This window comes from Chenopodium quinoa, unplaced genomic scaffold (genome assembly GCF_001683475.1).
Source record: "Chenopodium quinoa cultivar QQ74 unplaced genomic scaffold, ASM168347v1, whole genome shotgun sequence".
In the NCBI taxonomy this organism is placed as follows: Eukaryota; Viridiplantae; Streptophyta; class Magnoliopsida; order Caryophyllales; family Amaranthaceae; genus Chenopodium; species Chenopodium quinoa.
In genome coordinates this window covers 5,003,136-5,073,274 of record NW_018745454.1, presented here as the reverse complement: position 1 = coordinate 5,073,274, position 70,139 = coordinate 5,003,136, and the positions used below count along the sequence as shown (strand labels likewise).

The 70,139-nt window shown below is 34.4% G+C and overlaps 9 protein-coding genes and 1 non-coding gene across 12 annotated transcripts; 5 read left to right on the top strand and 5 right to left on the bottom strand.

The window, feature by feature from the left end:
- The first annotated feature begins 2,060 nt into the window (after positions 1-2,060).
- On the top strand, positions 2,061-6,662 carry LOC110714492 (receptor protein-tyrosine kinase CEPR2-like). Its single transcript, XM_021893020.1, has 3 exons — positions 2,061-2,534; positions 3,324-5,908; positions 6,070-6,662. Exons 2-3 carry the CDS (start codon positions 3,334-3,336, stop codon positions 6,438-6,440), a joined length of 2,946 nt encoding a protein of 981 aa, XP_021748712.1. The 5' UTR covers positions 2,061-2,534; positions 3,324-3,333; the 3' UTR covers positions 6,441-6,662.
- A 27,319-nt stretch (positions 6,663-33,981) lies between these two features.
- Positions 33,982-37,099, top strand: LOC110713888 (serine/threonine-protein kinase-like protein CCR4). The gene has a single exon (XM_021892324.1). It carries the CDS (start codon positions 34,623-34,625, stop codon positions 36,924-36,926), a length of 2,304 nt encoding a protein of 767 aa, XP_021748016.1. The 5' UTR covers positions 33,982-34,622; the 3' UTR covers positions 36,927-37,099.
- Positions 37,100-37,192: 93 nt separating this feature from the next.
- LOC110713889 (adenylate kinase, chloroplastic-like) lies at positions 37,193-42,550 on the bottom strand. Of its 3 annotated transcripts, none has more exons than XM_021892326.1 (8): positions 42,202-42,550; positions 41,708-41,806; positions 41,162-41,290; positions 40,944-41,078; positions 40,105-40,251; positions 39,845-39,919; positions 37,697-37,822; positions 37,193-37,303 (listed from the first exon to the last, which is right to left on the bottom strand). In XM_021892326.1, exons 1-7 carry the CDS (start codon positions 42,403-42,405, stop codon positions 37,721-37,723), a joined length of 891 nt encoding a protein of 296 aa, XP_021748018.1. In that variant the 5' UTR covers positions 42,406-42,550; the 3' UTR covers positions 37,193-37,303; positions 37,697-37,720. The 3 variants fall into 3 exon arrangements, with proteins under 3 accessions (XP_021748018.1, XP_021748019.1, XP_021748017.1); XM_021892327.1 differs by having other exon boundaries at positions 37,220-37,308; XM_021892325.1 differs by lacking the exon at positions 37,193-37,303 and having other exon boundaries at positions 37,381-37,822; positions 42,202-42,548.
- A 1,503-nt stretch (positions 42,551-44,053) lies between these two features.
- LOC110714469 (amino acid permease 2-like) lies at positions 44,054-47,226 on the top strand. Its single transcript, XM_021892981.1, has 6 exons — positions 44,054-44,284; positions 45,329-45,562; positions 45,639-45,732; positions 45,845-46,205; positions 46,300-46,521; positions 46,621-47,226. The coding sequence occupies exons 1-6, from the start codon at positions 44,251-44,253 to the stop codon at positions 47,050-47,052; spliced, it is 1,377 nt and encodes a 458-aa protein (XP_021748673.1). The 5' UTR covers positions 44,054-44,250; the 3' UTR covers positions 47,053-47,226.
- TRNAK-CUU lies at positions 47,167-47,239 on the bottom strand. Its single transcript has one exon. It is a non-coding gene; the product is annotated as a tRNA-Lys (tRNA).
- A 1,313-nt stretch (positions 47,240-48,552) lies between these two features.
- Positions 48,553-48,891, top strand: LOC110714398 (type 1 phosphatases regulator ypi1-like). Its single transcript, XM_021892903.1, has one exon. The coding sequence runs from the start codon at positions 48,553-48,555 to the stop codon at positions 48,889-48,891; it is 339 nt and encodes a 112-aa protein (XP_021748595.1).
- An 809-nt stretch (positions 48,892-49,700) lies between these two features.
- Positions 49,701-53,944, bottom strand: LOC110714038 (F-box protein ETP2-like). Its single transcript, XM_021892500.1, has 3 exons — positions 53,656-53,944; positions 51,594-53,130; positions 49,701-50,744 (listed from the first exon to the last, which is right to left on the bottom strand). The coding sequence occupies exons 2-3, from the start codon at positions 53,105-53,107 to the stop codon at positions 50,741-50,743; spliced, it is 1,518 nt and encodes a 505-aa protein (XP_021748192.1). The 5' UTR covers positions 53,108-53,130; positions 53,656-53,944; the 3' UTR covers positions 49,701-50,740.
- Positions 53,945-54,474: 530 nt separating this feature from the next.
- On the bottom strand, positions 54,475-57,622 carry LOC110714187 (F-box protein At2g43440-like). Its single transcript, XM_021892667.1, has 3 exons — positions 57,453-57,622; positions 55,642-56,941; positions 54,475-54,850 (listed from the first exon to the last, which is right to left on the bottom strand). The coding sequence occupies exons 2-3, from the start codon at positions 56,934-56,936 to the stop codon at positions 54,847-54,849; spliced, it is 1,299 nt and encodes a 432-aa protein (XP_021748359.1). The 5' UTR covers positions 56,937-56,941; positions 57,453-57,622; the 3' UTR covers positions 54,475-54,846.
- A 2,494-nt stretch (positions 57,623-60,116) lies between these two features.
- On the top strand, positions 60,117-64,471 carry LOC110714579 (hydroxypyruvate reductase-like). Its single transcript, XM_021893117.1, has 10 exons — positions 60,117-60,249; positions 60,522-60,655; positions 61,175-61,319; positions 61,458-61,585; positions 61,711-61,782; positions 62,429-62,540; positions 62,640-62,764; positions 62,860-62,901; positions 63,106-63,318; positions 64,056-64,471. The coding sequence occupies exons 2-10, from the start codon at positions 60,530-60,532 to the stop codon at positions 64,125-64,127; spliced, it is 1,035 nt and encodes a 344-aa protein (XP_021748809.1). The 5' UTR covers positions 60,117-60,249; positions 60,522-60,529; the 3' UTR covers positions 64,128-64,471.
- A 57-nt stretch (positions 64,472-64,528) lies between these two features.
- Positions 64,529-68,125, bottom strand: LOC110714577 (stromal 70 kDa heat shock-related protein, chloroplastic-like). The gene is made up of 8 exons (XM_021893116.1): positions 67,199-68,125; positions 66,848-67,100; positions 66,645-66,724; positions 66,402-66,544; positions 66,209-66,307; positions 65,932-66,121; positions 65,440-65,838; positions 64,529-65,219 (listed from the first exon to the last, which is right to left on the bottom strand). Exons 1-8 carry the CDS (start codon positions 67,730-67,732, stop codon positions 64,821-64,823), a joined length of 2,097 nt encoding a protein of 698 aa, XP_021748808.1. The 5' UTR covers positions 67,733-68,125; the 3' UTR covers positions 64,529-64,820.
- Positions 68,126-70,139: the final 2,014 nt, after the last annotated feature.

The window sequence follows — 70,139 nt, the reverse complement described above, 5'->3', positions numbered from 1 at the left end:
GTAAAGTAGTGATGAGCAAATATAATGTAGATTGATGTATCTTCATCTGCAGATTGTCGGCACTATCTTACAAACCTAAGCTGTCAAGGCATGGAGTTTTAATGGCTTATACACTGACATTGCTACTCCGTATTATAATCGCCAATATATATATAGTTTTGGACAATTATTATCGTCCGACTCTTGAACATATTATCTTGGAATATCACTTCACTAAATTAAATTCTCATGGTCATTCTCAAGACTTTAACCTATTAAGTACATTTACTTTTATTTTGAACATGTTTTGATTGGATATGTTATTTAATAGAGTATAATTATCAATTACGGGCTTTTATATGAATGGTGTGAGATCAAATAATATAAAAATTAATCATAAATTTGAACCATCCACTTATTAATAATAATAATAATAATAATAATAATAATTATTATTATTATTTATTTTTGTTTAGTTGATCCCTTAATCTAATATTCTTAATTCAAGAATGTGATTTTTTTTTCTATTATATAAATATTTATATTCACACAAACAAAATAAAATAAAAAAATGAATTATTAAAAGACGGCCCTCTCATGAAGAGTTACCTTTATAACCCTTTTATATGTTTTTTTTTAATTTTTTTATATGGTAAATTTAAAGATAAGACTAGATGAAGCTCGTGCGATGCACGGTTTGTTTGAATTTTTAAAAAAAAAATTTTTATACATATATTTATGTGCTAAAATTTGTTATATATTTAGAAAAATTCTTAATATCAAAAGATAATATTTTATATTTTATTAATTTAAATTGGAAAATCTCATTCGCCAATTTTGCTTACGTGACATTTGAATTATTTAATTATAAAAGATTTTAATAATCTCCTATTTAATTGGTTACTACTAAAATTTATAATCCTACATGGCACACTAAGAAAATTAGATCCTATGTGGCTCTCTAAAAACTCGGGAAAAAACTCCCCTTTATATATATATATATATATATATATATATATATATATATATATATATATATATATATATATATATATATATATATATATATTAGATTGTCAACTTTTTTTAAAAAAATTAATTAGGCTTTCATTAGCTATGCTATATAAAAAGCTTTTGGAACTAAAGATGCTCTAACAAGTTTTTGTCGAGTAAAGCATTTATTCACGCACCAAACTAAAGAACAAATGCATCTAATTTGATCTCATTTGTGATTCTATAGATAACCTACAAATCATTTTCAAATTAATATACTTCCTCCGTTTTCTTTTAGATGCAACACACCCTTTAGCGCGACAATTAAGAAAGGTGGGATTTACATGATATAATAAATTTTAAAATAGGATGAGTGGTTGTTAGGAGTGTAATTTAGTGGGCCATGTGCTTTAAATAAGGGAAATAGTATAGTTTTTCCCTAAAGTAAGATTCCTTTTATAGTTTGTTGCAAGTATTGTGACATTTCCTTTTTAGGGAAGTGTTGCAAGTAAAAGAAAACGGAGGAAGTATATAGTTAATAGATTGTATTCCTAAATATATAGATAGTTCATACATAGTAGATCGTTTAGTTTGATGACAGAGGGGTACATACTTTTTACAAGCTTGTGTTTATAAAATTTAAATTTATGTTTATTTATACTCCATATTCATTTATAAAATGAAGGGGAAATAGAAGAAAATGAGGGATAATTTTTTTTTTTTGAAGAAGAAAATGAGGGATATAATTTTGGGAAGATGGGAAATTAATATTATTTGGAGTCATATGAGCTAAATAATCATTCTCATAAAGGTCCAAGGTTAGGCATCGAGGTGTAACTGCGGTAATAAAATATTATTGTGTCATTAGTTACCCATTATTTATACTTGTTATGGTCCCAACCAATTTTTATAAATCTTGGGTAAAAAATCAAAATTGATATGAAATCCCTAAACCCACATTTATCTCAATAAAAGAGATTTTATTTTTAAATGTTCTTAACAATACACATCACGCACAACTTTTAACCAAATTTCGTCTACACAAGCATTTCTATAATTCTATATATATCTTTCAATCTCTCATCAAGAATAGAGCAAAGAATCCTCTTTTATTCCCTACCAAAATTTGGAATTTAAAAAAGGAATGACAACCTCAAAGATAGACAAAACTTTCTCACTCTACTTGACTTGATACAAACTATTTAGGGGGTCCATGTCATAATCAAAGGCCCCTTAAGATTTGTACTTCACCAAATACTAAAATTTAGGCATTATCCCATTTCATTTTGCCTACATTCTTATAATTTTCACTTCCTATATCATTACATTCATTACTTTTATTTGCTCTCTTTCTTTTTCCTTCCTTCATCTTCTCTGTCTCACTTCCATTTATACTACTATTACATTCTATCATTACATTAATAACCTCATAAACCCTTCAATTTAATTTCGTATCGTATTATAAATATATTTCTTCTCTTAGTCCTCTTTCTTTTTCCGGAACATATATTTACAGAGAAAATGGTGCTCTGACTCTACTACCCTGTACTTTGAATATTCAGGTATAATTTTCTTTCTTTTTTTTTTTTTTTTTTTTTAATGTTAATGCATGGATAAAGTACTTGATCAAGTATGGTTCATGCACTTTTTATATAATTAATTGGATTGTTAATTTATTATGATTAATAATTGGAATTATTGCTAAAAAAAAGTTGTTATAATTTGAGTAGAATATTGGGCCTGTGTTTTCCTGCAAATTAATTAAAGTGATATGGAGTAATTTAGAAATCAAGTAGTCGTACATTTTGTGGGTTGTCAATGTTGTAATGCATGTTTTTTTGTGTAATGATTATTGTTGATTGGAATATGGTATGGCCCTTATATGAGTGGCTTCTAAGAAAGATTTCAACTTTACCTTGATTTACCCTAACCCCACATTATTATTTATTATTGACATTTTAACTGCCTAATTTGTTCATCTTTTTTGCCTTGTAAATTTGTAATTATTAATTATGGTACCATTCGATGAGGTTGTACATATGATTTCACATTAAGTTGATAAAATTGTTAAGAGTTGAACGAAAAACTTAGTACACTGTATACACACCTATAATAGAGATTAGCGATAGTGGAATCCAACTTAACACTTTCAAATATCGAACCTTACATAATTACATTTAGTTTAGCATTTATGATACTTCTGAAAATTTTGTGCATAATGGACATTGGGATTAAGTTAATAGTCATCATTAAAAACATGTACAGTACAATGATTGTGAATGGAATGTTCATCAATTTCTTTGTTTTTTCTTAAATTTATTTACTTTTTGTATGTTCTCATTCATTATTAGGTACTCAAGAATGGAAGTTTACAGTCTAGCCACAAAAATGGCAACCAATTCATATCAAATTATGCTTATTTTCCTCTTATTTTGCTATTTCCCGCCAAATTTAGCATCTATAACGGCCGAAAAAACTGTTCTTCTTGAATTCAAATCCCATTTCAAAGACCCATTAAACCTCCTTACATCCTGGAGTGATTCCAACTCTCCTTGTGAATTTTCTGGAGTGTCCTGTGACTTACAAACTGGGAGAGTAGATGGGATTCATCTAGAGAATGCTTCATTAGCCGGCGAGGTCTCGCCTTCTGTGTGTAGGCTACAAGGCCTTAAATTTCTTGCTCTTCCATCAAACTCCATTTCTGGGAACATTTCACCAGAGTTGAGCCAGTGCAGAAATCTCAAGGTTCTGAATTTTACCATCAATAAGTTGGTGGGTAGAATTCCTGATCTTTCTGGTCTTGGGAATTTGGAGGTTCTGGATTTGTCAGATAATTTTTTGAATGGTGAATTTCCTACTTGGGTTGGCAATATGACAGGATTAGTCTCTTTGGGTCTTGGAAATAATTTTTTCAACGAAGGGCGAATACCGGACAGTCTAGGCAATCTGAAGAACTTGACTTGGTTGTTCTTGTCCAACTGCAAGAGGGTAGGAAAAATTCCTGAATCAATTTATGGTTTGAAAGAGCTTGTTACATTTGATCTGTCAAGGAATAGGCTATCTGGGAAGTTGTCTGAATCAATTTCTGAGTTGCGAAAGTTGACAAAGATTGAGCTTTTTGCTAACAATTTGACTGGAGAAATCCCTTCAGAGTTAGCAAACCTGACTCTTCTGCAGGAATTTGATGTATCAGCTAACCATTTTTCTGGGAAGTTGCCTCCGGAGATTGTGAACCTGAAGAACCTGACAGTTTTTCAGCTGTATGAGAATGACTTTGAAGGGGAACTTCCTCGAGGTTTTGAAAATTTACGCAATCTTATAGGCTATTCGATTTACAGGAACAGCTTTTCAGGGGAAATTCCAGCAAATTTTGGGAGATTCTCTCCATTAGTTAGTATAGACATCTCTGAAAACAATTTTACTGGTTCCTTTCCTAGGTACTTGTGTGAAAGCCAAAGCCTGCAGTTTTTGCTTGCTCTGGATAATGGGTTTTCCGGTGAAATTCCTGCTTCTTATGCTGAATGTAAATCACTTGTGAGGCTCAGAGTCAATCAGAACCGTCTGTCAGGGAAACTTCCTGATGGTATATGGGCAATGCCTAATGTAGATATAGTGGATTTCAGTAATAATGAACTTACAGGTCAGATTACTTCAGATATAGGGAATTCGACTTCCATGAGTCAGTTAATTTTGGAGAACAATAGGTTTTCTGGTGAACTTCCAGCAGAACTTGGTAAACTTACTCAACTAGAGAGGCTTTACTTGAGTAATAATTCATTTTCTGGTGTGATTCCTCCTCAACTTGGAGACTTGAAACAGCTATCATCATTACAACTGCAAGGAAATGCCCTTGTTGGTTCAATACCACGAGAGTTAGGCGAGTGCACGAGGCTTGCTGACTTCAATCTTGCAGGCAACATGATAGATGGTGAGATTCCTTCTACACTTGCTCAGATGACCTCATTGAACTCTCTCAATCTTTCAAGGAATAGGCTTAAGGGTTCAATTCCAAGCAATATAGGAAAGTTGAGATTGAGTTTGATCGATTTATCTGACAACGAGCTATCAGGAAGTGTTCCTCAGGGCTTGTTAGACGTTGGCAGCAGTGATTCCTTTCGTGGAAACAAGGGGTTGTGTGCTTACAAGAATATGAAAACCTTTGTAAATTATGGGATCGGAGTGTGCAATGGTGAAGAAATTCACAAGAAGGGGCTGTCAAACAGACTGGTAGCAACTTTTTCTGCTCTGTCTTTCCTTGTTTTGATCTTATCCGCGCTATTGTTCTTGAACTACAGACACTACAAGGTTTCAAACTCTTGCTTCGAAGATGATCTTGAAGGCAGCAATGGCATGGAACCAAAATGGAAAGTTGAATCTTTCCACCATTTGGAATTCGATGTTGATGAAATCTGTAACTTGGAGGAAGATCATCTGATTGGAAATGGAGGGGCAGGAAAGGTTTATCGTTTGGAGCTTAAGAAGAATGGTGGAATGGTGGCTGTAAAGCAACTTTGGAAGGGAACATCTTTTAAGGCGATATCAACTGAGATGAATATCTTGGGAAATATTAGACACAAGAATATATTAAAGCTTTATGCCTGCTTATTGAGAGGAAACACAGCTTTTTTAGTCTTTGAGTACATGGAAAATGGTAACATGTTTCAAGTGCTTCACCGAGAGATCAAGGATGGGCAGCCAGAATTAGATTGGAATAAGCGCTACAACATTGCTTTAGGAGTTGCAAAGGGTCTTTGCTATCTGCATCATGACTGCTCACCTCCTATCATTCACCGAGACATAAAATCAACCAACATCTTACTCGATCTGGAATATGAGCCAAAGATTGCAGACTTTGGGGTTGCTAAAGCCACATATGATTCTGCAGAGGTGTCTGAGTTTAGCTGTTTTGCTGGTACTCATGGTTACCTTGCTCCTGGTATGTTCTTATTCTTCTGATACTCAGTAATATATCTGTGAATTCATCTATTTCTGTCTAATTTGCCTCTGAACTCTGAACTAAATCAGTTAGTAAAATGGGCCGATTTTTATTCCTGGTTTTTTGAGACTGATCCGCAAAACTTTTTGATATTCCTGCAGAACTCGCATATACATGCAAGGTCACAGAGAAGAGTGATGTATACAGTTTCGGGGTGGTACTTCTTGAATTGCTGACAGGAAAAGGACCAATCGAGGAGCTGTATGGAGAAGGAAGAGACATTGTTCATTGGGTTTTGAGAGGCCTAAATGACAAGAGCAGCGAGGTTAATGTTCTTGACCCTAAGATTTTATCAGATTGCACCAAAGATGCCATGATGAAAGTCTTGAAGATTGCCACATTATGCACTACCAAGCTTCCATCTCTCCGCCCTAACATGAGAGATGTAGTTAAGATGCTAGCTGATGTTGATCCTTGTGCTTTCAGGTCTCTTGATGATTACACCGAAAAATCTCAGAAGGTTTTGCATTAGTACTTGCACTGTCTTATATTCTCTGCTTCAAGCAACTTTATTTTATAAATACCTTCAACTACATTATTGTATACATAGGTCCAATTACTCTAAGAGATCAATTTTATACTACTAGTGAAGCCAGATTAGTATCTTAGTGCTGTGTGTAGTTTAGTTATCTGTACTGTTATGAAACGAAAACTGTATTAATGATCATTTTAGCAGAAAACTGCAATTCACAGACACTGTCGTTAGGGGTGTACACCGGTCCAAAACCGGACCGGACCTGGACCGGACCTGTTTGGACCGGGGACCTGAATTAGAGAATTTTGAGGACCGGAGACCGGACCTGAATCAACAGGTCCGGTTTCGGGTCAGACCTGAAAATTCAGGTTCGGTCCGGGTTTAGACCTGAACAGACCTGAATTTGTATTTTCCCTTTTTTTTTTCTTTATTCAAGCCAAAGTTTTGACTAAAAACTATCATCAACAACCTCCTACGAACAACCCACCACCACTAATACATACACCCCTACGCACAGCCCACCACCACAAGCTTCTTTCCTTCTACCACCTACCCCAACTCACCCCTTAACCACCTTAACCCCCTTAACCCAGACACCATAACCCCAACAACCCAGACCCATTGATACCCACCCATAACCCAGAAAAACGAAAAAATTACCCCCTTAACCCAGACACCATAACCCCAACAACCCAGACCCATTGATACCCACCCATAACCCAGAAAAACGAAAAAATTGAAAAAAAAACCCACCACCGTCAGGCATCCACCGCACCCACAACCCAGAAAAACAAAAGAAAAAGAAAAAAACCCAAATCGATTCCACACATACATCCAACATCCGAACAAAAAACAAAAAAACGAACAAAAAAATCGCAAAAAACAAATTATACATAAATTGTCAGAAAATCCGAGAAAAAAAATACAGAAATTTCGAAAAAATAGATCTACAAACTTAAATTACAAAATTTATAATTTTACATTACAATTTCATTAAAAAAGATAATTATAATCGTAAATTATGTGAAAAATAAAACTAGATCTACATACTAACCTATATTCAACTAAAACTAAAGTATAAACATACTCTGGTGACGGCAGATGGTGGACGACGGGGCCTCGATGTTGGACGACGGTGCTCCAATCCCACGATGCTGGAGCCAGGAAGAGAGAAGAGGAGAGGAAGAGGAGTCGTTGAGAACCAGAAAGAAAGGGTGAGATTGAGAATCAGAGAGGAAGAGGGGAGATTGAGAATTAGAGAGGAAGAGGGGATACTGAGAATCAGAAAGGATAAGAGAAAAGGTGAGAGGAGAAGAGGCGTTGCAGTTGAAGTATTAGGTTTTTTAGGCTTTTATATTTTTTTTATATATATATTATATAAAAAATCCGGGTTTCAGGTCCGGACCTGAAAACCCCGGTTTTGGACCTGATCCGGACCGGAACCGGAAACCTTGAATTTCAAGGACCGGGACCGGACCTGAATCTACAGGTCCGGATCAGGTCCGGTCCCAACAGGTCCGGTTCAGGTCGGTTTTCAGGTCCGGTCCTGTTTATGTACACCCCTAACTGTCGTGTAGTTACTATTGGCATGGCCTAGGCATAAAGGTGGCTAGTGCGCGTGTTAGGCTATTAGTCCATCCCATCCTGCACAGACCAGGACCGGATCACATCAATCTGATTAGGCCCTAGCAGTCTGCTTAGTTCAGAATAGCCTTAAACATAAAATTTCCTCTGCTTTTATTAAAAACATAAAGTCATAACAGAATTGACAACCAGTCAACCATATAATAAGGCTAATAATAAGAGTAAAATAAAACTTAGCAACTAAACTGGCATAAACAAAGTATAATTGGAGTTCCTATAAACTGTTGACAAGTCCCGCGCAGTAGAGGTATAGGCACATTGGGGTACTTGGTCTTGCACCTTTCAAGACAGCAATCATCACCACAACTTGCTAAGCTGCATGTACCAGCGTTGGCATGGCATGTCTTGGTTGGTGGCGGATAAGAACTGCAGGAGTATATGCAATAACAAGAACCAACTTCACAATGTCCTTCTCCGTATACAAACTGCTGTTTACACCTATCTACACAATCAGACGTATGAGGGTTACACTGTCCTATATCTGTTTTGCATGTTAGAGCCTTCACCACACCTATCATATCTCCTGCGTCAATGAATATAATTTAATTAATTATTACGGAGTGGAGTACTGGAGTACGTACTTATTCTATCTGTTTTTTTACGTAAGTGCATCATATCAATTTAATCAGACATGATTCTATTGTACTTTGTAAGTTATATTTAACTTTTACAATAATACTGTAGAGCCCGTTTAGGCTAGAAGTGTAGATGCAGTATGGGCCGCTCCGATACCAAGTTAGTTGACCAACTCAACCAAAAGGTTAAGCTGATGTTTAAGGCTCAGGAATATGTTTTATACTCTATCAAATACAATATCCAAAACACATCTTGATTATGAATATGTTATACATAGTAGAAGTATATCTTTTTATTTATTTATTTTTTGTCAAAATGAATATGTTAAATTATAGGAGTAAAAACTTAATATTGTGATAATACTATACTTATGAAATGAAGTTATGATACATCTTTTTATCTTCAAAGATCACAGTCAAAGTTTTTGAAAGTTGACTACAAAAGTCAGCGTGTAACAAATACAAAGGAGTAATTACATAAATTTAATTATTTTATACACCATATGGTCAAACTAATGAATTACAATCCATGAAAAAAACAAGTGGTGCAACGATGCAACCACTTAGTGATTCAATTAACGATTTAACGGGGAATTAATTAAAAACCAAACAACAGCCTTAATTGAAAAATACACAATTATAATACAAAAATAAACAGAAAATGTGCTATAATATTTGTATACAACATGTAGCATAATAGTACAAATTGATAGGAAATGGATGAGGCAAATATACCTTGGTATGAATAGGAAGAAGAATATGAGAGCCGATAAATGTGCAAATTGCTGAGCCATTTTATGTAAGTTTGATGCAGAAATGTTAAAAAAAAAATAGTGAAAACTGAAAATTTGTCTTCCTTTATAGTTCTTTGTTGGGTGAAAAACATGTCAAATAATAAATGTGGTGTATAAATGGTCAATATGAAATGAAAGATATTTCAAAATCATCACCAAGTCAAACTGCCTCATCTATTTATTTCACATACAAAGCTGAAAAAAGGTAATATTTTACCTTTTTAAACGTAACAGTTACGAAGTATGGAGTACGATTCAACTATTTTTAATTTCAATTTAACCCCTTAAATTTTCCTAAAAAAAAACCCAAGTTACATTATTTTATTCCGTATATTGTATTTTACTAAGAAATCTCTTTAATTAATGGATTGATGTAAGCAATATGTGTACTTTGTATTCATTGGTTATTTATAATAAATAAAGTGTACGGTTTTAATTGAATGATTTATATTCACATGAATTATGTGTGCTAACTAAACACATGTAATTAAAGTTTCATTTTAATCTTAGGGCATGTTCACATTTACTGAAGTAATTGGAGCTGAATTGAACTGAAATGAACATTTTATGAGAGAGGGAAATTAGGAGCTGAACTGAACTGAACTGAACTGAACTGATTAGAGCTGAACTGAACTGAAATTAAGTAAATGTGAACAGACCCTTAATTACGACATCATTCCCCAATGTCGTTATTGCTTTAAAGCTTTAATAGCTGATAATAATGACTTGACAAAAGATTATCATTCTCTATTATCTTATTTTCCTTTATAACCATGTAAAACCATCAACTTTAACCTTTTTTCGCCTTAAATTTACAAAGTACGGAGTAATAGCTAAGGATGTATGATCTAATGTGATTCGATCATTCGAAGCCATTGCATTAATTATCTCCATTATATATTTATATAGTCATATACTCCGTAGAACGAGTTGATTACTACTCGTATTGCTACTCTTTTTTATCTTGCTAATGAATGCCCTCGGAGTAGAGCTGTCAAAAGTTGACCCGACCCGAAATTCCGACTCAAACCCGATTATTAACCTAACCATCTAAACTCGAAAAAATGGTGACCCAATCCCGACCTAACCCGATCTGAAACCAACCCTAGACCCGAGTTGACCCGAGTATGTAAGACCCGAACACGAACATGAACTGACCTGGAGATGACCCGACCTGAATGTAACCCGTAAATTATTGACTTGAAGTCTTGAACAAAACCCAACTTGAACCGAAATTGACCCAAACTCGTTTTAACCCGTCAAAACTCGAATTTAATCCGACTTTTTACTAACCTGACCTGAATTCAACCTGACCCGTTCCTAACTCGACCCGAATTTAACCCAACTTGTTACAAACCCGACCCGAAATCAACCCGACTTGTCATTAACTTGACCCAAATACAACCCGACTTGTTATTGACCCAACCCGAATTTTACTAGACCTATTACTAACCAGACCAAAAAATTCAAACTGAATTGTTACTAACCCGACTCGAAATCAATACGACGTGTTATTGACCCGACCTAAATTCAACCCAAATTGTTCCTGACCCGATTTCAAATCACCTTAAATGCAATTTAGACCACCTTATTATTGTTGATCAAAGCATTTTGTCTTGGGAGACCAAGTCGGTCCAGGCCAACAAAAGAAAGGAGCATCATCCTCAAATTTAAGAACTAAATATAGTACATATTTATTGTATGGTCAAAGGAGATAATTATCTTCCTAAAATATAGACTATAGTTCCCAATTATATTGCCATATATATTATAGTCCAAGGAAATAATTTGCTTGATAAAAACGAAAATTATCTATTTATAGTTAGTTGAACCCGAATATGACCTAATTTGGAAATGACCCGATCCGACTTGATTGTAACCTGCAAATTATTGACTTGAACATAACCGAATTTGAATCCGAGGATGACCCAACTTGGAAATGACCCAACCTGATTATAACCCGCAAATTATTGACTTGAACCGAACCAGACTTGAACCCGAGACTGACCTGAATTGAAAATGACCTGACCTAATTATAATCCGCAAATTATTGACTTGAATCAAACCCGATTTAAACCCGAGAATAACCCGACCTAATTCTAACCCGCAAATTATTGACTTGAATCGAACCCAACTCAAACCGAGAATTACCCTAACTCGTGAAAACCCGAATTGAACCCGGCTTATTGTTCACCCGACCCGAATGTAACCTGACCTGATATTAACCTAAACTAAACCCGACCAAAAGCCGATAAGAATTATGACCCAACGTGACCCGACTCAAGCATGACCCAACCTAAACTCGACCCCATAGGTTATGGAATTAATCCGAGTTGACCCGACCCTCTCTTACCTACCTAAACCTGACCCGTTCACCTGAATTGACGTACAGCTCTAACCGAAAATTCCAAAATTTCTCAAAAAACGTGGATATTAGCATTCAATTTTGGTATTTTTTTACTTTCTTTCACCAAGAAATAAAAATTGCTGAAATGTTTACCACGGTCCGTAATACCCTCCTGGAGTCCAATTGGCTGGGTGGAACCATCCAATTTGCCTTTAAACGACCAGTTCACCATTTTAAAACTAGCACCGATTTCATATACTCAAGCCTACCACGAACATTTATGATAACATATAATGCTCATATATGGTTCAAAACGGCATTATATGACCTCAAAATGTATCCCCTAAAATCTCAATGCTTTTTGACACCCCGGGCCCCGAAACAATCAAAATTTCCCAAAAAGCGTGGATATTAGCCTTTAATTTTGGAATTTTTTGACTTTTTTTCGCCTAGATAAAAAAAATTGCCGAAATGTTTACCATGTTCCCTAATACCCTCCGTGAGCCCAATTAGGTGGGTGGAACCATCCAATTTGCCTTTAAAAGATCAATTTACCAGTTTAACACTTGCACCAATTTCATTCATTCAAGCCTACCCCGAACATTCATGACAACAAATAATGATCATATATGGTTCCAAACGACATTAGAGGACCCCAAGATGTATTCCCAACAATTTCAAGACTTTTCGAAACCGGGCACTAAAGACTCCAAAAATTCTCAAAAAGCGTGTATTTTAGCCTTTAATTTTGGATTTTTTTGACCTTTTTTTCGCCCAGATAAAAAAATTGCCGAAATATTTACCATGGTCCCTAATACCCTCCGGGAGTCCAATTGGGTGGGTGGAACCATCCAATTTGCCTTTAAAAGACCAATTTACCGGTTTACAACTAGCATCGATTTCATTCATTCAAGATATAATGATCATATATGGTTCTAAACGGAATTATATACCCGAGATAAATCCCGTAAAATCTAAAGGCTTTTCAACACTAGGATCTGAAATCTCCAAAATTTCTTTAAAAGCGTAGATAGCCTTCAATTTTGAACTTTTTTTACTTTTTTCGCCCGAAAATAAAAAGATTACCGAAATGTTTATTATGTTGCCTAGTACCCTCCGGAAGTCTATTTGAAACGGTGGAACCATATAATTTTCTTTTAAACGGCCAATTTACCGGTTCACAACTTACACCGATTTCATTAAATCAAGCCTACCACAAAACATTTATGACAACAAATAATGATCATATATTGTTCCAAACGGCTTTATATGACCCCAAGATATATCCTCTAGAATTTAAAGACTTTTCGACACCAGGCCCCGAAACCTCCAAATTTTCTCAAAAACTGTGGATATTAGTCTTCAATTTTGGAATTTTTTGACTTTTTTTTCAGCCGAAAATAAAAATTGCCTAAATGTTTATCATGGTCCCTAATACCCTCTAGGAGTCCAATTGGGTGGGTGGAACCATCCAATTTGCCTTTAAAAGGCCAATTTACCGATTTACAACTTGCACCGATTTAATTTATTCAATCCTACCACGAACATTTATGAAAACATATAATGATCATATATGGTCCCAAACGACATGATATGACCCCGAGATGTATTCCCTAAAATCTCAAGACTTTTCGACACTGGGTCCCGAAACCTCAAAAATTTCTCAAAAAGTAGGGATATTAGCTTTCGATTTTGGAATTTTTTTACTTTTATTACCCGGAAATAAAAATTATCGAAATGTTTACAATGGTCCCTAATACCCTCCGGGAGTCTAATTGGGTGGAAAGTCCTATTTGCCTTAAAACGAGCCAATTCACCGGTTTATAACTTGCACCGATCTCATTAACTCAAGCCTACCACGAACATCTATAACGACATATAAAGATCATATATGGATCCAAGCGGCATTAGATGACCCCGAGATGTATTCCCAAGAAATTCAAGACTTCTAGACACCAGGTCTCGAAGAATGCAAAATTTCTCAAAAAGCGTGGATACTAGCCTTCAATTTTTGAAATTTTTTTCGCCTGCAAATAAAAATACCCGAAATGTTTACCACGATCTCTAATACCCTCTGGAATTCCAATTGGGTAGGTGGAACCATCCAATTTGCCTTTAAACGACCAATTTACCGATTTACAACTCTCACCGATTTCATTAATTCAAGCCTACCACGAACATTTATGACAACATATAATGATCATATATGGTTCCAAACGACATTATATGACCCTGGGATATATACCATAAAATCTCAAAAAATTTCGACACCGGGTCTTGAAACCTCCAAAATTTCTTAAAAAGCGTGGATATGATCCTTAAATTTTAGAATTTTTTGACTTTTTTCGCTTGTAAATAAAAATTGCCGAAATGTTTACCATGGTCCCTAATACCTTCTGGATGTCCAATTAGGTGGGTGGAACGATCCAATTTGCCTTTCAATGGCGAATTTACCAATTTTCAACTTGCACCGACTTCATTAACTCAAGCCTACCATGAACAATTATGACAACATATAATGATCATTTATGGTTTAAAACAGTATTATATTACACCGAGATATATCCCCTAAAATCTCATTGCTTTTCGACATCAGGCCCCGAACCCTCAAAAATTTCTCAAAAAGCGTGGATATATATTAGCCTTCAATTCTGGAATTTTTTGACTTTTTATCGCCCGGAAAAAAAATTGTCGAAATGTTTAATATGGTCCTTAATACCCTCCGGGTGTCCAATTGGTTGGGTGAAACCATCCAACTTGCCTTTATATGACCAATTTAGCGGTTTACAACTTGCACCGATTTCATTAACTCAAGCCTACCACGAACACTTACAACAACAAGTAATGATCATATATGGTCCCAAATGACATTATATGACCCCAATATGTATTCCCTAAAATTTCAATATTTTTCAACACCGAACCCCGAAACCTCCAAAATTTCTCAAAAAGCGTGGATATTAGACTTCAATTTTTGACTTTTTTCGCCCGAAAATAAAAGTTTTTGAAATGTTTACCATGGTTCTTAATACACTCCGGGAGTCCAATTAGGTGGGTGGAACCATCCAATTTGCCTTTAAACGACAAATTTACCAAGTTACAACTTGCACCGATTTCATTAACTCAAGCCTTCCACGAATATTTATGACAACATATAATGATCATATATAGTTGCAAACGGCATTATATGACCCAGAGATGTATTTTCTTGAATTTAAAGATTTTTCGACATCAAGCCCCGAACCTTTCAAAATTTCCCAAAATTCGTGGATAATTAGTCTTCAATTTTGGAAATTTTTGACTTTTTTCGCTCGGAAATAAAAATTTCCAAAAAGTTTACCATGGTCCCTAATACCCTCCGGGAGTTCAATTGGGTAAGAGGAACCATCCAATTTGCCTTCAAACGGCCAATGTACCGGTTTACAACTTCAAACATATAACGATCATATATGGTTCCAAATGTTGTTATATGATCCTGAGATATATCCTCTAAAATCTCAAAACTTTTTAACACCGGGCCCCGAAACCTCCAAAATTTCTCAAAAAGAGTGGATATTAGCCTTCAGTTTTGGAATTTTTTTGACTTTTTTTCACCCATAAATAAAAATTGTCGAAATGTTTACCATATTCCCTAATAACCTTCGGGAGTCCAGTTGGGTGAGTGGAAACATCCAATTTGCTTTTAGGTAGACAATTTACCGGTTTACAACTTGAACCGATTTCATTAATTCAAGTTTACCTCGAATATTAATGACAACATATAATGATCATATATGGTTTCTAACGGCATTATATGAAACCGAGATGTATCCCCTAAAATCTCATTGATTTTCGACACCTGGCCCGAAACCTTAAGAATTTCTCAAAAAGTGTGGATATAGACTTCAGTTTTGGAATTAATTGACTTTTTTTCGCTCAAAAATAAAAATTGCCGAAATATTAAATATGGTTCTTAATACCTTTTGAGAGTCCAATTGGATCGGTGGAACCATTTAATTTGTCTATAAACGATCAATTTACCCGTTTACAACTTCCACCGATTTCATTAACTCAAGCCTACTATGAACATTTATGATAACAAATAATTATCGTATATGGTTCCAAACGACAATATATGAGCTCGAGATGTATTCCCTAAAATCTCAAGTCTTTCCGACATCAGGTCCCGAAACCTCCAAAATTTCTCAAAAAACGTTGAAATTAGCCTTTAATTTTGGAATTTTTTGACTTTTTTTCGCCCGGGAATAATTGTCGAAATGTTTGACATGGTCCTTAATACCCTCCGGGTGTCTAATTGGTTGGGTGGAACCATTCAATTTGCCTTCAAACGACCAATTTAGCGGTTTACAACTTGCAACGATTTCAACAACTCAAGCCCTCCACGAACACATACAACAACAAATAATGATCATATATGGTTCCAAATGACATTATATGACCCCGATATGTATTCCCTAAAATTTCAAGATTTTTCAACACCGGGCCCCGAAACCTCCAAAATTTCTCAAAAGCGTGGATATTAGATTTCAATTTTTGAATTTTTTGACTTTTTTGGCCCGAAAATAAAAGTTGTCGAAATGTTTACCATGGTTCCTAATACACTCCGGGAGTCCAATTAGGTGGATGGAACCATCCAATTTGTCTTTAAACGACAAATTTACCAATTTAAAACTTGCACCGATTTCATTAACTCAAGCCTTCCACGAATATTTATGACAACATATAATGATCATATATGGTTCCAAACGGCATTATATGACCCCGAGATGTCTTCAATTTTGGAAATTTTTGACTTTTTTCGCTCGGAAATAAAAATTTCCAAAAAGTTTACCATGGTCCCTAATACCCTCCGAGAGTTCAATTGGGTAGGAGGAACCATCCAATTTGCCTTCAAACGGCCAATGTACCGGTTTACAACTTCTTCGATTTCATTAACTCAAGCCTACCAAAAACACTTATGACAACATATAACGATCATATATGGTTCCAAATGTTATTATATGATCTCGAGATATATCCTCTAAAATCTCAAAACTTTTCAACACCGGGCCCCGAAACCTCCAAAATTTCTCAAAAAGTGTGGATATTAGCCTTTAGTTTAGAAATTTTTTGACTTTTTTTCACCCATAAATAAAAAATTTCGAAATGTTTACCATATTCCCTAATAACCTTCGGGAGTCCAGTTGGGTGAGTGGAAACATCCAATTTGATTTTAAGTAGACAATTTACCGGTTTACAACTTGAACCGATTTCATTAATTCAAGTTTACCTCAAATATTTATGACAACATATAATGATCATATATGGTTTCTAACGGCATTATATGAGACCGAGATGTATCCCCTATGTGGGGAATAGATTTCAAGCGTTAACCCCTAGCTTGAACCCCACTGTGATCATACACTAAAGTACGGTGGCGTCCAAAAGGGAAGAAGATAGAGCAAAAGAGTCGCCAACAAGTTTTAGGAACTTGTAAATCGTTCACAGGGTGAAGGTTACACCCCTTAACGATCGAAGAGATCGTCAACTCCATAAGGTCTAGAACCAAATAAGGGTTCGGGGAAGAAGGTACAAATCCAACTTAAAAGAGATTGAACATGCCCTAATAATAGGCCTCTACTTTATTCTGATCGTATTCATGTGCGCTTTCTAATTAACATGCAATCAATAAGATTAACCCTAAATCTGTTTATCTATGTTGGTTGAATATTAATGCACAAATAAATCTATTATTGGCGATCACTTGAAATATAATCATATTAACCCTAAACAAGATTATTAAACATCTTATATAAGTGTGATTACAAGTACCAATTCCCTTTAAACATGCATAAAAGGTGTGATCAAGCAATAAATAAATAAGCATCATAATAAATAATCAATCATTAGAATAAACATGAATAATAATAATAATCATCATTAAAATAATAATAATAATACTATTCATAATCATCATAAATTATAACAATTATAATCATAATCATGTTCATGTTAATATTAAAGCATAATAATAGCAAGATCCTAGGCATGATACTAACAAGATTAATAACAAACCCTAGCATGTCACTAAGCAATAAAAATCAAATCTTTAACCCTAACATGATACTAACAATCATAAATAATAAGAAGAACATAGGAAGCATCGTAACAATCATATTTAATATTAAAATTACCCTAGACATGATACTAGGAATATCATAATAACAATATAAACATGATTTCTACATCATAATATCAATAAAAACCATTAAAGTACTTACTTTGATGCCTCGTACCTCTTTCTTTCACGTATAAGGCGAAGGCAACTTCGAATATGGCTAGGTGTTTCTAGATCTTGTGAATGTGGAATTTTGTATGTAAAAAGCAAGTTTAGAAAAAGAGAGAGAGAGAGAATAATCAAGAAACTCTTGATGAGAGTTGGTGAATGAAAACGAAGTTTTTACGACGTTATTTATAGAGAAAATCAGCCAAAAAGATAAAATTAACAAAACAGAGCATTGGCGCAACTAGAGCAGAGCTGGCGCCAACATTAGGCTATTGGCGCCAAGCGCCAACACTAGTGCCAGGCGCCAATGCTGGCACCAGGCGCTGATTTCAGATATTCACGCGTTTTTGTTTTTATCATATCTTTTGATCCGAAAATCCAAATAAGGCAAATAATATGTCGTTGGAAAGATCTTAAAGTCTAATTTCCAATACAATTAGAATCATATTAAAATATTTTGTAGATAAAAATATATGGCCAAAATAGTGGAAGGGTGTCAGTTTTGGATAGAGTTTCATGTCTCATTCATATCTTTTTCGTTATAACTCGGATTTAATATTATAATATATCATTCGAAAGATAATTTCAAGATCTATCCAACCATTTAAAATTTGGATAAATATTATGAGTCATGAAAATAAAATCTGAATATATTCCACTTCGTACAAAACAAGGATTCTTAAAAGGAGTAGTTTTATTCAATTTCAAACTCTTTAAAACATAATTATCAATCCTAACTCCATTAGGATTTAAAAAAAAACCTCCTAGAGTATTCTAAAAGACAATAATCAATCCTAATAGCTTTAGGAATGATAATTAATAATAGGCCCTCCTCCTGATCATTGGGCCGCATATAAAAACCAAATCGGCCCCAGTTTAGTATTTTGGCCATAACTTCCTCGATATTCATCGGAATTGGGCTTATAATATATCGTTGGAAAGGTTTTTTCAAACCCCATCCAACTATACCATTATTGGATCCTTATCATGGACCAACAAAACTAGATTGAATATTTTCTTAAAATAATTTTTCAAAAACAAAGAGAAGAGAAAAGAATTAAAACTATCCGCAACACTAAACTTTCCACACTTTCACTTCATTCGATTATGATTCGACGTGAAAGGTACTCATCACTGGGTTTGGTTTTGGGGAGACACAAATGGGTGTTTACACCCTAAAATCTCATTGATTTTCGACACCTGGCCCCGAAACCTTAAGAATTTCTCAAAAAGTGTGGATATTAGACTTCAGTTTTGGAATTAATTGACTTTTTTTCGCTCGAAAATAAAAATTGCCGAAATATTAAATATGATCCTTAATACCTTTTGAGAGTCCAATTGGATCGGTGGAACCATTTAATTTGTCTATAAACGATCAATTTACCGGTTTATAACTTCCACCGATTTCATTAACTTAATCCTACTATGAACATTTATGATAACAAATAATTATCGTATATGGTTCCAAACGACAATATATGAGCTCGAGATATATTACCTAAAATCTCAAGTCTTTCCGACATCAGGTCCCGAAACCTCCAAAATTGGAATTTTTTGACTTTTTTTTGCCCGAAAATAAAAATTGCCGAAATGTTTGACATGGTCCTTAATACCCTCCGGGTGTCTAATTGGTTGGGTGGAACCATCCAATTTGCCTTCAAACGAACAATTTAGCGGTTAACAACTTGCACCGATTTCAACAACTCAAGCCTTCCACGAACACATACAACAACAAATAATGATCATATATGGTTCCAAATGACATTATATGACCCCGATATGTATTCCCTAAAATTTCAAGATTTTTCAACACCGGGCCCCGAAACTTCTAAAATTTCTCAAAAAGCGTGGATATTAGACTTCATTTTTTGAATTTTTTGACTTTTTTCGCCCGAAAACAAAAGTTGCCGAAATGTATACCATGGTTCCTAATACACTCCGAGAGTCCAACTAGGTGGGTGGAACCATCCAATTTGCCTTTAAACGACAAATTTACCAATTTACAACTTGCACCGATTTCATTAACGCAAGCCTTCAACGAATATTTATGACAACATATAATGATAATATATGGTTCCAAACGACATTATATGACCCCGAGATGTATTCCCTATAATTTAAAGATTTTTCGACACCGAGCCCCGAACCTTTCAAAATTTCGCAAAATGCGTGGATATTAGTCTTCAATTTTGGAAATTTTTGACTTTTTTCGCTCGGAAATAAAAATTGCCAAAAAGTTTACCATGGTCCCTAATACCCTCCAGGAGTTCAATTGGGTAGGAGGAACCATCCAATTGCCTTCAAACGGCCAATGTACCAGTTTACAACTTCTTCGATTTCATTAACTCAAGCCTACCAAAAACACTTATGACAACATACAACGATCATATATGGTTCCAAATTATATGATCCCGAGATATATCCTCTAAAATCTCAAAACTTTTCAACATCGGGCTCCGAAACCTCCAAAATTTCTCAAAAAGTGTGGATATTAGCCTTCAGTTTTGGAATTTTTTTGACTTTTTTTCACCCATAAATAAAAATTGTCGAAATGTTTACCATATTCCCTAATACCCTTAGGGAGTCCAGTTGGGTGAGTGGAAACATCCAATTTGCTTTTAAGTAGACAATTTACCGGTTTACAACTTGAACCGATTTCATTAATTCAAGTTTACCTCGAATATTTATGACAACATATAATGATCATATATGGTTTCTAACGGCATTATATGAGACCGAGATGTATTCCCTAAAATCTCATTGCTTTTCGACACCTGGCACCGCAACCTTAAGAATTTCTCAAAAAGTATGGATATTAGACTTCAGTTTTGGAATTAATTGACTTTTTTTCGCTTGAAAATAAAAATTGCCGAAATATTAAATATGGTCCTTAATACCTTTTAAGAGTCCAATTGGATCGGTGGAACCATTTAATTTGTCTATAAACGATCAATTTACCGGTTTACAACTTCCACCGATTTCATTAACTCAAGTCTACTATGAACATTTATGACAACAAATAATTATCGTATATGGTTCCAAACGACAATATATGAGCTCGAGATGTATTCCCTAAAATCTCAAGTATTTCCGACATCAGGTCCCGAAACCTCAAAGATTTCTTAAAAAACGTTGATATTAGCCTTTAATTTTGGAATTTTTTGACTTTTTTTTGCCCGGAAATAAAAATTGCCGAAATGTTTAATATGGTCCTTAATACCCTCCGGGTATCCAATTGATTGGGTGAAACCATCCAATTTGCCTTTAAACGACCAATTTAGCGGTTTACAACTTGCACCGATTTCAACAACTCAAGCCTACCACGAACACATACAACAACAAATAATGATCATATATGGTTCCAAATGACATTCTATGACCCCGATAAGTATTCCCTAAAATTTCAAGATTTTTCAACATCGGGCCCCGAAACTTCCAAAAATTTTCAAAAAGCGTGGATATTAGACTTCATTTTTTGAATTTTTTGACTTTTTTCGCCCGAAAATAAAAGTTGTCGAAATGTTTACCATGGTTCCTAATACACTCCGGGAGTCCAATTAGGTGGGTGGAACCATCCAATTTGCCTTTAAACGACAAATTTACCAATTTACAACTTGCACCGATTTCATTAACTCAAGCCTTCCACAAATATTTATGACAACATATAATGATCATATATGGTTCCGAACGACATTATATGACCCCGAGATGTATTCCCTATAATTTAAAGATTTTTCGAAACCTAGCCCCGAACCTTTCAAAATTTCGCAAAATGCGTGGGATATTAGTCTTCAATTTTGGAAATTTGACTTTTTTCGCTCAGAAATAAAAATTTCCAAAAAGTTTATCATGGTCCCTAATACCCTCCGGGATTCAATTGGGTAGGAGGAACCATCCAATTTGCCTTTAAACGGCCAATGTATTAGTTTACAACTTCTTCGATTTCATTAATTCAAGCCTACCACGAACATTTATGACAACATATAATGATCATATATGGTTCCAAACGTTATTATATGACCCCGAGATATATCCCCTAAAATCTCAAAAAATTTCGACACTCGGCCTCGAAACCTCTAGAATTTCTCAAAAACCGTGTATACTAAACTTTAGTTTTGGAATTTTTTGACTTTTTTCGCCCATAAATAAAAATTGTCGAAATGTTTACAATATTTCCTAATACCCTTCGGGAGTCCAGTTGAGTGGGTGGAACCATCCAATTTAATTGCCTTTAAACAGACAATTTATCGGTTTACAACTTGCACCGATTTCATTAATTCAAGTTTACCATGAAAATTTATGACAACATATAATGATCTTATATGATTTCAAACGGCTTTATACGACCCCAAGATATATCTCCTAAAATCTCAAGGATTTTCGACACCGGGCCCCGAAATCTCCAAAATTTCTCAAAAAGCGTGGATATTAGTCTTCAATTCTGGAATTTTTCGACTTTTTTTCGCCCTTAAATAAAAATTGCCAAAATGATTATTATGGTCTCTAATACCCTCCGAGAGTCTAATTGGTTGGGTGGAATCATCCCAATTTGCTATTAAACGGCCAATTTAACGCTTTACATCTAACATTGATTTCATTAACTCAAGCTTATCACGAACATTTATGACAACATATAATGATCATATATGGCATTATATGACCCAAGATTTATCCCCTAATATCTAAAGCCTTTTTGACATCACGCCTCAAAACCTCCAAAATTTCTCAAAAAGCGTGGATATTAACCTTCAATTTTGGAATTTTTTGACTTTTTTCGCCTGTAAATAAAAATTGCCGAAAGGTTTACCATTGTCCCTAATACCCTCCGGGAGTTCAATTGGGTGGGTGGAACCATCCAATTCTCCTTTAAACGGCCAATTTACCGATTTACATCTTGCACCGATTTAAGCAACTCAAGCCTACGACGAACATTTATGACAACATATAATGATCATATATGGTTCCAAATGACATTATATGACCCCGAGATGTATTATTAAAAATCTCAAGTCTTTTAAACACCGGACCCCAAATCCTCCAAATTTCTCAAAAAGAGTGGAAATAGGCCTTCAATTTTGGAATTTTTTGACTTTTTTTTTTTCGCCCGGATATAAAAATTGCCAAATTTTTACCATGTTCCTTAATACCCTCCGGAAGTCCAATTCGGTTGGTGTAACCATACAATTTACCTTTAAACGACCAATTTACCGGTTAATACTTGCACCGATTTCATTAAATCAAGCCTACCACAATTATTTATGACAACATATAATGACTATATATATATGATTCCAAACGGAATTATATGACCCCGAAATTTATCTCCTTAAATCTCAAGTCTTTTCGACACCGGGCTCTGAAGCCTACATAATTTCTCAAAAAACGTTGATAATTAGCATTCAATTTTTGACTTTTTTCGTCCGGAAAAAAATTGCTGAAATGTTTACCATGGTCCCTAATACCCTCCGGAAGTCCATTGGGTGGGTAAAACCACCCAATTTTCCTTTAAACGACCAATTTACCATGACAACATATAATGATCACTTATGGTTCCAAACGGCATTTTTTGACCCCTAGATGTATTCCCTAAAATCTCAAAACTTTGCGACACCGGGCCCCGAAACCTCCAAAATTTCTCAAAAAGCGTGGACGTTAGCCTTCAATTTTGAAATTTTTGACTTTTTTCGCCCAGAATAAAAATTGCTGAAATGTTTATCATGGTCCCTAAATACCCTCCGGGAGTTCAATTGGGTGGGTAGAACCATCTAATTTGCCTTTAAAGGGCCAATATACCAGTTTACATCTTGCACCAATTTACCGGTTTACAACGGCCAATTTAATTAACTTGCACCAAACCCGTCTTGAACCGAAATTGACCCAAACCCATTTTAACCTGACAAAACCCGGATTTAACAGACTTGTTACTAACCTGACCTGAATTCAACCCGACCCGTTCCTAACCCGACCCGAGTTTAACCCAACCTGTTACAAACCCAACTCGAAATCAACCCGACTTGTTATTGACCCGAACCAAATTAAACCCGACTTGTTATTGACCCGACCCAAATTTTACCAGACCTATTACTTACCTAACCCAAAAATTCAACCGATCTGTTACTAACTTGACTCGAAATTAACACGATTTGTTATTGTCCCGACCTAAATTCAACTCAAATTATTCTTGACCCGATTTCAAATCATCTTAAATTCAATTTAGACCACCTTATTATTGTTGATCAAAGCATTTTGTCTAAGGAGACCAAGTCGGTTCAGGCCAGCAAAAGAAAGGAGCATCATCCTCAAATTTAAGAGTTAAATATAGTATATATTAGTTGTATGGTCAATGGAGATAATTATCTTCCTAAATTATACACTATATTTCCCTAGTATATTGCCATATATATTATAGTCAAAGGAAATAATTAGCTTGATAAAAATGATAATTATATGTTTATAGTTAGTTGAACCCGAATATGACCTGACTTGGAAATGACCCGACCTGATTGTAACCTGCAAAATATTAACTTGAACATAACCTTACTTGAATCCGAGAATGACCTGACTTGGAAATGACCCAACTTGATTATAACCCGCAAAATATTGACTTGAACCGAACCTGAATTGAACCTGAGAATGACCTGATCTGATTATAACCGAACCCAGCTCAAACCCGAGAATGACCCGACCTGTTTCTAACCCGCAAATTGTTGACTTGAACCAAACCCGACTTGAACCGAACCCGAGAATTACCCTAACCCGTTTTAACCCGTGAGAACCCAAACTAAACCCGATTTATTGTCCACTCGACCCGAATGTAACCTGACCTGGCCTGTTATTAACCCGACCCAAACCCGATAAGAAGTATGACCCGACGTGACCCGACTCAAGCATGACCTAACCCAAACCCGACCTGCATAGGTTATGGAATTAATCCGAATTGATCCGACCCGAGTTGACCCGACCCACTTTTACCCGACCAAAACCCGACCCGTTTACTCGAATTGACAGCTCTACCTCGAAGTATTAACTTATAATGCATGCCAAAATCACACATTAATTGATGTAATTAATGTCTATTTTAATTCAATATTTCTACTTTTAGTTATCTTATCCAACGCCTTCCAGATGGGCAGATGTATTTAGCTTTTGCCTACTTTTCCACAGTCACATTTTGCCTTTTGTACTATTCATTTACTCTCTTTAAAAAAACTAATTACCCCCTTTTAGGGCCTGTTCACATTTACTTAATTTCAGTTCAGTTCAGCTCCAATCAGTTCAGTTCAGTTCAGTTCCAATCAGTTCAGTTTAGTTCAGCTCTTAATTTCCCTCTCTCATAAAATATTCATTTCAGTTTAGTTCAGTTCAGTTCAGTTCAGCTCCAATCAGTTCAGTTCAGTTCAACTCCAATCAGTTTAGTTCAGTTCAGCTCAGTTCAGTAAATGTGAACAGGCCCTTAGTAAATGTTTTCATTTCTGTTGGATACAATTATAAGGGAGAAATTGCACTAAACAAAAAAAAAAAAATGCCCTTTGCTAGTTTGCTTTTATTAAAAACATAATAATGAATTGACAACCATAAACTACTAAATACGGAGTAGTAAAATAAAATTTAGCAATCATATTCGCATAAGCAAAGTCTTAAAGCAGTTCCCCCAACCACTTGACAAGTCCCTTGCAACTCAGGTACATCGGGGTACTTGGTCTTGCACCTTGCCAAACAACAGGCATCATCACACGATTCTATGCTGCATGTACCATCGTTTGCTTGGCATTTCTTCGGCGACGGTGGCGATGGCGGGGATGCACCGCAGGGGTAATAACAATAACAAAGATTAATTTCACAGTGTCCTTCTCCTCCTTCGTATTGTTGTTTACACCTTGCATCACAATCAGTCTTACACTCTCCTAGACCTGCTTGGCATATATCTGCCGCCTTCAACATACGTATCATATTTCCTGCATCAATGAATATAATGAATAAGTAACGTGTATCAGGAGTTTTTCTAGTGAGGAGGGTTATTAATGGTCTTTTTTTCCCTTACCTTTCTAGAAATGAAAAAAAAATGAATTTAATTAATACGGAGTGGAGTACTTAGTCGGTCCCTCTTTATAAAAAATAATTCAAAATTGAATCTTTTAAAATTTGTTCAAAATATTTTCAATTACAATATATAATTAAAAAATGATGCTAGTTTTGAGAAGATTACACAATTATGAATTTATGATACAAAAACTAACGAAAATGTGTAATAGTATTTGTACAAAAGGAAATGGTGGAGGCAAATATATACCTTGTATGAATAGGAAGAGGAATATGAGAGCCGATAAGTGTGAAAATTGCTGAGCCATCATTTAAAATGATATTATGTAACGTATGTAAGTTTAAGTAAAACATGTCATCCTTAAACACAATTTATAAAGTTCTTTGCAGGGAGTAATAATGTCAAATACTAATTGTTGTGTATAAAAGGAATTGAAAGATATTTCAAATCACCAACAATTCAATTCACATACCATATAAGAGGATTTTATATTTATTAGCTAAGGATACCAGATTTAATGTTATTCCATGCCATTATTATCTCCTTCATTATAGTTTATTTTCTTATTAAATTGCAATATTTTGACTTTTTACACTATTTGCCTGCTCACTTAGGGAATTAGAGAAAGATATTTCAAACTGGGGACTCCTCTACAGTAAATTGACATTGGGTATGCAAAAAAGTAGAGATAAATTAATAAAAATATATGGGAAAATAAAATTTACATGAGAAAGTTGAATTTGCACAAATATTGTTGCAAATTGGTGGGAATTTTGAGAAAATTTAATATTAATAGTTATTGGAAAAAACAAATGGGGTGAATATTTTGGGACTGAAATTTGCCCATAAGGAACTATCAAAAGGGGACGGAGGGAGTACGTATTAATACTTTGTATATTTTTTTTTCATATTCAATGCAATATAATGCCAAAACTTACCCTATATTAAATCCAAAAAAAACTACCCTGTAAGCTACTAAGCTGTAACTAAATACTCCGTATTAACTTACCTTTCAAAAAAAAAAAAAAGTAAATAAAATAAAAAATTAATAGAAGTATTATTTAAATTTTCATTATTTGTTCAAAGAAATCTTTTCATTTATGAAATTGCCAACTATTTTTTTTGTTTTATAGCTCTAAATCTATAATGCTGCTAGCTCTTTTCTAATGTTCTGTTTATTATGGGGGATAGAATTGTTTTTTTTATTTTATTTGATACGACATTATCTAAAACAATTAGAGTCTATACCATTACAAATTCACAATAGTATACAACTATAACGGAATATTGAAATTATAATACGTAGTTAACTTTCAGACAAAAGGCCCTTTATTAACATTTTGCCTAGGGCTCATAAAATATCTGGAACGACACTGGTTCATATAATAAAATTATTTCTCTTAAGTTTAAAGATCAAAATTCATACTAATTAACATGGATAATCGCACTCACACCAAATAACGGGTGGTTCAATTGGTATAAAACATTGCACAGAAGCAGTAACTCCATGTCTCTTGTAACACTCATCTTTACAAGGAGCATCAAGTACTTTATCATGATCGCAAACAGGTGTAATCCATGGGAAATATTCCACACATTCTTTTCCTTCCACCATCATCTTGTTCATGCTTGCTTTCCCTATACAAAATAATACAAGTAATTTAATTAGTTTAAATTAAGTAACAATCAACGTTATTGAATTGAAGTCGGAATTCTATTTTAAATCGAAAGGGGCTTTTAGAATTGAAAGCTAACATGCATAATCAAGACATCATAGTCAAATATGATTGAATGTGTTTGTATAAAACTTAATACGGGTAATGTTTCAAAAAAAAAAAAAAAAACTTAATACGAGTGTATATATATATAGTTGCTATATAAGTACTAGTATTATTTACTAAATAAGTTTGTAAACTTATACAGTTTTCGTTATTTAAGAAAAGTATGTAAAACCGGGAAATATCGTAATTCGAATCATAAAGACATATATGAATAATTAGATCATACTCCGTAACATTCAATGATTTGAATCGTGATTTCAATAATACATTAATGCAAAATAATATTAAAAAAAAAACCATTTTGAGGGGACTCAGTTTTTCGTTTCCCATGGTCTTTTTTGAGTGGGTCCCACGTGTTAACCAAGGTACTCAGTTTTTAACTCATCTTTGGTTAACTTTTGGCCGAAGAATGCCTTTGAGTTCCTAAAAGGTGAAAAAAAAAACATACAGTACCCAAAAGGTGAAAAATCTAAAAAGATAGTACTCCTTCTATACTTAATTCCTAAACATGAAAAACAATTTAGGCAAAGTTAATAAAATAGAGTACAAATTTGCACAAAGTTAAGTGATTGCATTTATTTAGAAAAAGAGGGATTATTGTATAATTTAAGTTGTATATGGTTTGTTTAGTTCCCTGTTTGAAAAAAATAAAAAATAAAAAAACTCGCATATGGTTGGAAGTGACAAAATAGTTTTGAGGATTGGTTAAAAAAAAAAAAGAAAGAAAAAAAGAAAGAATTTTTACAGTGAAAACTAATTATGTTCTCAGAATCTTAGCCCGGCCTAAACTTCTCCAACATCTTATTACTCACAAACTTTTTCTGAAAAAAAAAAAACGAAATTTCCATTACTTAATATACACAACCTTTCTCATTTAAAGGTCAAATTTTCAAAAATTTTGACTGTAAATTGTCATCGGTATATCAGATGAAAATAAAGTGAAGCGAATTGTTTAAAAATCTTTTCAAACTATTAGTGTTTTCTTATAATTTTTAGGGGTTTAACAAAATGCACGATTTCAAAAATATAATGATAAACTAGTGTATTAGAAACCGTGAAAACTGATGATGCCATATACGTTATAAATAATGATTTGTTATAATACAAAAATAACAAAAATGTGCAATAATATGGTTAATACTAATATTTGTATACAATAATATAGTACGGAGTATGTAGCATAGCATGGAGTACAAACTGATGATAGGAAATGAAGGAGGCAAATATACCTTGTAAGAATAGAAAGAGGAATATGAAAGCCCATAAACGTGAAAATTGTTGAGCCATTTTATGTAAGCTTGATGCATATATTTTTAAAACAGTATAAAAGAAAAAAAAAGGTATAATAATGTATTGAGACGCTTATATAGTTCTTTGCAGGGTGTAAATATGGCAAATAATAAAAGTGGTATATAATTATTAGGAAATGAAAGATATTTCAAAATCACCCAATAAAACTATTGTAGCTTATCAATTACTCCCTCCGTTTCATAATATTAGTCTCATATACCAATTTGGGCGTTTAAAAAAAATCTACCCCTATTGAATATATTTCATTTATAACTTGATTTTTTTGGAATTAATTTATTGTGCTTTCCTAATAAAAAAAAAAACCAAAAAAGTTAACTAAAGTAAACTAAGGGCCTGTTCATATTTACTTATTTTCAGTTCAGTTCAGTTCAGTTCAGCTCCAATCAGTTCAGTTCAGTTCAATTCAGTTCAGTTCAGTTCAGCTCTAATCAGTTCAGTTCAGTTTTATGCATTTTAATTTTTCAGTTCAGTTCAATTCAGTTCAGTTCAGCTCCAATCAGTTCAGTTCAGTTCAGTTCAGCTCCAATCAGTTCAGTTCAGTTCAGTTCAGTAAATATGAACAGGCCCTAATTATGAATTACGGAGTATGTTATTGTACTTTAATATTAGATTCCAAATATATTTCTTTTTTTATTTTATGTGATTGATTACATATGGGACTAACATTATGAAACGGAGGGAGTACATTCCATATACGAGTAGGATTTTTATACTTTAGCCAGTTTAAGGATATCTGAATTAATGTTATCAATGCCACAAATATCTCCACTGTATAGTTTATATACCATACTAGAGGAATATGAGAGCCGATAAGTGTGAAAATTGCTGAGCCATTGTAAGTTTAAGTAAAACATGTCATCCTTAAACGTAATTTATATACTTCTTTTTTTTTTTGACAGGACATTTATATACTTCTTTGCATGGGGTAATAATGCCAAATAATAATTTGTGTATAATAGGAATTGAAAGATATTTCAAATCACCAATAAATCAATTCACATACCATATAAGAGGATTTTATATTTATTAGCTAAGGATTTCTGATTTAATGTTATTCCATGCCATTATTATCTTTTATTTTCTTTTCAAATTGCAACATTTTGACTTTTTAAACTATTTACATGCTCACTTGGGGAATTAGAAAAGGAGGTGGTTGTGTTGATAAAGTATGTGAGTCCAAAAGTTCTTGAAAACTCAAAGCATTAGAGCATGTGTTGCTGCTCATATCTTTACTAAGGTAGAATTTGCTAAAGCTAGAAAAGTGAGGACCCGGATTACATATCGACTTCTCATTGATTCTTTATAGACCGTATGACTTTGTCTTTTTTGTGATATAATTTTTTTTTTTGTGATAATATTAATAATATCGCCATCCTTTTCTAATACTAATAAAAATTGTCCTTTGTTTTTATTTAAAGCATACTAGTAAATGCATGTATCGACAACCATATACGAGTAATAAGACTACTAATTATAGTAAAATTAAATCTAGCAATCATAGAAGCATGAGCAAAGTCTATAAGAAGTCCCTATAATCTCTTGACAAAACCCTTGCAACTCAGGTACATTGGGGGTACTTGGTCTTGCACCTAGCCAGGCAGCAGTCATCACCACAACTTTCCACGCTGCATGTACCATCATACCCTTGGCATTTCTTCACCGGCGGTGGCGGTGGTGGCGGATAAGAACCGCAGGGGTAGTAGCAGTTACATAAATTAAATTCACAGCGTCCTTCTCCTCCGAACTGTTGCCTACACCTTTCTACACAATCAGTCTTACACTCTCCTAAACTTGCTTGGCATCCACCTGCCTTCACCGTATCCATCGCGTTTCCTACGTACATTACAGAGTAGTAGTTTTTCTCGTGAAGAGGGTCATAAATGATATTTATTCGATCATTTTGCCTATTTAAAAACAAAATTATTTCGTATTTATTGCATTGTACAGTACGTACTTAGTTCCGATTAAGTCAATTTGACTGGACATATATGTTTGCCAATATATAACTTCTTTTTTTTTTTGACGAAGCCAACATATAACTTTAACCATTAATGCATTTAATTGTATACAGAGTATTATATTTGTAAAAAAAAATTCAAAAAGTTAACACTGATAAAACTTATGAATAAATTAAACAACATGTGAAATAAATTAAGACAAAGTTAATAAAGTATACAAATAGTGCACAAAGTTAAGTGATTGCATTTATTTAGAAAACAGGGATTATTGTGTAACTTTTTTTTTTTTTTTTTTGAACGGATTATTGTGTAATTAAAGTTAACACTGTATATGGTTTGTTTAGTTCCCTGTTGTAAAAACAAAATAAAAATAAAAAGTCGCATATGGATTTTTTTTTTTTTTTTTTTTTTTTTTTTGAGGGGAAAAGTTGCATATGGTTGGAAGTGACAAAATAGTTTTGAGGATTGGTATAAAAAAATAAGGTGAAGTTTTCAGAATTTTAGCCCTAATTCCCTAAACTTCTCCAACATCTAATTATTCACAAACTTTTTCTGCAAGAAAAACGAAATTATACCTTCGTTTCTTAATACATACAACCTTTCTCATTTGAAGGTCAAATTTTAAAAAACTTTGACTATAAATTCTCATCGGTATATCATATGAAAATAAAGTCGAGCGAATTGTTTAAAAATCTTTTTAAAATATACATTCAAACTATTATTTTTTCTTATAATTTTTAGGGTTTTTACAAAATTCACGATTACAAAAATATAATGTTAAACTAGTGTATTAGAAACCGTGAAAACTGATGATGCCATATACTTTATAAATTATGATTTGTAATAATACAAAAATAACATAAATGTGTAATAATATGGTTAATACTAATATATGTATACAATAATACAATATGTAGCATAATATGGAGTACAAACTGATAGGAAATGAAGGGGGCAAATATACCTTGTAAAAATAGGAAGAGGAATATGAGAGCCAATAAACGTGAAAATTGTTGAGCCATTTTATGTTGATGCATATATTTTTTTTTAAAAATGTATAAAGAAAAAAAATTGGTATAATAATGTATTGAGAATGTCTTCTTTAAACGCGGTGTAACTTATATAGTTCTTTGCAGGGTGTAAATATGGCAAATAATAAAAGTGGCACTCCGTATATAATTATTAGGAAATAATAGGAAATGAAAGATATTTCAAAATCACCCAATAAAACTATTGTAGCTTATCAATTACATTCACATACGAGTAGGATTTTATACTTTAGCCAATTCAAGGATATCTGAATCAATGATATCAATGCCACAAATATCTCCACGTTGTATGTAGGGACCACATACAACGATTGTATGTGTAGTCTTTACCCACTATATAGTTTATATACTGTACTAGAGAGTGAGGGATAACTCAAGTAATTAGAGTTTCCCTCTCGATTTTCGGTGATATTGGAATCCCGATTTCAGTTCTGTAAAATTCAATAACTTTGGAGAAATATACTCTGTAAATGAAAATCATTAAAAATAATTTTAGTTCAATAAAAAATAAGGTAAAATGAACGGGGCCTTAGAGCTACATTTTTCCTTAATTTTATAGTATTATAGTATTAATTTTAGGTCAACTTTCGATGATTACCATGTACTCGGTAGTTATTTCTCGTAGAAGTATCCTTAAAGTGGACTAATCAAAGCATAAAGCTTTATTATTGTAGTCTTTCATTGAATGAATGAACTGATTAATATAATTGAAATAGTCAAATTTCATACTCTTTTGTATAATTACAGGAAAGAACAATAATACTAATATCTTCACCACTATATCACTCAATTATGAATTATAAGAAGTATAAAAAAGAGAGAGAGAAATTATTTCGACTAAATAACTTAAGTAGGTTTCTCAAATTTAAAACAAAGATTTATACTTCATTACTTGATACTTCGTATAATATTATAAAGTTATAGATCGTTGACTTTTCTACTTTATTAAAAATGGATTAACTAAGAAGAAGACACAAAACCCAGTAGTGGTTATATGATTTGAATTAAACTGACTTTATTTGGTGATTTCTCAGTTGAATGACAAAATTAGGATTTATAATTCATTGCTATTTATTTGGTACACGATGTTACTTTGATACACGTACGTCATACAATTAGGTGATCATATATTTCTTACCTTTTTCGTCAAAATATGATGGATTTCTTTTAAGGGAATTGAAATATGATGTTTGTATTCAAATCAAATTAAGTGTGAGGTACGGAGTATCTTTTAATATAGATTTCGACTATAATTTCTCCTTTTAACAATTCTCCGTAATTATAGTGTCTTTAAGCTGCTTAATATTACAAAAATAATGTAATATTAAGACAAACACAAATTTTTTAAAAAAATCGGGTGTACAATAATTATTGTACATCAATTATAAAGATAACCTAAAGTGATTAAAAGTTACCCCTGAAATGAATAAAAGTTACTCCTGAAATGAATAAAAGTTACCCCAATATGAGTTAAAGTAACCCAATTCAAATAAAAATTATCTACGCTTTATTAGTAAGGAATCAAATTTTAAATGACTAAAAATCAATTATTAATGATTGAATGTAATTAAATTACCTTTATAAAACTTTTCTTGTTATTGATTTATATAAAAATTGTATGATGTTTAAAGTTACTCAAAAAAAGACAAAAAGTTACCCTAAAATTAGCTAAAAGTTACCCTTATACTGCTCGATGTACACTAATATTAGTGTAAACCAGATGTATACAAAAAATTTTGTAAGACAAATTAGGTGTTACAAATTAATAAATTATAGAATATATACTTTTTAGGATTTGCTTGGGGAATAAGAACACTATTACAAAAGATTTATAGAAACAAATGATATAGAGGATTGCTAATTACTTTTAATTGTTATTACGATGTATTTATATTAAAGGGGTATCATACGGGTACATCTGGGTGTATATAACAAATTCTAATATAGAGGATGGTCAACATGATTAAAAATATTAACAATGTGTAACAATGTTTAGTAGTATAATAAAAAAATTTAAAGTAATAATAAAAATAAACATAAAAATAAAAATAAAATCATGTTAATCATGTATTACACGAGTCAACTCGCACGAGTCGTGTAGGGAAATTACGAGTTACAGACCGAGTAACTCAGATGTTGACGCGTCTGCTTTAGTCCTTTATTAGTCGTCTACTCTTTTATGATCCATTCAAACTATGACTTAGTCATACAACTACTATTATAATTATATTTATATTCCAATCTAAATTATAATACAAACTTTTCTTTACATTATTATTCCTAACGCGTAAAATGGGTCTATAAACATAACTTAATTTTCTACATAACATTATAAAAACCCCCTTAAATAAATTTCATTTTTTTCAGCTCATTCTACCTTACTCTTCTTCCCTAACAATGAAACCATCATTTCTATGGCTTTCCCATTTCGATTCCCTACTTTTTTCTTCATTTTAACTTTTTGTTTCCTTTGTTTTCCTCAATTCAATTCCCTTTCCTCTGTTTCCATTTCCTACACCTCTAACCAAACACTAGTTTGTGCATTAGTACCTTCATTGAACAAACAATCATTCATCAACTGTACTAGTTTCCCAACCGGAATCCGAATCCCTTTCCCTAATGTATCATACTCAAGAATTGTGGGAGGAAAGGGATTCCTTTGTGCAATGAGATCACAATCTCTTGCATCATCTAATTCAGTCATGGAATGCTGGAGGTTCTTAGATGGTGTTAATGGGACTAACATGTCACATAAAAGAATTTATCGCGGTCCGGTTTTGAGTGAAGTTGAAGCTGGGAATTCACATGTTTGTGGGATTGTAAATAGGACTAATAATATCAATTGTTGGTTGTGGGGAGATTGGAAATCTAATCCCAGAGAAAGTTTTTCCAGCATTGCTGTTGGTAATGAGTTTCATTGTGGTTTAGATAGTAATAATGGTAGCATTGAATGTTCAGGGAATGATAGTAAAGTTGTGGGAAAAGAGCCTAAAAATGGGAATTATAGTGTTATTGCAGCTGGATCACAACATGCTTGTGCAATATCTTTAAATGGAGGTTTATCTTGTTGGGGAAGTGTGGTAGGAAATCAACCAGATGGTGTGTTCAAGAATTTAGCTTTAGGAGATAACCGAGGCTGCGCTGTGCGTGTCAATGACACGGTTGTTTGTTGGGGGGACGACGGTTTTAGGATGCCTACGACATTGGTGGAGACGGATTTCATAGGGATTGTAGCTAAAGGGAGTGTTTTTTGTGGTGTTGTTGCTTCGAATTATTCGGTATTGTGTTGGGGGAATAGCACTCTTAATGGGAATCAGTTGGTTTTTGCTAGGGTGATGCCTGGACCTTGTACTAGTTACTGTCCATCATGTGATCCTTTGCCAGGATATGGTGACTATTGTGATTTGGGAATGATGGTGTGCCAACGTTGTGATCCGAAGGCGCCTTCATTATCTCCTCCGTCTCCAGACTCGAAGTTGGAGCCCTCAGATAATAGCAATGGTTGGACACCTAAAATGGTTGTGTTCTTAGTAGTAGGCTGTTTAGGGTCACTTTCATTGGTATCATCTTTGGTGTTTTTCTTGTGTAGATGTCACGGAAGTGGGGGAAGCCGGGTGCATGATTCAGGACCTATTGAGCTAGCCGAGAATCCCCAAATACCACGACGTGAGCCACAAGATCAACAAGTGGCTCCACCGGTGTTGGAAAAAAGGTTAAGCCATATGTATAGCTCGGGCAATGGAGGACACCTCGAGGAATTTTCTCTAGAGGTCTTAGTGAAAGTGACTGACAACTTTTCTCAAGAGTATAGAATCGGTATAGGTAGTTTTGGAACAGTCTACCACGCAATATTAGAAGATGGAAGAGAGGTGGCAATTAAGCGAGCAGAAGTTTCCGCCTCGAGTGCAATGGTAATCAGGCGTAAGCAAGAAGACAGGGATGTTGCATTTATGGCTGAGCTCGAGTTTCTCTCGAGGCTCAACCACAAGCACCTTGTTAGGCTACTAGGCTTTTACGAAGATGCAAATGAGAGAGTGCTTGTCTATGAGTTCATGAGTAATTGTACCCTACATGACCATCTTCACAAATTTAAGGGCTCATCTCCACTTGCATCATGGCCAAATCGACTTCAGGTGGCACTTGATGCAGCTAGGGGGATCGACTATCTGCATGCCTATGCTGTGCCACCTATCATACATCGTGACATTAAACCTTCAAACATTTTGCTAGACAGTAATTGGACAGCCAAGGTGTCGGATTTTGGGTTGTCATTGATGGGACCCCAAGACGGGGAGTCTCACCTGTCTCTTTGGGCTGCTGGTACTTTAGGATACGTTGATCCTGAGTACTACAGACTCCACATATTGACTACAAAGAGTGATGTCTACAGCTTTGGAGTAGTACTCTTGGAAGTACTTAGTGGATACAAAGCCATCCATACCAATGAAGAAGGTATGCCAAGAAATGTAGTGGATTTTGTGGTGCCATACATTATGAGGGGTGAAATCCACAGGGTGTTGGACCCAAATGTGCCGCCTCCAACACCAGTGGAAATAGAGGCAGTGCAGTTCATAGGGTACCTAGCCGTGGATTGTGTCGGCCTAGAGGGCCGAAGTCGACCATCAATGTCAGAGGTAGTAAGTTGCTTGGAAAGAGCCTTGGCGGCTAGTTTGGTTCAGCCAACACTGACCCCATCTTCGACTGGATCCTCACGATGACGATTTCCTTGGAAGCTCAAGGATCTGTTAGGAGAGACAAGTCCAATGTTTGATAGGAAGGACTTTTCAACTTTGTAAATCATATTTTTTCAATTGTAAACTTTGTAAATTATTTCAAACGTCAACAGAATTTTTCCATCCACTACAAAGAAAAAAAGAACTTTCCTTCGGAAGTATCTCGGCCATAAAAAAAAGAAGGAAATGGACAGTTGCACCTAATATATGTAGGTAGAAAATATTCAACATAAATCAATGCAATTTGCGCATACCTCATGCAAAGTTGACTTCAATCAATGATCATAAAGTCTGGATTTCCATATCAATAGTCAATAGTTCGAAAACCTTCCAGCGAGTCTTCCACACTGCTTCCCAGTAGGCTACACTAGCAAATCAGAAGTCATCAAATTTTCATAAAATACATTCTATAAACTCTTCACAGTAAATAGTGAAAATATATTTGAATTTAAGCACGATATATAAAAGTAATATGATGCCTCCAAAATGTACAAGTAATATGATGCCTCCAAAATGTACAATGCCATGGAGGCTTTCATTTATCAAGATATAAACTTCATTTCTGTCATATGTTTACAACAAAACTAATTTTGGAGTTCATATGAAAGCTGGGCTGCTTTTATGTATACCAACCAAAAACTTTCTACAAAAGAATTACCAACAATCAAGACGATTACAAGCAGTAGGAAATAAAAATGGCTATCTAGTGACAAATAAAGGGAATCTTTGGCAAGAAGAGAGGACGGGTAGAGTACGTGTAAGCTCACTACTAGTCACATCTAGGCTGCCACAGATTCTGAAGCTGTCTTTTGCTCCACAAGATTGGAGAGGGCCTTGTCAATCTGAGCAAATACATCTTCTTTTAAAACACTACCATCAACCTGCAGAAAGCCAAAAAAAACTTCCTGAGTTAGTTACGATTAACACAAGGGAGCACTTGAAATATATATGATACTCAGTGCCAAAACTGAATAATTAAATATTAAATATGTAACTCACATTACAAGTCACAGTTGTTCAAATAGAGGTAACAAAATGTGTGGGTGTGTGTCTATATTATATGCACTCCATTTCAGATGTTTTTGCTGTTCCAGCTTGTTCAAATCAGGTTAATCGTATTTGAAAATTGAAACCCAGTTTCTCCCATAAAACAAAGAAACTGTCAGTTTTTGTAAGTGTACTTACTGTACCAGGAGTTTTAGTGAACTTTAATATTACCCAACATGGGTACAATACACATCTGTCCCAGAACACCAAATACATATTTAAGGCAGGTTGGAAAAACTCTTTTAAGGCAGATTGGAAAGATAAAGAGTGGATAAAGTATCTTGAGCACAAAACATCCCGTTACCAATTTATGAAGGAGCCGCTTCAAACCCAATATTAACTTAATTATATTAAAACCATGTGGGTGATGTAACTCTAAATTATTAAGCAGATAGCATCTCTTGATGTGAAAATTTCAACTTTCAAAATGCTCAAATATACTGCGCAGAATTTTCCCTCTGGCGTACAGCACTGTTTAATATTCAGCCAGTATGGCCAAGGAGCATCTTGAGACTTCTTACCGTATCTTGAGGTCTGAGGCTCAAAGGAGTAGGTGACAAATTGGTGGCAACATCTACATTAAGTCAACTCTAAAACGCCGATCCTCAACATTAACCATAAGCTACATTTTCAAAAACATCCATATACAAGCTAACTAAACTTAAACTGCTTCCCCGAAGAAAGGGCAAACAGAGAAGAATCTGCAGCCCAATGTGTTTAAACAGTAGAATCCTGGAGAAAATAATACAAGGCCTACAAGAAGGGACCAAATGGATAGCATCCACCCTCTCAGAGTCCCACTTTTATCCCGAAAAAAATGGTGAGAGTACTAACTCGCATTTTGCCTCATAACTAATTCAACAAAACTCTAACAGACCTTTTGTTACCAACTTATTAAGAAGTTCTCATCATTTCTTTACAGTTACTCAATACCCTACCACTCTCCTTCCCTGCCCACCAAGCTAAACTGAACTGGATCAAACCAGGAGTAAAAGCCGTAAAACCAGACTATAGTATGCTAAGTATTAAAAATAGGTATTAATATTTGCTAATTTCAGGCATTCCTTATTCAATTCTGCCAATGCTTGGTTGACCAAAAAAGCCTATCGCTTGCAGACAACAATCACATTCAGCATAAAGTAAACATTATTAGTAGTGATGGTAGGTGTATAAGAGGGTTTGGAAATGGATAGGAACTGTGATAATTTGGGATAAGAGACAGGCAGTTCCCCTGTTGCAGGGTAGGCATGTTCTTATCGTACAAGGAAATAAAATTCTTTTAATAAATCATTCTGTAAGGGTAAATTAGGGACACCTTAGAAGTCTAGATGTGCTTCAACCTTTCCCTTCTGTTATTACAAAGATCTCATGAGTCATGACAAAGATGTAAAATCTATGATAATCAGATAAGAGCTCTTAAATGATCAAGTCAATGGCACCAAATGCTTCCCACAAAGAAACTCAGACGACCAAGAAAAGCAACAGCCTGATTTCAGTTTTCAACAACCATTACCATGACCTAAACTAGGACTCTTCACCTTGTGCAGACAAATAACATAAAAACAGATATAGATGTCTTACACAAACATATATCCTTGGGAAGTTCAGATCAAGGCAAGAGCAAAGTTCATTATAATATTATAGAATACTCGACCAACTATAAGTGAACACAAAATGACTACTTAAGAAGAATTTTCCATAAGCTTTGGAAATGGAGATGTGTAGTTTACAAGGCAGTGAAATACCGAATAAAATCAGACAAACAAATAAAGAAACATGACATGTTGCACTTTACTCAGGCATGAATGAAAGATTATGTGGGAAAACAAAAAGAAGCATAAGATAAGTAGACATGCCTTCACAATTATGTCTTCGTACATGGAAAGCACAGCCTCCACATTTTGATGATGAGTTTGCAAGCGCAATTTTACCTAAATACAATGGAAAAAAAAAAAAAAAAAAAAAAAAAAAAAAAAAAAAAAAGTAAAGTAAATGACAACATATGCCTACATAATGCCCTTAAAAGAAGATTAACATTATAAAAAAAAAAAAAAAAAAAAAAAAAAAAAAAAAAAAAAAAAAGTGAAACATGGTCAAATATTGACTAGCTGCATACCTTCTCTTCAGTATCATCAAAGCGCTGGGTAAGCCTGGAAGCAATTTCATCACTCTCAGGAGGTGAATATGTCAGATGGTAGATTTTTCCAGTAACAGGATCTAGTCTCCGTCCAACAACCCTCTCAACAAGCAATTCTTCAGGTACCTGCATATACATTTAGAAATACCAAGTAAATCTAAAGAAGACCACAAAATGCCACAATATTTTAACAGACAAAACCAATCAATTTCCATGGCATAATATCTATAGATCACAAGACAAAATCTCAGCATCAAAGTCAGTTAGGGCTATGGCTAGTGTAATTTGTGCGTTATGTCCAAATGGTTGCTTCCACATAGATATCAAAAAATCCAGAAAACTATTGTATCAGATTTCCCAAGTACATGACTTAAATGAGAGAAATAACGAAAGGGGGCAATTTTTTTTATTTTTTTTTGGGGGGGGGGGGGGGGGGGGGGAGGGGGGTCGAAAATGAAGGTTGCTATCGAATGCATCACAAAATGCTGCTCTCTCATAATACCATGGATTGTCAATTCATGTCAAGATTAATTTTTTTACTTCTATGTTCGGAAGAATTTTCAAAGAACTGAGGTTAAAGGCAATGGCTGGTTAAAGGTGGTCATGGAGGGGTCATATATGGCCAATACGCTGTACTAGGCTATTAAAAACCAAAAGATAGAAAGAAAAATTGAAGTTAAATCAAGCAAGAGTTGGTAAAATACTAGCAAACTATAATGCCCCTCTTTGAGAATCTCCTTAGATATAACTGTGGTGCAAAGAATCATCTAATTGCTGGAAAACACTTAAATAATGAAGAATGATAAACAAAACCTTACTTCCAAAAGAATAAAAAGATCAGGCTGGAACCCAAAGTCTTTTAGAGCAATTGCCTGAGATAAGCTCCTTGGATATCCGTCCAAAATCCAGCCCTTCTCCTGTGAATCAGGCTGCATCAGACGGTCCTTGACCATCTGCATAATAACAGCTAAAGTAAGGAGCTGTCAACAGATAATGCAAACATTGTGGTATAAATTTGTGCAAATTAGTACGTTACCATCACAACAATTTCATCAGGAACCAGCTGTCCTTTATCCATGTATTCCTTTGCTCGTTTTCCGTTTTCACTACCAGATGAAATCTCTGCCCGAAGCAAATCTCCAGCAGCAATATGCACCAAACCATACTGCATATATGAGGATTACCTGATTCAATTGTTTTCTTCAGGGGCAATCCCATAAAGATAATTTCAAGCAGAGAACCAAAAGATAACATAGTACATACAGCCACAAGACCCACAACAAGCGCGAGATGCATAGTACATACATAAGAAGAAAGAAGGGAAATCATACATGGAACATTAGTTATAAATTTTGACATAAGAGCACTTTCAACAGAAATTTATCACGATAAATGAATGTTATATAGTTCACTATGTCAACAATAGCAAAACAATGAGGAACTGCCTGATTTTCAAATCAATCATCAACCATCCATCAAACTCAACACCAAATAAATAATAGCGTTATACTAAAATCTAAAGACATTCTAAACCCATGTCTTTCTTCGAAAGCGAGGTTGAGAGAGGGAGATATGTGCTTACTTTGTCAGTTATAAGCTCACATTGCGTCCCTTTGCCAGATGTCGGAGCACCGGATATCATAATCCTCAGCGGCCTTGAAGTACTAGTAGATGCCATAACCTGCCATCAATTAGTAACACAATTAATCATCATTCTTGTAAATCCCCAAAAATCCTATATCTTTACAAAATCTTCGATTTCATCTTCAATTTCCAGCAACCCTTCCTAATAAAGGATACAACATTATTACTAAAACAACATTCATGATATAATTAGGTCATCCATACTCAATACTAATTATGAAATCTAATCATAAATTAACAAATCATTCCAACACTCCAAAACAATCAGATTGAACATTCTAAACCCCACCATGACCCTCCAATTATCTCCAACTAGATTCAGATTAACCTTCCAACTAAATTGCATTCCAAATTCAAAATTGATAGAAATTAACAATTGATTCATAACATTTACAGAAAATAAAAATCATAGTTTGAAAAAGAAGAAACTACCACAGAATTGCGATGAAGACGACGATGATGAATCCGATAATGGTGAGAATGATCGAATCGAAAAGACAAAGAAGGATGATGATTGAAGGAAATAGAAGATAATTTAGGGGATAATGTAAGAGAAGGAGATAGAGAAGGAGGAGGAGGAGAGAGAATGGCGGAATTAGGGTTTCCTAAAATGGAAGAATATCCAGAGAACGCCATTGTTGCGATTTGGACGTCCTCCCGACTTCTTCGTCGGCGATTCTCTCTCTCTTGTTTATTTTCTCTCTCTAAAAAAAGAGTACAGAAGAAGAGTGAGAGGCGTACGTGGCAGATGGGATAATCAGAAGGGCCAGCTAAACAAGTAGGCCCTTCTTTAATACTATTTCAGGCTATCTAATGTACATCGGCCCACCTTATTTATAGGATACGCTTTGCCCTCTCTCCAACCAACACTCGATATAGTATATCCTGTTCTTATTACTAGCAACAAAGGATTATTATTTACGATACATATAATATTTTTTTGTTACGAGTAATAATAACGGGAGGAAGCATTTTATATTACAATATTTTATTTTATTTTTTGGTTTCATGGCTAAAATAAAAATTTTAAAAATGATAAAAAATTCTTGTTCACAAGTATTGCACAATTAGGGGGAAGAAATCTGAAAATTTGTCCATTTTATTTGAAAGTCGACAAATTCGGCCTTTTTATTTATGTTTTATGTGAAATATACACGGCATTGTATGAAGAGAAACAGAGTAAGATTGTAAAAATGGGGTGGAAAGAACCCAATTTTGTTACCTTTGGGTCTCTGGGATACATTAGGTGCAAGCTGTGCAACTAAGTTTGATATATGTCTTTGCTAATAGAACAATGGATTAGTTCGCATTTCATACAAAGTACTCATTGCTAGTTGCCTAGTTGAATGCTTAATGCTTAATATTCTGTAATACTAAGTGTTTAGTTCAAAATTAGCTTCATGCCATCATAGAAAGTGAAATTTACATGAAATAAACAGAGGAAGAAGAAAAAATTATTTTTTTTGGAATATTTATGGTTGTACACTTATGTTTTGTATTTAATAATACAAAATAACTTTTTTGTAGAAAATAACTTGACTTGCTACTTTATCTATCAAATACGAGTATTACTTTTCAACTTTAATTAATAGAGTAGATAACATTATAAAAACACTTGGGGCTACTTTAAAGTTCAAGTTCCATCAACTTTCCTTGAAGAAAGATGATGTCAAATTGATATAAGGGAAGCGTAGCCCCAATAGGCTGCTAGCTCATGAGAAGACTAAAAATGATGAGAGCACTTAATTTATTAAGGTTCTATAAACTTTGATTAAAGATTTAGAATGTGTTTATTGGTATTATCGTTTGTATGGCTAATTTCATACTTATATAAGCTACTACATTTTATTTTATTTCATAATTATGTTATTGACATGCAAGTTAAGGTTATTAGTAATTCACGAATATATACGTGTTTGTAAATGAATGTATATAGATATATATGTAATAATATGGTTGACATGTCATGTCATAAATTGAATGTATTTGTGGTGATTATTTTTTCTTTCAACCTAAGATCCCTCAAATTACAAGCAAAAGTAAAGTAGGTGAAAAAAACAAACTTAAGTGGATGAGAATCATGAGATTCCAAAATCCATGAAGATCAAAGTATACACAACATATATAATACATACATAAGTTGGTGAAGTTTTCCAATAAACTTGATTAAATTTAGTGGAATACAGTGTGTAACTCCAAATTATGACCCACAATAATTATCCCATATATATAGTGTTGTAACCTCAAATTAAAAGTTCTTTTACAAACAACCCAAGCATCCACTAAAATACATAATAATCATTAACAATTGAGTCAGCAAGAACTACTTTTTTTTTTTCCTCCCATTATATTATATATACTATTATATTAGACAAACCAAGATACATTATCAAAGTTGAGAGATTATTTTCTCACTAAAAGCAGCAGCGGTCTGAAACCTAACTTCTTCATACCATCAAAACTTCAGTACATAATATAACCATGAATTTTGATGATGATGGCCGCATTAGGACAGGTAATAACTTGCACTTCACTTATCTAATGTTTTCATTACTTCTTCTTTGCTTGTTAATTACTAACTTTTGTTTACGGAAAAATTAAAATTGTTAATTAAGTTTTAGTGAAGGGGAAAGCTGGGAGGTAATTTGATATTGAGTTTTAAGAAAGGATAATGTTACAGCTGATGTCTATAGATCACCTTACTAGGTTAGTGTTGCGCGTTTTTATATAGTGGAGAATATTTGTTGAACTTAACTTATTTTTATTTGAGGTGATCTAGAAAAATAGCCTTAGAAGGAAGAATCCATTACCAAAAACTTCCTTAAAACTTGGAAAGTAGAGCATTATGATTACCCCATCTAATTAAATGACATTAAAGAAAGGGATTATGTCATATAATAGAGGTCAATCTAAGAAAAATAAACAAATTGCTAATAAGTAGTAACTTTTTTTTAGGTGAGTACATGAGCACTATTTTTTTTGTAGGTTGAGTGGTTTTTTTTTTTTCCCCCTCTTTTTTAATGCACTCTGAGTCACTTGTGTGTTTCTCACCACATTCACCTTCATAGATACTGACTGGTATAAAAACTAATAATTAAAGTAAATAAAAAAGGAAAAGAGAACAAAGAAATGAAAAATAAAGTTTAGCTAATTATTCTTGATTAGCAACTCATCTTTTCCAACTTTATAGTCTTACAAAAAGTAATACTAAATAATTTATTTAACCACAACATTACATTTTAGCAAAGAAAATGTGATCATCTTAAACCTAAATAAAGAATATGTTGCGTATATTCTCTATCATGTTCAGTTTTAGATTTTTATTTCAACCCACTTTTTTACGGAGTAATTCAATACATTATATATTGTTGATTAATGGTAGCACGCACAACTTAATGCTAACAAGTAACAACTCATTGACTGAAAAAAAAAAAAAAAAAATACTCAAACAAGTAATTAAACCATGCAAGGTTACATGGACTGATTAGGTTGTACAAAGCAATGAAAGATGGAAATCTTACTAATTTCTAACATGAACAAAAAAATGTACAACTTACAGGAACTGTATGGACTGCAACAGCACACGCGGTGACAGCAGTGATAGGATCGGGTTTGCTAGCAGTGCCATGGAGTGTTGCTCAGATGGGTTGGATTTATGGTCCACTTTCTCTCTTTGGTTTTGCTGTTATTACTTACATCACTGCCCGTTTACTCTGCGACTGTTATCGGACTCCTGACCCTGTCAAGGGCCAGAGGAACCACTCTTACATGGAAGTTGTACGCGCTACCTTAGGTGATTGAATCAACATCTCACTACTATTGTATTAAAATCTTTATTAGAATGAATTATTGATGTTTAAATGTTACAGGAAAAACGGAGGTGTTCATATGTGCTTTTGCTCAGTATTCCTTGCTTTGGGGAACAATTGTTGGTTACACAATCACAGCAGCAACAAGCATGTTGTGAGTGTTTTTGCATCATAATTGTGCAATAACATTTGTTTATGCCATATTATTCTTATGCTTTGTAATACATCATAGCATTAACCAAGATTCATTATTTTACATGTTTAAGGTCTGTTAAAAGAACAAACTGCTACCACACAAAAGGACCAGAAGCAGATTGTCAACCATCAAGCAACTCTTTCCTGCTAATTTTCGGGGCCATACATATTGTACTCTCTCAACTTCCTAGCCTCGAGAAGGTGACTTTCCTCTCAGTAATCGCGGCCACAATGTCACTATGTTACTCGTTTGTTGCACTATATTTATGTATAGCCAAATTCGTGTCTCATCCCGAGCTTAGAGGCAACCTAACTGGTGTTGAGATAGGGACAAATGGACTCACTTTGTCCTCTAAACTCTGGCAATCTTTTCAAGCTCTTGGGAATATTGCCTTCTCTTACACCTATGCTCAGTTGCTCATTGAGATTGAGGTATTATTGTATAATACTTACACATTTGCTCTCTTCAATTGGTTTTAACCAAGCTATGTTGAATTTTTCTGATTAAAACAGAATTTAACTGCAGGACACGTTAAAATCGCCTCCAGCAGAGAATAAAACGATGAAGAGGGCAACTTTGTACAGCATTGCATTGACTACCGCCTTTTATGTTTCCTTGGGTTGTACGGGATACCTCGCCTTTGGTAATGAGGCTCCAGGAAATGTTCTCACTGCCTTCCATGAACCCTTTTGGCTAGTTGACCTTGCCAATATTGGGGTGGTTATACATTTAACTGCAGCATTTCAGGTACGTTACGTGTACATCTCTATTTTTATGTACCAAATTGTCGTCAAAGTTATTATATATGTAGCCTATATATATCGACCTAGCAACTACTATGTTCAGGTATTTGCACAACCAATATTTGCTTGCTACGAGAAGTGGCTAGCCATGAGATGGCCAGCATCGCCGTTCATCCACAACACATACACAATACAACTCCCAGGATACAAAACATTAAGCTTCAAATTCACGCTATGCCGGCTTCTCCTAAGACCCCTAGTCGTAGTCATCACCGTGCTAACTGCCATGATGTTCCCGTTCTTTAATGCAGTGTTGGGGCTGTTAGGGTCAATTGCCTTTTTTCCTTTGACAGTTTACTTGCCAGTAAGAATGCACATGAAACAGGTTGATCTAAAGAAAGGAGGGGTCAAGTGGTTTATGCTTCAAGGGTTATGTTTGATTGCTTTGCTTGTTTCGCTCATTTCTGCAGTGGGTTCTGTTGCTGATATTATTGATCGCCTTAAGCATACCAAGATCTTTAGTGCAAATTTATAGTTGGTTCAGAATTCTTCAATTGTTGCTAGATTAAAGTGTAAATTAAATGTATATTTCGTCTCAAAATGTATTGATAAAAATCATTATAAATGGGTGCAAAAAATATTGATTAAACGCCCACCGTGGGGCTCGAACCCACGACCACAAGGTTAAGAGCCTTGCGCTCTACCAACTGAGCTAGACGGGCTTTTGTTTAAAGAGAACTGTTTTTGTAATTTCTTTTTATGTTTTTATTCAACAGATTAAGAAACATAATCATAATTAGACAATCTGCATAATCACTTGAGTAAATTTGATGTCATCCGTCAATATATTTACCACATCTAAAATCTATGTTCATAAAAATCAAATAAGGGTTCATTAGGTGAAAAAAATGAGTTTAAAACTTTAAATAGATTACTAGGAGTAGTATCTCATATTGATTGATGAGATTATGCACTCGGATGCACTAAACACATATGTATTCACTCATAATCATGACATCACGTGAACCCTTGTGTTTTCATTTGTGTTGTACATAAATCTTCTTTTTAATGAACCGGATTCAAGTAATTCATCATGACATCAACATTACCAAGTGTTTTGGTTAGAAAGTTTGGACTTGAAAAAAGAGATTATGTGGCTTATTATTGTTATCTTGGGACTCGGGTAATGATTTCTACCTATTTCCCTTGGCCACATCAAACAAAACTTTAAGTGATGATTTTATTTTATGTTTAAACCAAACAAATGAAAAGGTAAGAGTTAGGGCATGTTCTCATTGACTGAACTGAACTGAGCTGAGTTGAACTGAACTGAAATTAATATTTTATAAGAGAAGAAAATTAAGAGCTGAACTGAACTGAAATGAATATTTTATAAGAGAAGGAAATTAGGAGCTGACCTGAGCTGAACTGAACTGAGCTGAACTGAACTGAATTTCAACGTAAGAGAACAAGCCCTTACATAATTCTTTTTTCCTTCTTATTTATTCTTTTCCTTTTTAATTTCTATATTTATACCGTCATACCAACTACCCCCTTAAAATGATTAATTGTTATACTCCGTATAAAGTTTAGGAGTAAATCGCTTAAATATGTGTATTGAAGGAGATCGTGTCCCACAAGGCCACAACCAATTTTTATACGGAATTAAGAAGTGGTTCGAAATATCTCTACTTTAATACAAATGGTGTAAAAAAGATGGTCAACCAACTCACTATTTGGTAAAGGTATGATGATCACGTGAATGCACCAAATCGTGGATATGGACTACTCGTATAAACATCCAACATTGTACAATTTGTATTCCGTATGATTTGCGTCATTCGCCAAATTGCGACTAGAACTTTCTCGTATGCAAGTAGTCGTCTATAAAATGGAAACCCCTGCATCTGTCTAAATCAAACTCATTAATCTCAATCAATTTATACAGTAACTCTTCACCAATTTCCTCTCCTCAAACCCTAAAAAAAAAATCCCCAATTCAATTGAATTCAAATTTCGTCGATCCGATTAAACGATGAGCACCAGTAGAACGGCAACACCTACAATTTCTCAAACCCTAACCCTAGAAAGCACTCCATCTTCAAATCAACAACAACAGGCGGAAACCCTAGTTCTTCGTCTGAATCGCAAGAAGAAGGTATCCTGGAAAGAAGGCACAATCAATAATGAATTTATGAACAAGAAAAGCTCCAAAAAATGCTGTATTTTTCACAAGGAGAAACCCTTTGATGAAGATACTAGTGATGATGAAGATGATAATGTTGCTGATAAATCGAATGCTGCTGATAAACAACACCATGATCATGGTTGTTGCTCGCATGAAGCTGGTTCCAGTAGTGGCGCTAATCAATAACTTTGTGCAATTGATTTGATTAATTTGCGAATCGATTGTTCTTTTTGTATTCGATTGTCAGGTATAGATTACTGGGGAGAAATTTTAAGATTTGTTGTTAAAATCTTTGAATTTTGAAATATAATGGATTAATGAGAGTTGAGATGCTATTATATTGTGTATATGATTAACAATGTTGGATGATTTAGGCTCTAAGATGTGTTGTGAGTTTTAGTTTATGAGCTTAATTTGTTCTATTTTTATGGTTAATGTTGTTTCTGAAACACCTTATTGGCTGCTGCTATTTTATGAATGAAGATAATCTGGACTCTTTTTATGTAATGTTGTTGCAATGGCCAAGATTTATTGAGAAATGCAGCTTGATTTGCTATGAAATTGTATTGCATCTAATTTGTCGAGCTTGGCTTGTTCTTATACACTCGAGTCTGTTTACTTGTTGGAACGAAGTTTTAATGAATGTGTAGTAACATGTGATCTTTAGCAACAAAGAGGTTTAGTGTATGGATTGGAAAGAGTCCATTTATGTGGTTTAGGGGGAAGAGGGGGTTGGGTTCGAGCTTTCGGGGAGGACTTGCAGTAAAGAATTTCGTAGGGCACTGATTGAAGGTGAAGTAATCTCTTTTACAAGACTAGATGCTGAAAACTTGTGACAATTATATGGTTTTATCATATAAACTTGAATTTTGCGAAGAGATGGAGGATAAATATGAACTAGCATTAGCACATGGAGTTTCATGAGTTGAGTCATAGAGATCTGCTTTGATTTCTGAATATGTGGGTGTAATTGCTATTGGATGTTTGTCGATCTTCAAGTGTCTGTATTAGTCTAGGAATTCGTCATATTGCTTGAAGAAAGAGGAACCATTTGCGATATAACTGTGGTCTGGGGTGGACTGTTGATAAAACTTGGATGAAAAAAATTTAGCTTCTTTTGTTTGCCTGGTGGCTGATTGAAGGGGACTAACCAGTGTTTCAGAAAGTTGAAAGTTTAGAAGGCGTACAGAACTACAGATATGGTTTCCAGATACAGGGACACCAGAGGCCAGAATACCTTAATTCGGAAACCATCTTTGTCAAGTTTAACGATATCCACCCAAATTCCCTGACTGGCTACCCCGAGATAGGGACCTAAGGCCCTGTATGAGTGTGTGATCTTCGTGAAAGATAGTATCATAGTCGTGGAAGAAAACAGAGCTCGGTAGCAATGTGATATAACAAGGATACTTGTGTTTCTGAGTCATGGATTAATCCACCTTTTTATTACTCTACCTAGTACATTAATATTGAACCATCTGGCACCAGATTAGATTCGGAATGATGCAGTGTGCAGAATCCTGAACACAACAGTATTAGGGAAAGTAACCCGTTTTCAAATTAACCCCAATTCCCTTAATGTCAATTATAGCTAACTTACCTCAATCAAGATTAGCAATAATGTGTACTTCCTTTTAAGCAAGTACAATTTTGTACTAATATTTGCAATCTTCCACTTCCTCAGGTTTTGAGATGAAGCCCGACTTTCTTAACAGAATCCTCCATTGTCAAATTGTCATTTACAAAATGATTTGCTACAGCCATTGAATGTCATAACAGATAACCAACATCTTACATAAAATCGACTACTCTAATAACTTGCGGCAATTTTTTTCAAATATACACAGCAATCTTACTATTGTGTGGACTGTAACAGCATAATGCACACCATAGAACCAAATAATTAAGTGACCAAGCTGATCCAATGTGTTAAATGATAATGAACATGGTCACAAATATCGAATACATAAATTTAGCAGTTACTAGTGAGCTTCTGGCCTTCTAGAACTTCAACGTGTTGGCAACTTATCAAAGCTCAACTGTAAAAGTGGGGAAAAAAAAAAAAAAAAAAAAAACACTAATCAGAGATATAGAGATGTTTCCACACAATTACAGACGAAGAAAAGACACATTGCAGAAACATGTAAGTTGCGAACATGTATCACATATGCTTACTTTAACACAAGTGTATATTTTTTTCTACAATGATCAATTCTATGCTAGAGCTAGAGATCATACACTGGTATAGCCTAAAACAGATCTTAGAATATAACTCGTCCAGTTTTGTCAACATAAGAACATGACTACACATATCTACCCTTTGCCAAGACTTGAAGAACGAGTAAGTTCATGCAAGTTAGCCAGGATTATGAACAAAAAGACTGTAAGACTATTCATTATCATTACCCATGCCCCTAGAAGGTTGAGTTATCTTAAATTTTATGCTGTACAGTCATAGCAATTGAACTAGCAGAGTGCTATATCAGCTCTCAATTTTCTTATTGAAACCAAACCTAAAGCCATCAATGCTTTAGAGCTAGTTGCATGTAAGAAATTGATAGCTCTTCCGACTAACTTCATCAAATTTCAAACTTAGTCAATTAAAAAATAAAATTTATTTATTAAATTTTTTTGAAAAAAAAAAAAAAAGAAGCAAGATCCTTGTATGCACTCAATCTGCTGTAATGCTCTTTACAATGGTGCGATCAAGTTAGATTGAACTTCACAGAAGCATGAGAATTTACGAAGTATCAGATAAGCTGATGAGGAGAGAGAGAGAGAGAGAGAGAGAGAGAGAGAGAGAGAGAGAGAGGGGGGGGGGGGGGGGGGGCAAAGAAACCACAAACTCTAGTAGTAACCATAAAGAAATTAGCCTAAAGTGCATTTACCACATAGATTCAAGAGGTTCCCAGGTAGCAAGGTTATTGGCGTGAGGTATGATAGTATCATGTACCAAAACTTTTCCATGGTCCATTCTGATCTCTCTGAATTCTTCAAGCTCAAAATCATATGCAAACAATTTATCTCTTCTCTTGAATACCATTTCTTTGGTATTTAAAGCAAAACAAGATAATGAATAATACTCATTATCCACAAAACCAAACCCCTCATTATTCTCATCACCCACATTTACATGCTGCTCATTGTCCAAATTCAAAATCTCCCCATCATCCTCGTCATCCACGTTATCATGTTCCTCGTTATCCTCATTACCATGCTCCTCATTACCCTCAATCTCCTCATTACCATGCCCTTCATCACCCACATTAACATGCTCTTCATAATCCAGATTACCATACACCACATAATCCAAACCCAAACTAGCATCAATAAGAATAGTATGTTGTTTGACCCATTTTGTTCCTTCTAACCCTTTCAAAATCCACAACTCTATGTGGTCTTTGTCCAAACCATTCACAAAACTCAAAGAACCATCCATTGCGACTAGCCTATCATACTTATCCATAGTCTTTGGAAGGTCAGTTATGAAGAAATTTTCATCATCGGCCTTCATAGAGATTATGTAATCATAACCAAAAGGACCAAGAAGCCAGTGCAAAGCTCCTACAGTTGGAATGGGTGCTTGGCCAAAATTACGAAAAATTACTCCAACTGGTCCATCAACCGCCTTCCATGATCTTGTCTGCAAGCTCAAAATCTCACAAGAAATACACCCTGATTTATCCTTGAACAAATGCACCACTTTATAAACACGCTTTGAATGGCTAAACACCAGCCCATACGACTCATCGTGAAGTTTAAAAGGAAGAGTTCCTAGAGGAAACCCTATCAACTTCCTAGTCATAGGATTCATCACAATCAATTGCCCTGGGTTTTCTTTGCTGTCAACCAAAGGCTGGTCCAAAGATGAATTTCTATACCTTCCAAGTGCTTCATGCTTAGAAATGATCAAAACCAATCCATTGCAAGAGGATACAACTGAGCCATAACAGCTCATATTAAGGTCAAGAAGCTCGCCCTTCTCATTTTTAATCTCTAAGAAATAGATGAACTTGCTTTGACGTCTACACCCCAAGCTGCAAGGGAAGAGACTAAAATTTTTGGATAAATTGAGTTGGGCTTCGGCATGGAAAGTGTTCGATCTTTCACCATAAATTTTTCTGAGTATAACTGGGGTATTTTGAGCAAGAGAATTATAAGCGGAAACAAACTCAGCACAATGGATCAGCTTATACCATGCCTTGCAAACACAAGTAAACCTCAAAACAGATTTAACTGGAAGTTTCAGAAAGATCTGAAATATCAAATCATTAGGTAAAGAAGGTGCCAAACAAGTTTGCAGTTTGGCAGCTCTTTCTTGCACTGTCTTAATTAAGCTCATCTGCCTCTTTTCAGTCCCACAATACCTTTCACCAATTAAAGAATTTCGTTTTGTTCTCATCTTTAGTGATTCAAGTGGTCAACCTAATAATTATATAACAAATGCTATCAGTGAAACAACATTAATTTTACACAAATAATTCAACAAATTAGAAAACCCACATTATGTAGGTTTAACCTAATTCACACTTCAAAACTAAAAACATAAACATACAATTACAGCCTATAATAAGCAGAATTACTCAAATACCCAAAAGAGTGTTCAAATTTCCATAACTCACTGAAACCCAAATGTAATTTCAATTATTTCATACTTCTATATCACTAACTTAGTATAGAACAGATTAATATGAGGAAAGCATAATCTAATCATGAACCCATTTAAATTTTTGAATATGATTAGATCTACAAAGTCGATAATCTGAAACAAACACAGAAGTTCAATACAAGAAGCTAAATTGATCAGTTTTTTTTACAATTTTTGATGGGGTAATTTGATCAGTTTAAAACCGTACATATTAACACAGAAAGACAGGAAATTTGAAACAAAAATTGAAAAATACAATGAAGAAAAAGAGTGAAACAGAGAAAGGAGAAGAATTTATTTACCAGATGCGAGAGATTGAAAGGGAAATGAAGGAAGAAGGCAATACGATGACCAGAGAGGGCTGCACTCCTAGTTGTTACACTCTTCTTTCTAAAATCTTCAATCGCACGCGTTGAGGGTTTTTAAGGTTACTTTTTTCCGTACCTTAATTTTTTGCTTATCTAATCTCACAAATAATACCCTAAGGTTACGAGTAATTTAGACCTCAGGTAGTAGTATTTCGTATGATCTTATATTCTTATCTGATTTAATAGTTTAATTTTACCAAAAAAGTTCTTTTACTCTTCAACAAAAAAAAAAAAAAAAAAAAAAAAAAAAAAAAAAATCTTATACTCTTCTTCATAATAAAAAAATTACTATACTCATATAGTCGTATTTTGTATGTAGCTATTTCGTATTTTTTTGTTTTAAAAAAAAACAAATACTTTTGTCGTAATTGATAGTTTGATTCGCTTGATTATAAGTAGTAATTGATAGTTTCATAGTTGCAACTAATAAGAATAATAAATAGATAAATAGAGTCTTACGTCAAGTTATCCATTGATGGTGTATAAAAAAAAGGGCTAAAGTTATGTCGCCGGGTTACCTCCCCTACAATTTATATTCAAAATATCACAGGAGCAAGTCCAAGTAGATAACAATAATAAACACTTTCATGTTTAATATTCACCATATTAATTCACTTCCTCTAGTTATATGGAGTAAGATAAGAAGTCCAACTTCACAATCACAAACTTTCATGTTAATTTTAGTCTCAGTAAACCAAAGTAATCCAATGTAGCAGGCTAGTCTTATGGGATTTCAAGTTGAAGAGCAAGACATAAAACAACACCAAGTAAACAAGTTATTCTACACCGAATATCATACAAATCAGCAAAGATCGTGTTAGCACAACTCCGCATAATACAATTTTAGATCACTGAAACAAGCTTTATATCTACATACATACTTCAATCTCTTAGTGCAACAACTTCCAAATATACAAGTGTTTATGTGGACTGCCATTACTATAATTAAACCACATAACCATAAAATCAAGTCATCAAGCTGATCCAAAGTTTCAAATAGATTATGAATAGATATGTGATGGAAAGGAGCATTATGAACACGGTTTGCTTAACGCATATTTAGATGTTCTCAAGCAGCTTCAGGCCTTCAAGAGCTTCAATGCATGGTGCAAAAAATCTTCAGGATTAACTATAGAAGAAAAGAAATAAACCAAGTCAGGGTTTGTTGTTTCTGATTCTGCAATTAAAAAGGGGATAATAATATATACACACGGCACAAACATGTAAGCAGTTAATACAGGTCCAACCTACTTAAACAAAGGTTTTTCCCCCAAGGTAAGATTCATAATATAAAGTGCTTAGGCTATGCTAAAACTGTACATCAGAGTACTAACAAAGCCATGTTTTTTTACTCAATCTGAGCTACTTATAACATTGATGATTTGGTATTGCCTAAAACAGATCTTAGATGATTAGCAATCCAGGTTAAACACCATAACAGACATGAGTCATACATCTAATCTTCAAAAGTTTTAAACTTGATAAATGAGCAAACAGCTAATTATAAAATGGTAAGTCTCATACAGAAATAGAAATACAGATATTGTAGGACTCTCCCCCATATCCTGGAAGATTAAGTCACCATCAAAGTTTTATGTTGGACTAGTAGAGCCTTGCACGGTTGCACCTGCTCTCAGTTAGTTAAGCGAAACTACAATGCTTTATATCTACATGATAGATTGATCATTCCTTGGACTAAAAACAAGTTTCAAAGTTTGTCAATTCTAAAGAAAAATAAGATCTTTGAATGCACTCAAGTTCTGTTGAAATGCTTTATGAAGCGTGCAATTGAGAAAGATGAAAACTTCATGGAGGCCCATTAATCTATAAGATTAATTGATAAGCAGAACTTCACAGAGGCGGAATTCTATTACTAGAAAATCAACATATGAGCGAGTAATTAGCCTGAAAAGCATTTACCTCATTGGTTCAAGAGGTTCCCATGTAGCAAGGTTATTCGAGTGGGGTATGATATTTTCATATGCTGTGATACTTTCATGGTCCATTTCAATCTCTCTGATTTCTTCAAGCTCAAAGTCGTATGCATACAATCTCTTTTTTCTCCTAAATACCATTTCTTTGGCATTCAAACCAAAAGAAGGTAAAGAGTACTCCTCGTTATCCACATAACCCAAAAGAGCATCAATGCAAATGGTGTGCTGCTTTACCCACTTCGCTCCTTCTAACCCCTTCAAGACCCACACATCTATATGGTCCATATCCAAACTGTTCACAAAGCTCAGAAAACCACCCATTTCGACTAGCCTGTTATACATACCCATGGTCATTGGAAGGTCTGTCACGGAGAATTTTTCATCATCAGCCCCCATAGAGATTATATAATTGGAATTAGATGGACCAGGAAGCCAGTGCAAAGCTCCAAGAGCTGAAATGTGTGCCTGGCCTAATTTATTAAAAAGCGTTCCAACTGGCCCATCAACCGCTTTCCATGATCTTGTCTGCAAGCTCAAAATCTCACAAGCAATACACCCTGATTTATCCTTGAACAAATGCACCACTTTAAAAACACCTTCTAAATGGCTATAAACTAGCCCATATGATTCATTATGAAGTTTAATCGGAAGAGTTCCTGGAGGAAATCCTATCAATTTTCTCGTCATAGGATTCATCACAATCAACCACCCTGGTTTTTCTTGACTGCCAACCAAAGGATGATCCAAAAAGGAATTACTATGCTTCATAAGTCCTTCTTGCATAGAGGTGATCAAAATCAACCCATTGCAAGTGGATACAAGTGATCCGGAACAGCTAATATTGAGGTCAATTAGCTTGCCCTTCTCATTGTCAATTTCCAAGAAATGGATGAACTTGCTTTGTTTAGCCCCTGAGCTACAAGGGAACAAACAAAAGCTTTCGGCTTGATTGAGTTGGGTTTCGACATGGAATGTGGATGGTCTTTTGCTAGCAACTCCCCGGAGTATGATAGGGGTGGTCTCAGCATGATTATTGTAAGCCTCAACAAACTCAGCACAATGGATCAACTTATACCATGCCTTGCAAACAGAAGTAAACCTCAAAAGAGATTTGATTGGTAATAAAAGAAAGACCTTAAACATCAAATCATTAGGTAAAAAAGGCACCCAAGAAGTTTTCATTTTAACAGCTCTTTCTTGTACCATCTTTATAAAATTCATCTGCCTCTTTTTGATCCCATAATACCTTTCCTCAATTAGAGATTTTCTTTTCATTCTCATTTTTCCTGATTTAAGTGAGAAAAAAACAATTAATTTCACAAATTAGAAAAAACCCCCTTTCTATTAAAACCTACATTATAGTATAAGCTTAACCTAATTTACTATTTCTAGCCCAAAAAAACATATACATGCAATTCCAATTTTTAACACAAAATTAACTCAATTAAACCAATATTCAAAAGGGTTTTCATATTTGGCATGATAAAATGAAACCCAGATAAAATTTTAACTCAGAATTGAACAGAAGGAAATCATAGCGAAATTATGAATCCATACTATTTTGAAATTAAATTAATCAATGCCATGAATGATACTATCTATACATGATATAAATAAAAAATCACAGATTATCATGATTTTTGTTACAAAAAATTAGCACATCAATGAAAAAGCAATTCATTGATCAATTTTCCCTCAAAAAAACTAATTTCAGTTAAAATGAAATCACAATAACAAGTACACAGAAAGCAAGGAACTTTGAATCAAACAACACTGAAATAGAGTAAGATTGATTACCAGTGAAGGAAAATGACAACGAAGAACAGAGGCCTGCTCTGCTTTTTTTTTTTCTAGAAAATTGACACCAACATTTCTGTGAATTGTTATTCGCCACTGATCTTAATTTATCTCAGTTATTCGGAATCATTCACTCATACAAGTCATACTCGTACGACATTGTTTCTTTCTTTTAATTAAAGAAGAGTACTTTTATATGTTTTGTCTGTTTATGGCCAAATGTCTAGTGACAAGTGTAGTAAGCATAGTGCTAGAAATGGTAATTAAGTATTTAAGTCGGGTCATATTCGAATACGCGTAGTATTAGAAATGGTTTTAAGGTATGGGGGTATGGAGAACTCATTTAAGATGGGGCATATTCGGATAAGAAGAATTTATGGTCGGATTAGTTTCACCAAACATTCAAATCAATTTTCAAATACATTACAAGTATTGTGTTGTACAACAATTACTAAAATAGTCACACTTGTGATCAAATGTTTTGCTTGTTTTGAAAGAAAGGGCATGAACGAAATGACTTTTAGGATTTATCGTTGAAATTTAGTAGCCTAAAACAACAACATAATTTGTTAAAGAATGGACTTTACAATAGATATAACAGAGTCGAAAGATAATGGACCACTCCTATTTGCTCAAACTCGTGTATCAGTTATATGACATTGACCTATGATTGACTACAATGAAAGGTATTATATTAATCAATCCTATTGTAAATAAAAATGTGACTAACCTCTAAATCATGCCCACTATAATCATTCTTATTATTTTATTGGTAAATAAGTTGGGTGATATAATACAACCAAATTAAATTAAAGAAAGTCGACGAACCTCCACCTTAAATAACTTTACCAATCTTTTTTTCTTTTCCCCAACTTTCTTCCTAACCTTAGCAATTTTTTTTCTTCAAAAAGAAATGGCATCTACTTTTGTGACCCCTCTTTCTTTAGTCTTTACCAACTTTGCTATCAGAAAAGATGAGCATGGTTAAAAGACACTATGCAATTATAACTATTTACATATGGTATAAGAAGTAGTTAATCCAAACTACTCTTCTTCTTCTCTCCTCAATTTTTGAAATTTTTCTAGTCCAAGGGCCTGTTCCGATTGACTGAACTCAGCTGAACTGAACTAAACTGAACTTATTAATTAGTGATTTTTAACTACGGATTAGTGATCTTTGATTATTTATTGATTATTTATTACTATACATATGTGTATATACAAATGTACATATTATTATTATTATTATTAATATTATTATTATTAATTATTGATGATTATTATTATTATTTATTGATTATTATTATTATTATTATTATTATTGTTATCATTATTATTATTATTATTATTATTATTTATTGATTATTATTATTATTATTTCAATTATTATTGTTATTATTATTATTATTATTATTATTTATTGATTATTGATTATTATTATTATTATTTATTACTTAGTGATTATTATTATTATTATTATTTATTATTGTTAATATTATTATTATTGTTGTTGTTGTTGTTGTTGTTGTTGTCGCCGTTGAATGAAATTTGACTTTATATCATTAGACGTAAATAAGAGCTGAACTGAACTGAACTGAGCTGAACTGAACTGAACTGAACTGAACTGAACTGAATTCCAACGGAAGAGAACAGGCCCCAAGTGGTCATTTATTGACCAACTTGGCAATTTTGGCTCCCTAGCCTACATACACCAAACTTGTGCATAATGTACCTAGTACATAATATTAGGAAAAGAGTATATTTTGTCTTAAAAATTGTATTTTTATCCATGAGAATACCTTGAATTTTGACATTGATTGTATATAGCTAGGTTAAATTTGATTTGAAAAGAAAATGATTTAGAAAAAGTATTAGTACTCCCTCAATCCAAATAATGAAATAAGTATTCATAATTTTCTTTACGTTTTAACCTTTCAATATAAAATTTTACATCAATACTCTATTACTCTGTATTTAGTATTGTAACATTTTCTAAATCGATTACTTCCTAAGTACGGAGTAGTTTTTAATGTAACATGGTAACTTTGGTGAAGAATTGAAATTAAAATTGATAAATAATTGAAAATCTATATCTATACTTAGCATTTTAAAACAAAAACCACAACTTTTTCAAATGACACGTGGCATCATAAGTCACTCATTACCCCCATATGCCACATGTCAGCTCCCTTAATATTTATATTTAAGTCTTTATAGATTCTACAACTTGCAAATTCAATTAAGAAAGTGAAGTGTTTCATTTCCATCATAATAAAATAAAGTTCAATTAATTAGTACACAACTAAACATTACATCTATTCAAAAAAAAAAAAACAAGAAAAAAAACAAAAAAAAAAAAACTACGCATTAGATAAATATATAAATTATAATAAAAATTGTCTTTTCATCTCATAGACTTTAAATATAATCTTAATTAATATGTAATTTCATATCCCACAATCTTTATGTATATATATCTAACTAAATTCCTTCGTCTTCTTTCACAGTTCTATCCTCACTCTTTTTTTTTTGTTTTCCTTTTAAGTTATAGAAATAAAGCATACCATAATTAACCCAAGTAACAACTCGTGCATTGAACGGACCAAAAAGTTAGTTAAGATCAAAGTAAAGACAATTAAAACTATTATTCCCACGTGATACATGATACGAGCAAAACCATTTGATGTTAAAAATTACGAATAAAACACAAAAACTAAGAAATAATGTTGCAGATTTGGCCGAATTATTGAGTGCGTTACCAAATTTGCTGCTTCTCCCTCTTTCAATCTTCACTCTGGTAAACTAATCAACTCTCTAATCTTTTTTTTTTTCATTTCTTTAACTAATTTTTGTAAGTTTTGAGATTCCAGGAAAATGTCTAATTAACTGCTGCTTCATTTTCTGATTATAAAGTCAATAACTTGCAACCCCATGTTAATTTATTTATTTATTTTAATTTAAATTTGGGATGAAGTAAATTCAGCTAAAAGTTCTTCAAATTGGGTTGATTCTGAAATCTACAATTTTTGTTTTTCTAAATTTGATTATGTTTGTAACAAATGTCAACAGCAAGTTCAATGGTGAATGAAGAGAAAATGGGTGGAAGTGATGAGCAAATTACTCGAGTTCTATTTTGTGGACAACAGTTTGTTGATTCTTATAATTATACCAAAGAGTATTTGAGTAATTATCCTCATATTCAGGTAAACTTTACCTAGCAGTGCTGTTGAAATACTAAAAGCTGTAGTCTTGATTCACTGATATTGAACATTAGGAATGCATTGATTTGATATTACTGAATTTTAGTATTAGACATCAAGTTGAAAGTGAATATTGCCTCAATTTTATGTTAAAGAGTTATAGAAATCGAACCCGGGTCAAGTTAGGGTTGGTCTTGGGCAATTTGTAGTATGGGGGCTTTATTGTTCATAAGGATGAAAGGGTTTGGTTAATTGGGTTCCCTGTTTACACTCGCTAATATCTTTCTTAAATTGCGTGTTCATGTGATTAGTTGCAAGTAAAAAGAAACGGAGGAAGTACACTTTTGAACTTTGATGTTGTCCATTTTGCTTCTTGCCAACATTTTGAACTTACTTTGTGCTTATAAAAATTCAACCCTCTTAGAGATGTTTAATTGTCTAAGAAGTATCAAATATGGTTGTAATACATTTAATAAGTATCTTTATGTGACGAAGTCTCTTCATGTTGAAATTTAAATGTAGGTTGATGATGTCCCTCTAAGTGATGTGCCCAATGTGATTGGCAACTACCACATGTGCATACCGAGGATGATGCGAATAGATTCAGATATTATTTCTCGTGCAAAACAAATGAAGCTCATATTACAGTTTGGTGTTGGCTTAGAGGGTATTTCTCTGGGTTTGCTATTGTTTATGTGATTCTGATAATTCTTTGTATTTTCTTTTTTCTTCTTCAGTGATTGAAGGAGAAGATGTAGAATTTAGTGCATTCACTGACATTGTGTCTGGCTTCTATTTTGAGCAGGTGTTGATGCAGATGCAGCAACAAAACATGGAATTAAAGTTGCTAGAATTCCTGCAGATGGCACTGGAAATGCTGCTTCATGTGCAGAGATGGCAATATATCTGATGTTGGGCCTTTTACGAAAACAAGTAAGCTATTTTTGTTTATTGGTCTACAAACTTCATTATCCATAAGGAATTTTATAGTCTCGTTTCTCTGTGGATTTTTCATCTGCCAGTCTTGTAGCTAAGCTTCCCTTGCTAACATTTTGCAGAAGGAGATGGAGATTTCAATAAAGCTGAAAAAACTTGGTGAGCCTGCTGGTGGAACTTTATTTGGGAAAACTGTGAGATCCCCTTTCCCCCCACCTCCCCTTCCCTGGCTATTGCTGTGTTATTAACTGTACCAAAATTTTTGGATTTTATTGTTTACATCTTCTTTGCTTACTTCATGTATGATTCAGAACTTCTAGCCCCCCCCCCCTCCCCTTTTTTTTCCTTTTTGATTTTTTTGAAAAGTTTGATAGTATCTGAACATCATCTATGTTGTTTGACTGAAAGAAGACAACTGATCGGTAATCATTAGGGCTAATATCAAAATTCAATCTTAAAGAATGATCGATTGATCTTCATGTGTCAATACAAATGGCAGTTTAAAATTCAATCATGAAGAATGATCAAGTCATCATATTTCATCTCAACAACGAGCTCAGAAATGAGTGAAAAATTGTCCCAAACCCTAGTGTGGCCAGGTGAAGCTTGTTAATAGTGTTATTAGTGTAGTAGATTCATTTGTAGGTGTCGAGTCAGATGGCTGTAGTAAACAGACTCAGTGAAAAGCTTGTTTATCACTCTGGATTTAGATAAAGGTCTTTATGTCAGCAAAAGTTGTCAAGAAGATTGTTTGGTATTTACTTCCTTGTTTTAATCTAATTAGTTGATTTCTTCACTTAAATTTCCAAGCTAACATGAAGTGCGTATATGCTTAAACAGGTGTTAATTTTGGGTCTTGGGAATATTGGGCAAGAATTGGCAAAGCGGTTGAGACCATTTGATGTTAAAATCCTTGCAACAAAACGTAGTTGGACCTCTCTTCAAAAAAATGGTTTGACTGTTATTGCATTTGTGGAACTAACTACTTAGGTTTCCAATTATGCTCTTATTTTTTACGATTAGGTGTCATGTGTAAATTTTATATCTTCAGGTTCTTCGGCCCAAAATGATTGTGTTGCTGATTTAGTTGATGAGAAGGGTAGCCATGATGATATATACAAGTATGCAGGCATGGCAGACATAGTTGTTTGTTGCCTAAATATGAACCGTGAGACGGTAATGCTACTCAAATATATTGACTTGATTGTACTGTCGAATTCCATGTTGTCTAAGAGAGGTGCTGACCAAGGTGTATCTTTGCTAATGTTTAGGCTGGTATCATAAACCATTCATTCATGCAGTCCATGAAAAAGGTGTGTTTTACTTGCCTTAAATTCAAGTTGGCTAATCCTTTCCCCTTTAGCATGTCATGGTTTTCTATAGAGAAGCAAAAGATCTACAATGAGAAACTTTGAGCTCGACTAATTTTTTAAAATGTCTTGGTGTTGATTAGATCTTTTCCCCAGTGTTCATTTTGATGAAATCCAATTGTTTTGGCACTTTCACTATGTATGCAGGGGGCCTATCTGGTAAATGTTGCACGTGGAGGTCTCCTAGATTATGATGCTGTTGCACAAAGTCTCAAGTCTGGCCATTTAGGAGGCTTGGGTATTGATGTGGCTTGGACTGAGCCATTCGATCCCAGCGATCCAATTTTGCAGTTTCCAAATGTTCTAATCACACCTCATGTTGCTGGGGTTACAGAATATTCCTATAAATCCATGGCAAAGGTATGTAAATCTCGGGCTTAAGATTTTAAGATAATAATTAAAAGCAAATCAATTGTTATGAATATCCTTGGGAATTCTCTAACTTCTCATTCGATATTACCTAGTCACGCATTTACGATATACTTGCTGTGGGGATAACCTAAATTTTTTTTGTCCGAAACTATAAATTTTCCGATGAATGAGTTAGATATTAATGGTTGTAAACTGTCAATAGAGTGTACAGTGTACAACGTTGAGTTCTTAGTGGATGGTATGATTGACGTGTATACATTCATGTCAATTGTCAAACACTGCAAGTCATTGAATGAACTACAGCTGGTGATCTGGAATCAAGTTCTGTCACATGCTAAGATCAACTGCTAAGCCTAGAATAAGGGCCTCAGGCACTGGTATCCAAGGGTCTGATGTTCATATGTTGGCTTGGATGCATATCATGTATTCATTTCATGAATTGAAAAGATGGTCCTATGAGGATCCCCTTACATGTGTTGTGATATGTTGCGGCTAGGAAAATACATAGAGATTTCACTGACTCACTATCCCAACGTTGTTGAAAGTGAGTGTAGGCCTCTTATGCATAAATTTGTGTTTCCTATCATTTCATGACCATAATTTTCAGATTTGTTGTTCTTTTGTTTTTAGAAAAAGGATAGTCTCCATTTTCTAAGCTTAACTTCAAAATAGTCATGGATATTCTGGTACTGAATCTACTGATTGAACGATGGACAAACATGCAGGTGGTTGGCGATACTGCTCTTCAACTTCACAAAGGGAGCACAACAGCTACAGGAATACAATATGTGAACTGATAAGGCTCATCATCAAGTTACAGGTATAACCTCCTGTCCCCTAACTTGATCAATTGTTAGGCGAGGAGGAAGAGCAAGGAGAATGATATTACTCATTTATTGTTTCACTAGAATGCAGTTAGAATTGTTGCTTGCCCTGTAGTATTTTTTGTGGATTGGTGGGGTGGTTTTTTTTTGGATGCTCCCATTACTTTGTATTGAGGCCTACCTATGATGTTAAACACATTATGGTCTTATAGGCAGACCTTCATTGGTGTAATCTCACTCTCTCTGGGTTATAAAAGGAATTTAAACTGGTCAGTGGATACTTGTTCTTGAATAGTGCAATAAATTAATTTTGGCAAGATTTCTGTAGAAACATTTGGCATCAATTATTAAAAAAAAATTATAATTCTGCTAGCTTTTCAAATAAACCTTTTCATTTTATCTTTCGGAACAACATTATTTCAAATCATCCAAAATTTACAAGTTCTCCTAATTCTACTGATAAAGTACAACACAACTCAAGTAAGGATTTCCTCAAGAAATATTTTTGATTTTGAGATAACTTCTAAGATCTCCTGTAATCTTATGCACGTCATTGGTATACCAAGATGGCTCATAAGTTAGCAGGCGAATGAACACTTGTAAGGCTGCAGTATATATAGTGAGCTGAATGGAAATGCTTTGCAAGATAGCCTCCTCATTTGCTATCTAGCTTTCGCTAAAATCAGCATCTATGACATCTCCATTACCATCAGAACTGGCTCCAGTGGATTCAGTCGAATCAGCGGGTGTTCCTGCTGTAGGACCTGCCCCAGCCGCTCCTGGTTGACTGTACAAAGATTGCCCCATCTGCATTACTTCCTGGTTTACTGCAGCTATGGCATCCTTAATCTTCTGAGTAATGCCACCTTCCATAGCATCCTTAAGGTCTTTTAGTTTGATCTCAACCTTCTCCTTTACTGCTGCGGGAATTTTTTCTCCCAACTCCTTCAGCTGCTTCTCGGTTTGATACACTACAGAATCAGCTTGGTTTTTGGTGTCAATTGCATCTCTCTTCTCCTTATCCTCTTGTGCGAACTTCTCCGCCTCTTGAACCATCTTTTCCACCTGCAATAATCATTAATTCACATTAATATCATTCCAAACAGCTTTGCTGCTTAAAACCATATTTATAGTTCTAACCAATTATTTTTAGGTCAGGTCATTTTCCAGCAACTCTATTTTCAAATGTAAATCAAATATATGTCTATTTCAACATAAATAAGGACTTTTGCCTCTGTACAAAAAAAGTGATGAAATAATTAGAGGAAGTGACTCAAAAACATACCTCATCTTTAGGCAAAGTGCTAGCACCAGTTATAGTAATGTCCTGTTTCTTTCCAGTTCCTTTGTCAACAGCGGTGACAGAAAGAATTCCATTGGCATCAATGTCGAACTTAACTTCGATTTGGGGTACCCCACGCGGAGCTGGAGGTATCCCATCTAGTCGAAAGCTTCCAAGTGATTTGTTATCCCTCACAAACTCTCTTTCTCCTTGAAGTACATTAATCTCTACACTTGTCTGCCCATCTGCAGCAGTTGAGAATACTTCTGATTTGGAAGTAGGCAGTGTCGTGTTTCTTGGAATGATCTTTGTCATAACACCACCAAGTGTCTCCAACCCCAAAGACAATGGTGTTACATCCAATAAAACTATGTCACTTACATCTCCAGCCAACACACCAGCCTGAAATTATTGACCGCCATTTGGGAAGGAAGAGTTAAACCACAACCTACACCAAAGACTCGTAAATTCAATACTGAATGAAAAACTACTTACCTGAACAGCAGCACCAAGGGCTACTACTTCATCAGGGTTGACAGTGCAATTTGGGTCTTTACTTGTCATCTTTTTCACAACATCCTGTACAGCTGGTATCCTTGTTGATCCACCAACAAGGATAACTTCGTCTATGTCTTTAATCGATAGTTGTGCGTCCTTTAAAGCAGTTTCGACGGGTGTCTTCAATCTGCATAATTTAAAGCAGCCTGTTAGTAATCAAAGCAAAGTGACACAAGTTGAGCAAATAATTACTTTAGTTTTCTGAACATTATACCTGTCGAGCAAGTCTGAACATAACTCTTCGAACTTTGCTCTTGTGAGGGTTGTGTCAATATGTTTTGGGCCGTCTTGTGTTGCAGTAATGAAAGGTAAGCTGTCAAAACACACCATTGATGATCTTAGTATAATCTGAAATGATTTCTAAAGGCACAACCTGTGTAAAAGTATGATACACTTATAATACTTGCCTAATGCTTGTCTGAGTTAAGGTCGAAAGCTCAATCTTTGCCTTCTCAGCAGCCTCAGTTAGGCGCTGAAGAGCTTGTCTGTCATTCCGAAGATCAATACCCTCATTCTTCTTGAAAGTTTCTGCTAGCCAATCTACCATTCTCTGCAGCAGCAATTGCAAACAACTGTATCATTTCACTGCACAAGATCAAAGAACTAATTAAAGCTAACACATCAATAGGCGCCGATTCCTTGTTTCCTACCTTATCAAAGTCATCGCCTCCCAAATGAGTGTCACCTGATGTTGATAACACCTCGAAAACTCCATCTCCAACCTCAAGAACTGCAAAAGGTAGAAAGAGTTGCAATGTAAGACAATCTGATGTACTGCATCAAATTTACTGCAGAAGGCTGATAAATGCATAGAATTTCTCACAATCGGAGTCATTTGCTTTGAGAAACTTACCCGAAACATCAAAAGTACCACCTCCAAGATCAAAAACCAAAATCGTCTCGTTATTCTTCTTCTCAAACCCATATGCTAATGAAGCAGCAGTAGGTTCATTGATAATCCTAAGAACATCTAAACCAGCAATTCTACCAGCATCCTTAGTAGCAGTCCTCTGAGAATCATTGAAATAAGCCGGTACAGTGATCACCGCCTTGTTAACACTATCATTCAAGAACCTTGATGCATCCTCCACAAGCTTCCTCAACACCTGCATTATTTTTCTCACATACACAGCATCTCATTCAGTAATTTAATTTCAAAACAATGCAACTAATACGAAAAAACCGAAAAATGAATTAGTAGTACCTGAGCAGAGATTTCCTCAGGAGAAAACAGCTTGCCAATAGCAGGACACTCAAGCTTAACATTCCCATTATCATCCTTGACAACTTTATAAGAAACTTGCTTAGACTCCTCATCAACCTCTCCCATCTTCCTCCCTACAAACCTTTTAACCGAAAAGAACGTGTTCTCCGGGTTAACCACCGCCTGTCGCTTTGCAATCTGACCCACGAGGCGATCCCCACCCTTGGTGTAAGCCACCACAGAAGGCGTGGTGCGCTGCCCTTCAACATTAGTTATGATTGTTGGTTGTCCTCCTTCCATAGCTGCCACTGCGGAGTTTGTCGTCCCTAAGTCAATCCCCACCACCTTCTCACTCACCACTCGTAAACCACCGGACCTTCTAGATTGTCCTGGAATATTCCCATTTCTTCTCTTAGAGCTAACAAGTACTGAAACTCTGTTGTTCCTGAGTTTTTGTCCTAGGAAACTACTGTTGTTTTTGTTGCTGGTTTTTCCTAGGATGTTGATTTGTGCTGCTGCTGAGGTTGTTGCCATGATTATTGTAACAAGTTTCAGAAAATCTGAAAAACAGAGAATTTATCAAGTTTTTTTTTTTTTTTTTGATTTTTTTTTTAATGGGTTAGGTGAGAGAGATAAAGATGATCAAGTTATAAAAAGGAAGTTTTGGAGGGAGAGTATTCTAGAAGGTTCTTTTGATCTCCACCGTTGGATTGGGTGGGATTGAGATGCAAGAGTTTGGTGATCGTTGGATTTGGATTTTTTAATATTATAAAATTTGTGGGTTTAATTTTCTAGTAAAGTCCAGGACTTTCTGTAAGATGGAAATGTGGTTTGTAAATGAATGTATGATGAGTTTCTGATGTTGACTGTTGATGGATGAGTCAAGAGTGTTTGTGAGTGATTAGAAGTTGGATTTTGCCATTTTGGATAAAGGGAGTTGGAGGGGGAAGCACCTAGAATTGGATTTTGGCTGTTTTTGGTATTGTGTCATGGCTTGTGGCCCTTTTGGGCCTTTTTCTCGGCAAGGAAATCAGATATTAATATAGACTCTAATGATCGAGTCGATTTTATGATTATGTGTTCAATTGATAAAACTAACTCATATTTCCGTAACTAATATAGACCCAAAATTGAATTAAAAGGATCGTCATTCCAATTATGGTCCAAGAAAATTGACCAAAACTTATTTTAATAACCCATTTGCTAACACTCCGTAACAAACATGGAGATGAAATTGAATTGAGATTACATTGATTCACACCAATGTGTTTTCCTACTAAGAATTAAGAATCTTTATAGGTAGAGGTGGATAATTGAAAGCTTTCAGGGCTTGGAGAAAAATGAAATTCATTTACTCCTTTTTTCTTTTTAATACTGTATTTGTAATTTTTTTTTTATTTTTTTTTTTACAATGGTAAGAAAAAAAAAGGAAACATTAGGAAACCCCCTCACGAGGGGAATTCCTAGTGTGTCGGAAGAAAGGATGGGAAATAAAGAAGAATTATTACAAGGGACTATATCCATACTATCACTAACTAAATGACCAACATTTGCTATCTAGTCCGCTGCTTGATTTGCCTCTCGAAAGATGTGACGAATGCTATAGTTATCGAAATCGCTAAGAAGTGAACAAATGTCTTGAATAATAGGATCAATTTGCCATGGTGCTGACCAGATGCCATTAACGGAGTTGATTACTAAAAGATTATCACCTTCAATTTATGATGTTTTTGATCCCACGCTCAAGAGCAAGAAGAATGCCTTTATGAAGAGCCATGGCCTCTGTTATGAAAACCTTGGTGGTGCCGAGGTTGAAAGCGCGAGCTCCTGAAACTGCCCCACTACTGTCTCTGATGAGAATCCCTGCTGCTGCTGATTGTTGAGCACCGAACCATCAAAGTTGAGTTTGTAGAAATTTGTTGGTGGCGCCTCCCAGGAAACCATGATAGTGTTTGTTGGAGAATGAGAAGGAGAAGATGAGGATCTCCGAATAGGAGATCCCGATGAAGAAAAGGTATCGGTGAGAATTCTGTAGTGCCACTAATTGAACGCAAATTGCGCTCGGTGGAAAATTCTAGGAATATCAAAGGATTCTTGGCGGAAAATTATAGAATTTCGCTCTTTCCAAATACTCCAAATAAGGAAGATAAATTTCCTAATAGATAGTTTGTGTTTTTTTAAACCTAAAAGTGCTTCAACTAAATCAGTGTAGGGAACTCTACAATCCAACCAATTCTTAACTAAGGTATGGTTTCAAACATCTTTAGAATGAATGCAAGTGAGAAAAAGATGGTTCACTGTTTCGCTATAAATATTACATAGACCACAATCACTAAAAGGAATTACGTTTCTTTTGTAAAGGGTATCACGAACGCTTAGACTATTATGAAGAATTTGCCACAAGAAGATTTGGAGCTTAGGAGGGATATCTAATTTCCATATCCAATGATGTTCCCATTTATCATCAAGGCCAAGATTATGGGCAAGCCATGTGGCGGATTTTACTGTAAATGTGCTAGACGAAGTAAGACCCCACACCGGCATATCTAGCATCGCGCTGCTAGGTAATGGAATTCCTAATATTTGAGAAACGATATTGTCTGGGAGAAAGTAGCTAGCATAGCTTCTGTCTATCCCATTGTTTGTTGGGGAGAATGAAGTCTGAAACTTTTGTGTCTAACTCAACTTGATTAGGATCCATACGAAGTAGTTCAATTAAGCTTTGGTTGGTTACCCAATTATCAATCCAAAAGTATATATCCATTCCATTTCCAATCTTCCATCGAATTCCTTTTCTTAAAATTTCCCGTTGGGCAAGGATTTTCCTCCAAATATAAGAATCTTTAACATTTGGAGTGCATTCAAAGAAGGATTTATTACATAGATATTTATCTCTAATGATTTTAACCCATAGACTATTAGGTTCGGAGATAATTTTCCA

Coding starts and splice junctions, on each gene's coding strand:
- LOC110714492 (XM_021893020.1), top strand. CDS start 3,334: ATGGAAGTTTACAGTCTAGCCACAAAAATGGCAACCAATTCATATCAA. Junction 5,909..6,069: donor TCATGGTTACCTTGCTCCTG/GTATGTTCTTAT, acceptor ATATTCCTGCAG/AACTCGCATATACATGCAAG.
- LOC110713888 (XM_021892324.1), top strand. CDS start 34,623: ATGGCTTTCCCATTTCGATTCCCTACTTTTTTCTTCATTTTAACTTTT.
- LOC110713889 (XM_021892326.1), bottom strand. CDS start 42,405: ATGGCGTTCTCTGGATATTCTTCCATTTTAGGAAACCCTAATTCCGCC. Junction 41,807..42,201: donor GTCTTCATCGCAATTCTGTG/GTAGTTTCTTCT, acceptor AATTGATGGCAG/GTTATGGCATCTACTAGTAC. Junction 39,920..40,104: donor TTGATGATACTGAAGAGAAG/GTATGCAGCTAG, acceptor CATTGTATTTAG/GTAAAATTGCGCTTGCAAAC.
- LOC110714469 (XM_021892981.1), top strand. CDS start 44,251: ATGAATTTTGATGATGATGGCCGCATTAGGACAG. Junction 45,733..45,844: donor ACAGCAGCAACAAGCATGTT/GTGAGTGTTTTT, acceptor TACATGTTTAAG/GTCTGTTAAAAGAACAAACT. Junction 46,522..46,620: donor ATTTAACTGCAGCATTTCAG/GTACGTTACGTG, acceptor TACTATGTTCAG/GTATTTGCACAACCAATATT.
- LOC110714398 (XM_021892903.1), top strand. CDS start 48,553: ATGAGCACCAGTAGAACGGCAACACCTACAATTTCTCAAACCCTAACC.
- LOC110714038 (XM_021892500.1), bottom strand. CDS start 53,107: ATGAGAACAAAACGAAATTCTTTAATTGGTGAAAGGTATTGTGGGACT.
- LOC110714187 (XM_021892667.1), bottom strand. CDS start 56,936: ATGAGAATGAAAAGAAAATCTCTAATTGAGGAAAGGTATTATGGGATC.
- LOC110714579 (XM_021893117.1), top strand. CDS start 60,530: ATGGTGAATGAAGAGAAAATGGGTGGAAGTGATGAGCAAATTACTCGA. Junction 61,783..62,428: donor GAACTTTATTTGGGAAAACT/GTGAGATCCCCT, acceptor ATGCTTAAACAG/GTGTTAATTTTGGGTCTTGG. Junction 62,765..62,859: donor TAAATATGAACCGTGAGACG/GTAATGCTACTC, acceptor GCTAATGTTTAG/GCTGGTATCATAAACCATTC.
- LOC110714577 (XM_021893116.1), bottom strand. CDS start 67,732: ATGGCAACAACCTCAGCAGCAGCACAAATCAACATCCTAGGAAAAACC. Junction 66,308..66,401: donor TTAACTCAGACAAGCATTAG/GCAAGTATTATA, acceptor GTGTTTTGACAG/CTTACCTTTCATTACTGCAA. Junction 66,122..66,208: donor TGTTCAGACTTGCTCGACAG/GTATAATGTTCA, acceptor TAAATTATGCAG/ATTGAAGACACCCGTCGAAA.